This window comes from Phyllostomus hastatus, unplaced genomic scaffold, assembly GCF_019186645.2.
Source record: "Phyllostomus hastatus isolate PE091 unplaced genomic scaffold, TTU_PhHast_1.1 phas_scaffold_11, whole genome shotgun sequence".
NCBI classification, from domain to species: domain Eukaryota; kingdom Metazoa; phylum Chordata; class Mammalia; order Chiroptera; family Phyllostomidae; genus Phyllostomus; species Phyllostomus hastatus.
This window is the reverse complement of record NW_025334005.1, coordinates 972,807-1,040,920: the sequence shown is the minus strand read 5'-3', so window position 1 is coordinate 1,040,920 and position 68,114 is coordinate 972,807. Positions and strand designations below refer to the sequence as shown.

General features: G+C 61.9%; 3 protein-coding genes across 3 annotated transcripts; 1 reads left to right on the top strand and 2 right to left on the bottom strand.

Annotated features, from left to right (window-relative positions):
• Positions 1 to 18,560: 18,560 nt before the first annotated feature.
• Positions 18,561 to 26,159, top strand: CCND1 (cyclin D1). Its single transcript, XM_045855402.1, has 5 exons — positions 18,561 to 18,970; positions 20,452 to 20,667; positions 21,137 to 21,296; positions 23,836 to 23,984; positions 25,585 to 26,159. The coding sequence occupies exons 1-5, from the start codon at positions 18,773 to 18,775 to the stop codon at positions 25,750 to 25,752; spliced, it is 891 nt and encodes a 296-aa protein (XP_045711358.1). The 5' UTR covers positions 18,561 to 18,772; the 3' UTR covers positions 25,753 to 26,159.
• A 9,830-nt stretch (positions 26,160 to 35,989) lies between these two features.
• LTO1 (LTO1 maturation factor of ABCE1) lies at positions 35,990 to 42,499 on the bottom strand. Its single transcript, XM_045855134.1, has 5 exons — positions 42,351 to 42,499; positions 40,753 to 40,858; positions 39,621 to 39,694; positions 36,364 to 36,481; positions 35,990 to 36,144 (listed from the first exon to the last, which is right to left on the bottom strand). Exons 1-5 carry the CDS (start codon positions 42,398 to 42,400, stop codon positions 36,076 to 36,078), a joined length of 417 nt encoding a protein of 138 aa, XP_045711090.1. The 5' UTR covers positions 42,401 to 42,499; the 3' UTR covers positions 35,990 to 36,075.
• A 16,254-nt stretch (positions 42,500 to 58,753) lies between these two features.
• Positions 58,754 to 61,820, bottom strand: FGF19 (fibroblast growth factor 19). The gene is made up of 3 exons (XM_045854736.1): positions 61,580 to 61,820; positions 61,056 to 61,159; positions 58,754 to 59,089 (listed from the first exon to the last, which is right to left on the bottom strand). The coding sequence occupies exons 1-3, from the start codon at positions 61,818 to 61,820 to the stop codon at positions 58,769 to 58,771; spliced, it is 666 nt and encodes a 221-aa protein (XP_045710692.1). The 3' UTR covers positions 58,754 to 58,768.
• Between the last annotated feature and the right edge of the window lie 6,294 nt (positions 61,821 to 68,114).

Below are 68,114 nucleotides of genomic sequence, written 5' to 3'. Positions count from 1 at the left end.
AGGGCAGGTGGAGTTTGCCCCGTGGGGGTAAAGGACTCGACTGGGGAGTTTGAAAAGGTTGTCTAGATGTTTTTATTGAGTGCAAAAACAAGAGGGAGGGGGGGCATCATTAAGTTAATAAAAGTTTTACTGAATTAAGTCAGAAACAATGGTAGGGTTTGAAAGTAACCACTTCCGAGGAGGTTTTTATAACAAACTTTTACAAGCCCTGTTTTCTTTTTTCCCCCCATTGGATGCCCGGCTCAGCGAGGAGCCTTCTGAACTGCTGTGCACCACGTCACGGTGTTCGGGCCCTGCCCCGTGACCCTCCCCGCGCGGGGGCCTGCGTGTCCCCGCTCACAGACGGCGGGCCAGCCTCCCGCAGGGCGGCTTCTGCGGGGCACTGCCGAGACCCAGCGGGGGTCTGCGGACGCGGCTCAGTGGCAGCCGAGCGGCCCGGAGGGGCAGAGGGCCCCGCGTGGAGCCCTCTCCTGACGCTGCCCGCCCTTCTGGTCACTCGGGGGCCCAGCTCCTGTCTCTCTGCTGCCTGGAACCCCAAAACGTGGAGGTGGAGGGAGCGAAGTCCCATCGGTGACCACTGCCGTTGAGACTAAGGTGGAATCCACGGACTGAACGTTTGTGTCCTCTGGATTCGTGGGTTGGAACCTGACCCACAGTCCTGGCTGGGGTGGCTCAGTGGATGAAGCACCGGCCTGCGAACCAAAGGGTCGCCAGTTCAATTCCCAGTCAGGGTACATGTGCCTGGGTTGTGGGCCAGGTCCCCAGTGGGGGGTATGCGAGAGGCAACTGATCGATGTAGCCTTCACATTAATGTTTCTCTCCCTCTCTTTCCGCCTCCCTCCCCTCTCTCTAAAAATAAATAAATAAAAAATATATTTTTTTTAAAGAAAGAAAGGAGCCCTGGCTGGTGTAGCTCAGTGGATTGAGCGCAGGCTGCAAACCAAAGCGTCACAGGTTCGATTCCCAGTCAGGGCACGTGCCTGGGTTGCAGGCCACGGCCCCCAGCAACCGCACATTGATGTTTCTCTCTCTCTTTCTCCCTCCCTTCCCTCTCTAAAAATAAATAAATAAAATCTTTAAAAAGGGGGTGATGGACCCTCACCCCTTAGCTTTTCAAGGTCCTGAGTCCTCATTAAAAAAAAAGTTAGAATCATTGAGTGTCCCCGCACTCGGGGGCACGGGACACCCCAAGGCCCTGATAAGACCGCAGGAGGAGGAGGAAAAAAGGAAGGAGAAAGATAACAGAGACGACCGGCTGGTTCCAGCCGGTGGACAAGAACCAACAGTTCAACCCCGGAGACACCCCGACATCGGCCGCGGCGGGAGCGTTGGCGCCGCAGAAACCAGCGGCGAATCAGGGCTTTTCGGTCCGAGAGCCGGGCTCCCCGGCACCGTCACACTTTGTGAACACGGGCGTGTCTTATTGCTACTTGCAGGGATTCGATCAGTTGTGCGATTCCAGCGCGTCCACTGAAAAACACATGTGGGCGTGTGCACCCGTGTGTGCCTATGTACACGCGTGCTTTCACATCCATGAGTACATGTGTGTGCACACATTAAACATTAAAGTGAGTCCTGGCTGGCGTTGCTCAGTGCATTGAGCGCGGCCTGCGAACCAAAGGGTCGCCGGTTCGATCCCCAGTCAGGGCACATGCCTGGGCTGCGGGCCAGGTCCCTGGTTGGGGGGGACGCACGAGAGGCAACCAGTTGAAGTTTCTCTCTGACATCCATGTTTCCCTCTCTTTCTTTCTCTCTCCTTTTTCCTCTCTTTAAAAACAAAGAAATAAAATCTTTAAAAAAAATTTTTTAATACGAGATTGGTGTCCAGTGTCAATGTCATGACTGATCAGAGAAGAAGAAGAAGACACCGTTTCGCCACCAGAAAAGTCAGATGACAAACAGCCCCGTGGAAAACTGGGAAGCTCCTTCGTCAGCCATTACGGGAGTAAACTCCGAACAGCTCGAAAGCACCGTTACCCCCGGCCCCCCACCCCTGAATCCAGCGGGAAGAAGCAAAAGGAGACCCTGGTGGGGTGGGTTGGGGGGGTGTGGAACCAGAGAAGCCGCCCCTTGCCCCACGGCCGGAGGAGCCTGCCGGAAGCTGGCTTGGTCTGGCGAGGATTCCTTCCGACAGCCTTTTGCGTCTCACTGAGGGGAAAGAGACGAGCTATTTATAGTCTTTAACATCTCACGAGGAAAATGTGCTCTGAGGCCGTGTTTCCCGAGGGGCGGTGGTTCCGGAGCCCTGACGAAAGATGTCACAGCCACGACACACCAGGCGTGCTGTTCGCCACGGAGCGTGTTCCTGCACGCGGGCCCGGCGCACCGCCCAGGCCTGCGGCACTTACCCAGCTCCCCTGACCCGGGGTCTTTTCCTGTGACAACAGTGTCACCTCCCCCAGAGCTCTGGGCCCCCGGGAAGTCGGAGTGAGAGCAGGAGAAGCCTTTTGTGTGAGGCTGTTCCCCAGGGAAGGGAAAGCCACGCTACCGAGTGTCCCCAGCCTTGGAACCCTCACCCCATCATCCGCTGTATCTAGCGCGAATCCCCAGGAGGGAGGACCCCCCCCCCGCCGCCGCCTGCAGGCAGACACGCGGGCAGGCTACCGGGGCTCCTTCCCGAAGTTGCTGTGCAGGGAGAGGGACAGGAAGAGCCCCGAGACGCCTGCCTCGAGTCCCACCGCGCCCCTGGCCGCGGCTCGGGGGTCCCTGTATGACCGAGAAAACCAACCGGCCTGCTTTATCATCCCGCCCAGAGATGCTATCCAGAGCCGCACGTCCGGCTGAAGTCGAACCGGAAAGCGTGCCCAGCGCTCGAAGTCAGTGTCTTCTGCACCTCCAGACAGGGAGGGCGTGGGGGAGGCTGGGCCCCGGCTGAGGGCGGGGCTCTGCTGCCTGCCCCCCCCCAATCCCATCTGCACTCCAGGCAGGACCAGACCCGTGTGCTGTTTCAGCTCACTCCTGTCCTTCCCACTCTCGCCTTCTGCTGGTCTGCGGACCTTCAGCTTCCCGGGAAGCATCGCTGTATGAGAACTGGCAGCCGTCCCCCAGCCGAGTGCAGAGGGAAGAGATTCACCCGCCCCCACTCTGGGCACGGGGAGGGGAGAGGGTCGCGCCAAAGAAAGACAAGTAAACCAGAGCCTTGAAGACGGTACGTGGGCGCCCAAGGGTGTCCCACGTTCACAAGGACAGCGGTGGTGTGCGCAGGCCCCAGGGGGGACCCTGGCGAGGACCCGCGGCTGCAGGCACCCACGCTCCTCCCCGCCCCCACCCGCCCCTCACTCCACTCCTCCCTCGCCCCCTCCAGCCACTCCTCTCCCACCCTCCCCGTTCTCCCACGACACGTACACACACCTGCACACGCGCCCTGAGAGTGTCCTCCCAGTGGCCTGAGCCAGGCGATTTAGGAAGCCAGAGGCATACACCGAAGTGGCCCCTAACTGTAAAGAACCCGTGTGTTCCTGGTGACACTCACAGGACCCCGGCCACCAGGAAGAGCTCTGGGGACACCCCCTCGTCCTGGATGGCCTGTAGGGGGTCCTCAAGTCAACGGCAGGTCGTTTAACCCTTCGTGCCATGCGTGCCTTCCTTCTGGGTGCAGCGTGTCCGTGCAGAGCCGCTGCTGCGTGCCAGGACCCAGGGCGGCGTGAGGCCGGCCCCCCGCCCGCCCGCCCCCCAGACCTCACCGGGCAGCACACGGACAGCCACCAACACTGACGTGGGACAGCCCTGACCGGAGCCGCGTGCACTGAGACCCAGGTGGCGGACACGGCCAACCGGCTGCATTTCCAAATGCCCAGAGGCAGCCGCGGGAGGGCTCGGGAGACCCGGCTCAGGGGTCGGGCATTTGCACGGCCAGCTCCGGTGGCCGCCGCCGGTGGGGGCCGCCCTCCACATCTGGTCACAGGCGGAGGTTTGTAGGTTTATCACATTCACTGTGTCTGATCCCTGAATCCAAATTACAGGCCAAAGCCACAGAATTGTCTCCCAATCAGAGGCCTCTTACGGAACGCCCCCGCAAACCCAGGGCCCCTTAATCAGGGCCGGGGGCGGGCGGGACGCACGCACGCCGCCACGGCGAGCACGCTCATTTTCCCAATCCCACTGAGCCGCCCGGCCGCCTCCCTCTAATTTTGCTGTCCGTGTCCTTTTGAGGAGGTTTCGTGCATTGCAAATCAGAGCTCCAGGGCACACAGAACAACCGCAGCGGCAAGTGCCCAAGCCACCGTCTCCCAAGGTCCCCTCGCGTCCGAGGCACCTTCCTGGGAGGAGCTGGGAAGCCAGCCTCGCCGCGGTTCCATGGTTTCCAAAGAGCTGCCTCTGCAGACAGACCCCCCTCCACCCCGCCCCCCAATTCCACATCAGGCCAAGGGTTGGGGTGAGGGTTCCTACCTGCAGAGACTTCCCGAGAGAAGTCTCCCTTGGGAGACGGCATGTCCCCCCTCCCACCACCGACCTCCTTCTGTGAGCTCCAAGGAGGAGGGCCAGGCTGGTGGCGGGAGGGGGCGAAGCGGTCGGTCGCTCTGTGTGAAACAACCCTCCCAGTAAGGCAACGTGTGTGGCACCGCCGGGGAAGGAGGCTGCGGCTCACAGCAGAGCAGAGGGGGCTTGGGAAGCGCTGAGGCTGCAATCGGGTCTTGCGCTGAAGGCCAAGTGTGAGGTATTTGGGGGCAGGGGACATTACTGCCAAGGGTGGCTGAAGGCCCAGGGCAGGCAAAGCGGGTGTGAAGGTGTAAGAGGGAGTTTTACGGGGAGGAGTGGAGATAAGGGGAAGGAAGTTCGCCTGGGCACAGAGGGTCTTGGAAGGCCGGGCGGGTGAATTCGGGGTGCCTGCAGGGAGTCTGGGTCTGGGTGAGGGGCTGGGGCAGGGCACTGGGCGAGGACCGAGGCGGAGTCAGGAGGCAGGTCCTCGGTGCGGCAGGCAAGGCGAGCGGGGGAAGGAGAGCAGTTCCGTGCAGAGCGGCGCAGTGGTCCTGCCGTAACCGTCCAGGGGCGATTGTAAGTCACAGCTACGGGCTCACTCCCAGCGGGGGCCCTGCCCTGCGATGCGGCTTCTCGGTGGTGAGCCCTTAAGTCGGGAGATGCCCCTCCTCCACCCATGTTCTTCCCCTTCGCTACCCGGGCGGCTGTTCTGGGTCTCGTGCCTCCTCCCATAGCTTCAGGGTCGGTTCATCCGGGCAATACTGAGTCTTCCGGTCCACGCACGCGGGCTCTCTCTCCGTCCGTTTAGGTCTTTGATTTCGTTCTTCAGAGTTTTGCAGGTTTTGTCAGAGAGGTCTTGCACTTGTTGTGTAAGATTTATGCCTGAGTGTTCTGTGTTTGAGGGCGCTAATGTAAATGGTATTGTGTTTAACTTCAAACCCCGTGGGTTCCTTGCTGGGGGAAGGAAAGGGGCTGACTTTTGTGTATCCGCTCTGTATCCTGTGACTCTGCTCTGGGCCCCGGCCTTTGAATGCCTCAACCCAGAAGTTTCTCACTCATCACTTCCACTCATAGCCCATTGGCTGGGACCAGTCTCATGGCCACACCCAGCTGCAAGGGAAGCTGGGAAATGTAGTCTTTCGCTGAGTCAGCGGTGCCCAGTTGAAAAATCTATTTCTATGGCAGGAAGGGAATGGATATCAGAGACACTGGGTGGTAGCTGCCACACCATGTTCTCCCCATATGATTCAGTCTATACGGTGCCCCCACCAGGAGTCCAGGAGGGGACCCTTGTAGGTCTAGCCTCCTCCAGGTGACCTCACCTGCCCTGGTAGACAGCACTAACCACTGAATCGAACACACACCGTGTCTCCCAGGGCCCGCACGGATTCTCAGAGACAATATTGTAGAAATCCAGACCGAGGGGAAGGCAGCCGCCCCCAGTGCTTCTCACTGAGCCCCACCAGCCCCACTGGCCACGCAAGAGGGAGCGGCTCCCGCATCAGGCTGCACCCTTGGGCTCCGCTGTGCGTGTCCTGCAGCCCGCCTCCCGCCCACACTCGGCGTCTCGGGGGGCGGAGCCCAGGCTCCCTCTGCCCTACCTGGGTGCCGGGCGGTGATGCGAAGGCCTGGCTTTGCCTTTGTGAGCAGCACCCGCCCTGGGAGGGGTCACTCCTACCTACCACATCAGCCTCCTACTCCTGCACCTGTCGGGAGGGAGAATTTGGGGTCCTCCTGAGCTAGTGGTGACCGGGGTCGGGGCTAGGCAGCTGCTCCGTGATGGAGACCGTCCCACGTGGCTGCTGCCCGAGGAGCTGCACGGGGTCCGGCTGGGGGCCTCGAGGACGGCCAGTGGGCCTGGGTTCTGGGGAATGCCTGGGGAGGTTTGGGGATTTTCTGGTTATAAAATAATATGGAATCACAAGAGAATACACTATGTGGAAAGCATGGAGTAGAGTATAAACTGGCGGGAAAACGACCTCTATCACCCCTTTCCGTTCTGACGCCTGTGCCGTGAACCAGCTGCCCGGCCCGTGCTCGAGCCAACGACGTCCATGCACGTTTGCATCTTGCTTTCTTCACGGATGTTCTTCCATCCCCTGGATGTGCTTCCATCCCCCGGATGTGCCGCGATCCACTGTCACCGGTTGGTTGATGGACACGAGACTGTTTCAAGGACGACCCCTGTGAGTACAGCCTCTGGCGGTGATGTAGTCAGCTCTTGATTCCAGCTGCAAACGTGCTCCGTCCTGGTGCCCCCCTCATTCCAGCCTTGGTGGCAAGAAATAAAACCCAACATTGGTGGATTTCCGCAGGAAGGGAAAACCAGGTGGGAAAGCAGGCCGGATGGGGGAGATTAGGCAGCATAAACCACAGCCGGGTCCCGCCCCAGATCCTGCCCCAGGCTCCCCACCACCAGACCCTGCCGTGGCCCCACCCAGCCCCTCGACCTGTGACCTCTGCTATCGTGGCCCCTAAGCCTGGACACCCCACCAGCTCTACACCAGCAGGAAAATTCCACCTTCTCTGATTCTCTCCAAGACTGGCTCCTGAGTCAAAATCCTGGGTTAAAAAAAGATGAAATGTATAAATGACACTATTCATAATGGCATCAAACAATCAAATATTTAGGAGGAAATCTAACAAAAGATGCACAGGACACACGTGCACACACATGCACACACAATGAAATTACAGAAATGCACACACGTGCTCACACACTGAAATCACAGGAGACCTGAGTGCACAAAGGGGCCCGTCCTGCTCATGGATTGAACTATTCGATCTGTAAAGATGTCAGTTCTGCACATACTGATGTACAGATCCAATGCCATCCCAACCCAGCATCGCGTGTGCGTGTGTGTGTGTGTGTGTGTGTGAATTGACTGTGGCCTGTCCATGGACGTGCAAAGGGCCGGGAATAGCCGACGCCATCATAAAGAAGAAAGAGAGACTTCCGGTCAAGATGGAGGTGTAGGTCCACATGCCTTGCTTCCACGCACAACTACAGCAAAAATGACTAGACTACAAAGCAAATGTCACCCAGAATGGTCAGAAAATCGAGCTGTCCGGAAGTCTGACAACTGAGGGTTTAAAGAAGGCACGTTCATCTGGACAGAGAGGAGGGGCGGAGATGCACAGAGCGGCAGAGAGATGCACAGAGAGTCTCGGAGAGGCGGAGAGGTGCGGAAAGGCGTGCGGACACTGAGTGGTGTAGAGAGACACACGGACACGAAACGGGTGGTCCCACGTCCACGTGTGGTGGGTAAAAATCAGGAGGGACACCCCAGGAGCAGGGGTCCCAGCCCTGGACCAGACCACCCAGCCCAGGGTTCCAGCACCGGGGAGATAAGTCCCCATACCTTCTGGCTAGGAAAGCCAGTGGGGGGCTGGGGTGGTGGAAGGAACTGTGGGGCTCACAGGGGAGTCCTCTTAAAGGGCCAACCATGCACTTAGGACTTACGCAGACCCACGCCCTCTGGGATTCAGCTCCCGGAGCAGCAGCTGGAAGGGCACCAGGGGCATCACAGGGAGAAAGTGAAGTGACTGGCACCCGGCTGAGTGCCAGGGGACAGCTTCCTCCTGGACAAAACTCCAGAGGCCAGGCAGTCGCATTGTCCCCTCTGCGAGCCCTTTCCCACACAGAGCCGTAGAGCGGTGACTCGGGCCCTGCCGATGACCTGAGGCCCCGCCCCAGACAACTCACAGGTGCCTTTGCCACCACAGGCCACACTGCTAAGGTGGGGAGTCACAGCAGCTCCACCGAATAACACACAGAAACAAACACAGGGAGGCTGCCAAAGTGAGGAGACAGAGAAAGAATGAAAGAACAGAACAAACTCCTAAGAAAGAACTAAGCGAAACAGAAATGAGCAGCCTACCCGGTGCGCAGTTCGGCTCACCGGGCACCGGGACACTCCGGGAACTCCCTGGGCACTTCAGCGGCACAGGACAGACCCGGGCGGGAACGACGGTTACGTTAAGTGAAATGAAGAAAAGTCTACAGGGAACCAACAGAGGAAGGGATGAAGCTCAGAATCAAATCAATGATTTGGAACCTAAAAAGGAAGAAAAAGGCATTCAATCAGAACAGCAAGAAGAAAAAGGAATTCGAGAAAATGAGGATAGGCTAAAGAGCTTCTGGGACGTCTTCAAATGTATCAACGTCTGAATCACAGGGGTGCCAGAAGGAGAAGAGGAAGAGCAAGAAATTGAAAACTTATTTGAAAAAATAGTGAAAGAAAATTTTCCTAACCTGGTGAAGGAAATAGACATATAAGCCCAGGAAGCACAGAGAGTCCCATACAAGATGGACCCAAAGAGGACCACATCAAGACACATCATAATTAAAATACTGAAAGTTAAAGATAAAGAGAGAATCTTAAAAGCAGCAAGAGGAAAACAGAGAGTTACCTACAAAGGAGTGCCCATAAGACTGTCCGCTGATTTCTCAAAAGAAACCTTGCTGGAAAGAAGTATTCAAAGTCATGAAAGGCAAGGACCTCCATTCAAGATGACTTTATCCAGAAAAGCTATCATTTAGAATGGAAGGACAGATAAAGTGCCTCCCAGATGAGGTCAAGTTAAAGGAGTTCACCATCACCAAGCCCTTATTTTATGAAATGTTACAAGGACTTATATTAAAAAAAGAAGCCTCGGCTGGTGTGGCTCAGTGGATTGAGCACCAACCTGCGAATCAAAGGGTCGCCAGTTCAATCCCCAGTCAGGGCACATGCCTGGGTTGTGGGCCAGGTCCCCTGTAGGTGGTGCGCAAGAGGCAATCACACACTGATGTTTCTCTCCCTCTCTTTCTCCTTCCCTACCCCCTCTCTAAAAATAAATAAACAAAATCTTTTAAAAAAAGATCAAAACTGTAGATATTAAAATGGCAATAAATTCACAGCTATCAGCAACGGAATCCAAAAAACAAACTAAGCAAACAAGCAGAACAGGAACAGAACCACAGAAACAGAGATCGTTCAAAGGGTTATCAGCTGGGAGGGGGAGGGGGCGAATGGGGGAAAAGGTGCAGGGACTAAGAAGCATAATTGGTGGGTACAGAATAGACGGCGGGGGGGGCGGGAGGTTAAGAACAGTGTAGGAAATGGAGTAGCCAAAGGACTTAGACGCATGACCCACGGACATGAATGAAGGGTTGGGAGGGGTATTGCTGGAGGGAAGGGGTGTACCAGGGGAAGGGGGCAAAGGGGGAAAAATGGAGACAACTATAATAACATAATCAGTAAAAATTTGTGAAAAGAAGAATGGGAACCTAGGTACCCTATGTCAACAGTGAGGGTAGTGCTACGACCTTCAAGGCACTAACAGGGACAGGACTGAAACTTGGCCTTGGGACGGGACAGGAAGCACAGGCACAGGCCCCAGCTGCACGGCCTCCTGCCTGAGCATGGCGCACCACTGCTGCCCCAGGGGCAGGGCAGAAGCCTTCCTGCCCACGGTGCTGGCGAGATCCGCTGTCCACATGGGGAAGACGAGCGTCCGACCAGACACGACTCAAGTTCAGGGAGTGGGGAACCGGGACATGAAAGCCCGCTCCGGGTCCAGGGTGAACCCCGGGGACCTGGCCTGTCCCGGTCACCCTGGTCCTTGCATGCCCCCACTCCCCAGGCTGGGATCGGCCTGTGTGACCAACAGCACGTGGCAGAGTGACAGCACGTCACACGTCTCGTTCACGATGAGGTGACGGAAGACCCCTTTGGAACTCGCCTTCCCCCGGGCTCTAGAGCGAGCCAGGGCCAGAAGGCATCCCAGTCTGGGGTAGCCACGCGCCCCCGTGGGCCTCGACCTCCCCGTCTGTGAAATGGGGATCAGGTGGCGGCCCTGGGGGCAGCAGGGGAGATGGGGTAGATGCAGCCTCTGAAGACGCCATGCAGGTGGGGGGTCTCAGTGAGCCGGGTCACGTGGTCACTCTGGACCAGCCCTGGACCAGCCCTGGGGGACCAGGCGGGGTGGCCATCCAGGCTGGGCTCCTCGCTTCCCTCTCTCCTCCTGCCTCACGCGCCTGCCCACCCTCCGGGCCGTGTGACCCCCCCACCCCCCGCCCACACCGCCTTCACCTCCGGTGGGGTCTGAGCGTGGCCTCACCAGCGGGAACCGGGGGGTGTCGGGAGGGGGCCTCCCTCCGGGAAAATCCAGATTCTTCTCCCGAGTGCCGCTCGGGGCCCCTCCCCACGGCCCCCCACCCTGCTCCCTGCACACCGTGACCCTCCACCCGCCCCGGGAGGCAAGGAAAGGGGTCCTGAGACTTCGCATTGTTCGGGGAGCACAGAGGGGACGGTCCCCTCGCCCGGGACAAGGTCCGAAAGGAAAGCTTCAGAGATTTTCCCCTCGGGCTGCCCGTGAGGAGCTCCGCACCGCGGCACTGCCGGGCCACGCCGACCTCGTGGGCAGTTGTAGAGGCCCTTGGTTTTTTTCTTTAAAGAGAGGGATGCCTTGGTGGAAGCCACGGTGGCAGGGTGTGGGGCCGATGGTGGGTCTCCGCTGACCAGGGCAGAACAGCCTCTGTGTCCGGACCTCCCCCCCCGCCAACCCGGCTGACCTCCCGAAGATCGGTGCTGTCCACGCCACGCCATCCTTGCCCCCTCTGCCGGGCGAGGGGGCCGAGGCTCTGAGGGGGGACGCCAGGCTGGCAGGAGGTGGATGGGCTGGGGGTCTAGGCTGCTGGTTCCAGAGTCCACAGTCTCCACCGGCGCTGGAGAGAAACCTGGAGAGGGCCCAGCGTGGCCGCTGCCTGGCCGCCTCCCTCGTGGCCTGTCCAGTTTCTACCGGGGCTCATCCTGGGGCGACACCTTTCTCTTCCTGCCTCCCTGGAACTCTGCTGCGCCTGGGCCACTCAGCCCTCTGCCCTGCAGAGGGGTGGGCCACGCAGGGGGACCTGGCCCCCCTGCAGGAAGCACCTGCCCGTTGGGCCAGGGACTGTCATTTAGAAACATCTGTTTTTGCCATGCACGGTCCCTCAGGTCTCCAGTGGAAACCCACCCATAGAAGGCGGAGGACAGAGCCCACACACCCCTCAGCCAAGGCGGGACCCTGTCCCTCGGTCCCCGAGCACCTCACAAACTCGGGCTGGCTCACACCAAGTCCCGGCGGACCTAAGGGTCTGACTGCCCATCGGCTGCCAAGAGGCTCGGCGGCCTTCCTCCCGCTCCCGGCCTCCAGGGTGGCGACTTCAACCCGCGAGAGTTTCTCAAACATCCGGTACCCGACTGTTCAGTCGGGGGCATGGACCCCTTCTCCCCTAGACTGTCAGCTAGGACAGGGACAACAGCCAACACTACGAGAGCCATCCGGTGGAAAGCATCGAAATCGTACCTATTTTTTTTAAAGATTTCATTTATTTTTAGAGAGAGAGGAAAGGAGGGAGAAAGAGAAGGAGAGAAACATCAGTGTGTGGTTGTCTCTCACGTGGGCCCCACTGGGGCCCAGGCAGGTGCCCTGACTGGGAATCGAACCGGCGACCCTTCAGTTCGCAGCCCGTGCTCAATCCACTGACCTACACCAGCCAGGACCCTATTTTTTTTTTTTCCTTTTTTGGTCAGGTTGACAAAAAATATGTTTTGGGTGTGCTGCAGAATTTTAGTAACTGGCTTATGTGTGCCCGGCAATAACGAAGGTTGGAAATCGCTGCTCTAGCGGGTTGAATGGACTCCCCTAAAAATACATGCCCCCCCCCAAGCACTGGAGCCTGTGATACGACCTCGTCCGGATGTGGCGAAGTTAAGGACCCCGGGACCTTCTGGGCCTGTCCAGGCGGGCTCTCAGTCCCCGGCCAGTGTCGTTCGAAGGGACCGACGAGGAGCAGACCCCCACCGAGGAGGGTTCTGAGGGAGGGCGGAGGAGGCAGCGGCGGGGCCATGCAGCCCCAGGCCAGGGCTGCCTGGGGCCCCAGAAGCTGGAGGCGGTGAGGAAGGACCCTGTCCCGGAGCCTTACGGGGGGAGTCAGCCCTGCCAGCACCCTGGTTCGGGGCCCCGGCCTCCAGATGCTGGGGGAGTCAGTGTCTGTCCTTTTAAGCTCCCGGATTGGTGTGGCCCTTTGTCACGGCGGACTTGGGACCCACCGGGGCCAACAGGGGCCCAGGCCCCTGCAGGCAGGACCACCACTGAGCCCGGCCGTCCACCCTCCTGAGCTCACACACTGTTCCCGGGGGGTGGGGGGGCCTCGGGTCTGCTGCTGCTTCCTGCTTTGTCTTTGGGTCAGAAGGTGACCAGAGGACTCAGTCCAAAGGGGCCCAGGACGACGCGGGTGCAGAGGACGTCCTCTGGGCTGGCGGGCCCAGAAGCCCTCTCTCCACCAAAGGCTCCGGCGGTACCTAACGTTGAAGCCAGCGTCTGTTCCCTCTCCACCCCTCGCTGTCACGGGACCCCACGGGCAGGCTGTGTGTCCCAGCCACGGGCTCACGGCGGCTCCTCTCGGCCGCCGGCCTGCCCCTTCGGCCGACTCCACCTGCGGTGACATCACCTCCCTGAGCGGAGGGGTGCTTCCACACGCCGGGGTGGCTGGCGCTGGGTGCCGTCCACCCGGAGACCTGGGCGGGGCCTTGGGCTTCCGGCTCTCTTCGACCCGCAGAGCCCGTCCCTTTGACCACCTGTCTGTCCCTCGTGCCCGTGTGGACACAGGCCCTTAATCAACACGCCTCCTCTTTAAACCACATCTTTTACTCCTTGTGCGAGGCGAGAAGGAAGGAGAGAAGATCAGGCAGTCACACTTATAAAAAGACTGAAATCTCCCATCCAGGCAGCTCAGGAGAAGCCAGCCAGGAAGGCGGGCTTACAGACTATGAACCCGTGTTTAAGATTCTGTCTCTGAACACAGACCGAGATGTCTCACGAATTCGCCTCCAGCACCCATTTCCACGGCCCCTCCTGCCCGAGCCCAAACATGGGAGTGGGCACCACCGATGGCCCCCGGCCGGGCCAGGCCTGGCACGAAGCGCGTGCTGAATCTCACCGCGACCGCTCTTCTCCTCGGTCTTGGGAGGGCACAGGCGTGCCCCGAGTCGCAGAGAGGGACAGTCCACTCTGCAGGCCAGACTTGCGTGGCCACTGACAGTTCTCGGTCTGTGGGGGACGTTTGTGCAGCCTCACACAGACGGTTGCAAACTTCCTGCATCTTGAAGAAGCAGCAGCTTGTGCCCTGGCTGGTGTGGCTCCGTGGACTGAGCGCCGGCTTACAAACCGAAGGGTTGCCGGTTCGATTCCCAGTCAGCGTACATGCCTGGGTTGCAGGCCATGACCCCCAGCAACCACACATGGATGTTTCTCTCTCTCTCTCTCTCCCTCCCTTCCCTCTCTAAAAATAAAATAAATAAAATCTTTAAAAAAGAGAGAGAGAGAGAGAGAGAACACCGAGCCACGGCAGCAGCCTCTCTTCTGCGCTATCCCTGTTGGGAAGTCACAACGGTCACTGGTCCCGTTCCATCGCGCTCCTCAGATGGTCAGTCACCCTGTCACAGAGAGCAGTGGGGGCTGAGCGGGCCTCCAGTCTTTTACAAAGAAATACGTCATCGCATCATCAGTGCTACTCTCCTTAGTACATTAAAAAAAAAAAAAAGAGCCACCCCTATCTATACTCTGGGAGAGGGCCCGCGGGCCACCGAGGCTGGACCCTGCGTGGGAGTTCCGCATCCTGGGAGGTCCCTGCCCGCTTCGCAGCCGCCGTGCGCGCCTTTTCTGAGCCTTACGGTAAGCACCGCGCGCAGAGCAACCACGTGGCGGCAGAGCCGAGGCCGGGCGGGAATGCGCGGAATGCGCGGCGGCCCGCTCTGCTCCTGAGCCAAGGCCTGGGTTCCCGCAGCGCGCCTCCGGCCGAGCCTGTCTTCCCAGACCGGCTGCTCCCCAGCCCCAGGCCCCGTGGCCCAGAACCGCAGGGGCGGGTGGAGCCCCTGTACGAGCACCTCCGCGAGGCTTGGGGACTGACAGGGGCCCATTGGACCCCTCCCACCCCCGCGCCAGGAACTCCCCAAGGGGTCCAAACCCGTGTTCTGCCACCAGGCCCAACTGCGTGAGGCTGAGAGGCCCATGGGAAGGGGTGCAGGGCGTTAGGCGTGGGACCCCTCTCCACTCACCTGAAAAAAATGTTCCTCCCCCACCCCTCCTGGCAAGTGTCCAGAGCCCCAGAACTCGGAGGGTCCCCATGATCGAGACATCACCACCCAGCCCTGGCTGTCCCTCCACCCACCCACCTCCAGGGCCGCAGCGAAGGAGGGAAACTTGCGCGTTTTGAGGGCAGAACAAAGCTGCCTAGAAGGCAGGAGGCTGCCGCCCCCCCCCCCCCCCGCAGTCTCCGAGAAAGGGAGGGGATGGGGGTCTGGTGACAGGTCCTAGAGGGGAGTGGAGGGACCTCAAGTCCCCGGCCGGGGCAGGGGTGCCACAGGAACAAGGAGGGTCTCCAACGGCCCCCCTGCAGCAGGTCCAGTTCCTGCGAGCCCCTGCCCGCGGCCGGTTTCCGAGGCGCCGCGAGTCTCCGCAGCAGCAACCTGCGCCCTAGTCCGGGGCGGGGGTCTGCTTCTCTGGGGGGCGGGTCGCGGCCCTGGTCGCCGTGTTGGCCACGGGAGACTCGAAGACATGGCCTCCTAGGTCGTCCCCTCACCTCCCGTGGTTTGCCTTAGTTGCAGTTGATGATCATCTCAATCTGGGCGCCCACTGCGCGCCCCTTGGTCAGCGCCGGGTCTGGGGCCCGCCACGCGGCCAGGGAGTTGCTAAGAGACTTGGGGTTTCCTGCTGCTCAGAGCACCAGGCGATACATGTGCAGGGGTGACGTTCAGGGAAGTACAGTGTTCTCCCATGCCCGAAGGGCACCCTCTCCCTCGGGATCCTAGAGGCCGGGGGAGCCAGCCCCCTCCCACACCTGTTGGGGTTTGCTTTTCGCTTCCCACGCACACCACGCCCGAGACTTTCAAAGGCGGGAAGGGGTGAACCGACCCCGCATTCCAACGTGTTGACCACTGGGGTTCAGAGGGGGGCGGTCTGTGTGTGGCTGAAATGAACAGAAGAGAGGTAGGAACGCACGCCGCCGGCTTGGCAACGTGGGAGGTGCGGCTGCCCCGGTGTCCAGCTTGTGACTGTCCCGGGTTCCTGGGCCAGAGGCCGCAGCTTTGCGACAGCGGAGAGCCGCACTGGCGTAGCCCGGGCGGAGCTACCGCCACGCGTGGGCCGCCACGCGCACCCCCAAAGCGAGCGGTCTGGGGGAAGGGGAGCCCGAGCGCCCCCGGAACCCTGCGGCCCTCATTCGGAAGCGTTTTTCTAGGGCGATGTAAGGGCTTAACAAAGGAAAACTCGCGGAGCCGCAGCCAAGTCCTTTCAAGTCGCCGCCAGGTATGCGGCGGCAGGTGACCCCACCTGGGTGCCCTCCCCCCGCCCCTGCCCTCTCGGGAGAAGGCGGGTGCCCAGAGATCGACACCCGTGTACGATCTCCATTGGGCCCTGCACCCCCTCCCCAGAGCGTCCGGCTGGGCGGCGCGCAGCCGCGTTGCATCCCAGGGTCGACGCCGCGGCGCGCCGGTTCCTGAATGAACGCGCTCCCTTCCCCCGCCTTGAATGAAGGTTCCCACAGCCAGGGACGGTGGCAAACGCGCCTGCCGCGGAATTCGCCCTCTCCGGGCCGACAATCCGCCGGAGCCACGGTCACCGCGGTGGGGGGCCAGGGACCGAGGAAAGCGGGAAGGTGTTTTAAGTTACTTTTGGATTTCCTTTCGAACCAACCTGGTTTCCCTACCGATTGGGCCGCCAGCCTTTTGTCTCCAAATGGTCACCAAGAAATTAGCGCAGAGCACTTTAAATGAGCCCAGAATTCGCAGTTCCTGCTTCGTGGTGGATTTTTTTTTTAAGGAGTGCAAAATTAAAACTGCAACAGAAAAGTTTTTTAAAGTTGCTTTTCTCTTAGAAAAAAAAATTAAAATCAAAACGTATTGTCTGTCTCCCAGAAGAAGCAGCTTTCAAGGGCTAGGGGCTGTTGGCCCCCTTGGGGGCTCCGGGGAATGCAGATCTGTGCTCCCTGGTGGGGGCTGGGCGGCCGGCGCTCCCCGCCGGGCCCCAAATTCCAGCGCCTCCCCCGCGGGTTCCTGGACGGCTCTTCACGCTCACTGGCCGGGCTTGCACTTTTGCGCCCGTCCCTGAGCGGTGCAATCAACGAAGTTCCTCGTAGAGATCTGCCCGGTCCGCCTAGTAACAGCGCCGCGCCCCCATTGGCTCATGCTAATTCCAGTTTCCTCTGCCTTTCTCCCGGGTTGGGGGGGGGGGGCGGGGAGGTCCCTCTTGGACCCGGAGCCCGTTTTGCCGGAGTGGGCGAGCCTCTTTCTGCCCCGCTGCCCCTACCTATCGCTGGCCTGCCTCGGGCCGGGCAGGGGCGCGCGCGGGGCTCGGGCCCCTTAGACCCCCGGGACAGGAGCCGCCGGGTGATAGCACACAGCCCCATAAATCATCCGGGCGGCCGCCGGGTCGGGATTTTATGAATGAAAAAGCAGTCCGGCCGCCCTCGTGCGCGGGCTGAGGCTGCAAGGCTTCAGCCAGCCCCGGGCCAACCCGAGCATGGGTGCCGGGGGAGGGGGACACGCAGTGGGTGCTCCCTGTTTGGGCCACCCACGGCTTCTGAAGCGTGAGCCGGGGGTAATTACCCTCCTGGACCCGGAATGTCTGTAACCCTAACACCCGCAGGGGAGGGGGCGCGGGAAGAATCGGCCGTGAAAGTGGGGGGGTGCCTTGCCGTGGTGCGTGCGACCTTGCGAAGAGGGTGGGCTTTTTTGTCCGCGTCCTTTCAGCCGTCACTGTTAGGGGGTACGGTGGTTGGATAACACTAACATGTATTCAGGGGGAAGTAAATGAACAGTTTTCTTAATTTGGGGCAGGTATTGTAAAACTTATCAAAGTGTTAAGATTGGGTAAAATACCTTTATTTTTTAAAAGCACGGAGAAGACAATCTAATGGCTAAACATTTTATGTATCCTTTAATATGTCTCTTAAACTTGCTACAATATTGGGGACCCTCAGAGAGTCACGAACATATATAGATTTTTGTTTAAAAACCATCCGATCAGTACACCCATTTCTTTAATTTAAAATTGCTCTCATTTTTGCCAGCCCCTGCCATCCCCATCAAGCTCACGAGTGCAGCCCACGGCAGATTAATAGGATGAAAAGGTGTCCACACCCCCAACAGAACCAATTAAGAAGCTTCCGGTGGTCTTGTCCCAGGCAGAAAGGCGACAAATATTGCCAGAGATTTATTTTACTTTTTAATTTAAAAATGAGCCAGGACAGAGACCACTGTTTGGCTGCCTTCTAAACAGGGTGTTTTTCTAGCAGTTAAGTTGCCGGGAGGGGTGGGTTGGGATTTGGGGACCCCCGCAAGGATGGGTCCGGCCAAGGTAGGAAGACAGCCCGCAGACCCCCTAAGCGGAGAGGACAGATCTCAGGAAATGCTGGCCACCATCTTGGGCTGCTGCTGGATTTTTCGGGCATTTATTTTGTTTTATTTTATTTTTCTGAGCGAGCGCATGCATGCTAGGCTGCAGTCTATTAAATGTTTAGGGTCACCCCCCAGGGCATTTGCAACGACCCCCCCTGTGCACAGGAACAAAGCCTCCAGCAGGGCTGTGGGCTCCCTGGGTGTCCCTGAACGCTAAATGGTTCCTGAAATCTACACGTGTTAATGAAAATGAAAGAAGATGTAGACGTTGAGATTCCTTGGCCGCCTCACCGCCCCTGGGTGCCCTCGTGGCGTTCTCGGAAATGCGCCCATTCTCCCGGCTCGGATATAGGGTGACGCCAAGCCCCGGAGTCCCCCCTCCATGCGGTCTCCCACCCCCCCCAACCCCCGATTGCGTGTGGCCTGCCCGCCCTCCTAGTTGTCCCCCTCTGCAAAGCCACCTCTACCCCACCCCCAAATCCCAAGGGACCCGCTCCGGGAGAACAGCCCCCCTGCACCCCTGTTCCCCGGCGGGGAGAAAGGCTGCCTCGGGGTGATTTGCATTTCTATGAAAACCGGGCTTGGGGGCAACTCCGCGGCGGGACTCTGCCCCTCGACGCTCCCCGGCGCTGCGCGCCCGCGCCCCCTCCCCCTGAGCCCGCCCCCGCCCCCCTCCCATTCTCTGCCTGGCTTTGATCTCCGCTGAACAACAGTAACGTCACAGGGACTACAGGGAAGTTTTGTTGGAAGTTGCAAAGTCCTGGAGCCTCCAGAGGGCTGTCGGCGCAGTAGCAGCGAGCAGCAGCGTCCACGCGCTCCGGCTAGGGGCAGAAGAGCTCGGGGGAGCGCGGGGCGCAGAAGCTAGAGACGAGCGCGGACCGAACCCCCGAGCCACCGCCCGCCCCAGGCAGACCAGCAGAGCCCCAGTCATGGCGCACCAGCTCCTGTGCTGCGAAGTGGAGACCATCCGCCGGGCGTACCCGGATGCCAACCTTCTCAACGACCGGGTGCTGCGGGCCATGCTCCAGGCGGAGGAGACCTGCGCGCCCTCCGTGTCCTACTTCAAGTGTGTGCAAAAGGAAATCGTGCCGTCCATGCGCAAGATCGTGGCCACCTGGATGCTGGAGGTGCGGGGCTTCTCGCGGCTCTCTTAACACTTCCTGCAGCTTGTTACCCAAACTCACGTTCCTTTGCCACTCACCTTCCCTTTTCCCACCCTAACTTTGAAGTTTTCTGGGGTGGTTGTTAGGAATCGTATTTTTAAAAAATACAGATGTTGTGGGTATTTTTTGAACGAGGAGGGGGGTGGGAGCATTAGAAATTCCCTTTTCTGGGGGGAGGGGAGAGGCCGGGGAGGGGGTCCCTTTGGGAAAAGCCAGTGCCAGACGCACCCCAACTGGCTCGAGGGTGCGAGCAGGAAATTTGGGTGCCCTTTGTGGCCCCCGCCTGTGCCCCAGCCCCGCTGCGCCGCCTCCGCCGGCCGCCAAGCCACCAGCTCCAGGGGGAGGGGGCATATATTTGATTTTAAAATTAATATCCATGGACACGTATGCAAGGGCCGCTCGTGCCAGTATTATGCGCCATCTTTGTTCTTTTATTGCAAAGCAAAAGTGTTTATTAATAATTGGGGGCAGGGTGGGGGCGGGGAGCGGCTGGCGAGGCGTTGGGGCCGCGGCGAGGGGCCGCGCGGATGCCAGGAACCGGCGGGAGGGGCGCACGGACCGAGAGCGGGCATTTTGGGGGGGCACCCCTCTCAGGAAGGGGGGCCCTTTGTTCAAGCAGCGAGTCCCGGGGCGCCCTGCATGGCCAGCCAGGGCCGGAGAGCACGCCGGGCTGCAAGGTCGCGTGGCCCCCAAGACACAGGGGGTTGACCCTCATCGGCAGGGGTCTCAGTTCGGGGTCCTGTTTGGAGCGAGCTGGAGGCTCAGATCACATTTAAGGTTTTCAGTGGGCGCCTGGGGTACCCGCAAATATTTTAAAATAATTTCTGAAAGTGCGGCGTGGTGCCCTTGCCAGAGGGAAACGGCGCCCGCGCCCAGAGGGCGGGGGGGCCCCGAGTTTCAATTCCTGGGGATCTCCCCAGAGCCCGAAACGAGCTCTCGACCCCCGGGTCGGGTAAAGGGCCGCCCGACGGTCATTTTCAGGGGTTTTTTATGTACCTAATTATTTTTTAAATATTTTTAAATATTTTTTGAAAAGATGACGTCTGGGGAAATGCGGCGCGGCGGCCTGGGACGCCACCTTTGTGTCTCGCAGGCGCTGCGAGCGCGGCGCCCAGCCCGGTGGCCCCACACCCCTTTTTTTGCGACCCTGATCCAGGCGGGTCCCCGGCACCCACCCGGGCCGGGGTCCCCAGGGCCGGCAGCGCGCGCACAGCGCGCACCGCCCAATCGTGCCCGCTCTCGCCGGGCCAGCCTCCCGGGGACTTTCCCTTTCAGTTTCGGGGTGGGTGGGTATTGGGGACACTCGGGGGAGGGGGACCATCACTGAAAGCGTCTGCCGCTCCCTGCCCGACCCTCTGCGCGCTCGGAGGCTCGCGGCCCGGACGCGAGCAGGGGCCCGGGGCGGGGTCCTGGCAACGGCGGTCACGGCCCCGGTGCCCCGGCAGGTCTGCGAGGAGCAGAAGTGCGAGGAGGAGGTCTTCCCGCTGGCCATGAACTACCTGGACCGCATCCTGTCGCTGGAGCCCATGAAGAAGAGCCGCCTGCAGCTGTTGGGGGCCACCTGCATGTTCGTGGCCTCCAAGATGAAGGAGACCATCCCCCTGACCGCGGAGAAGTTGTGCATCTACACTGACAACTCCATCCGGCCCGATGAGCTGCTGGTAACACCTCTGCCCATCGACATCCCGCTAGCCAGAGGCCCCCGGGGTGCGGGGAGGGGGAGGCGGGAAGCCCCACGGCCCGGGCCCCTCCCGGGAGCCGGCGGGCCCCGGGTTGCCCCGAATCGCGGCCGCCCCACCTCGCTTTTAGCTGCGACTCCCAACGCGTCTGCTGCATCCGTAGCATGGCCGAAAAGTGGACGGCGCGCGCCCTCTAGCGGCGTCGGCGCGCGTCGCGGCCCCGGCCTCGCGTGCGTTCCAGGCACTGGAGGGCTTTCTTCTCCGCTTGGAAAGATCCGGTCTGCCGTCGGAACGCGGGGCACGCACGCTCTTTTGGTGTGGAATTGCACGTTGTCCCCCACCTCCTGGATCTCCACCGTCGCCATCCCCTCTCTCCAGGCCCGGGTCCCACTCGGCCCCCAGGAGCTCCCTGCCCCGCTCCTCATGCTTCTTCGCCCGCTCGTTTCCACAGCAAATGGAGCTGCTGCTGGTGAACAAGCTCAAGTGGAACCTGGCCGCCACCACCCCGCACGACTTCATCGAGCACTTCCTCTCCAAGATGCCGGTGACCGAGGAGAACAGACAGATCATCCGCAAGCACGCGCAGACCTTCGTGGCCCTCTGCGCCACAGGTAGGGCCGCTCTGCTGGGCGCCCCTGGAGGAGCTCCCTGCACCCTGCCTCAGTTTCCCCATCTGAACAGATGGTCCCGCAGCCCTTCCTGTTCTCAGAAGCGCTCCTCCGCCCCTGTTCTGTTGGGGATGGTGGAGGGGGGTTGTCCTCCTGGAGCCGCCTGGCCTGTGTCCAGCGACCGTGGCTTCTGCTCCCCACTCCAGGCAGGGGCGGCTCCACCCTAGAAGGGGTTTAGTTTAGGCCCGCCTCTCCCCACCCCTCCCTCTCTAGCCCTTCCCTGTGTCCTCCAGGAGCCTGAGCTTTGGGGCCCCCTCCTGGCCTCTCCCTGCTGGGCCACCTGCCAGGGGCGCCTCCAGGGGTGGGGAGCCCTGGCCTACAGTGCCTGCACCACGTGCTCTGGGCGGCCAGCTCGGCCCTCCTGCGGGGGCGGCGGCCACCAGAGGAGCCTGGCTGCCTGAGGCCCTGCTTGGGGCGCCTCAGCTGAGCCTTGGGAGGGGCTCCGGAGCAGCCTGCTGCTGCGGTTGGGGGCGGGGCGGGGGCAGGGGCGGGGGCAGGGGCGGGGCGCGGGAGAGGCCTCTCCCTGGCGCCTCCCCTACTCCAGCCCAGCCCCTGGCAGCAGCCAGCCTTTCAAAGCCCAGGGCAGAACCCCACCCCCAACACACACACACACACACACACACACACACACACACACACACACACCCCACCCCCGTGGCCTCCAGCTTCCCCCGGCCCTGCTCCTGACCTCCGTGACCCCTTTCTTGCCTCCCCAGAGGCCCATGCCCCCATCCCGCCCAACTCTGTGTGGCCCGCCTCTGTCCCTGGTCAAGCCTCGGTTGTCCCATCTGTCTGGGGCTTACCCCCGGCAACCTAAGGAGCACACTTCATCAGATGGGAAGATGGCCTCTGGTGTCCGTCACCTCCTGGGGGGGGTGGGGCAGAGCCCCCGAGTGGTGTCCCAGCGCGCCCCCCTGATGCCTGCACTCTAGGGGCTGGTGTTTCCGGGGTAGGCAAGAGCTGGGACGGTTCTTACTGGCCTCTCCAGCCTCCTCCAAGTCCTTCCAAGTGAGGCGTGGGGGGGACAGATGCAGAAGCCAAGGACATTGTTGGCCTGGATGGATCCGAGGGGTGGGGGCGTTCCAGCGCCGGCCCTCGGGTGGGGGCGGGGAGCCTGGCGCGGGCCATCCCCTCTGGCTGGGGCGCCTCTGAGGGGAGAGGCCACCAGAGACTTCCAGACAGCCTTTTATGGGGTTGAAAGTGGTTCGAAGAAACAGCGGTTTCCTGGAGATCAGACAGCGACTGGTTCTTGCACGCCTTCCCCGCTGGATGGCTGGGGCAGCCTGGAGCCGCCCGTTGCCCGAGACCCCAGGGAAGCGGGCTGTGAGGGAGGCAGGCCCCGCGCATGCGCTGCGTCCTGGCTCTGGTCCAGCTCCCAAGCTGCTGCGGTCACTGCGTGAGCACGGGGCCCAGCAGGCGCCCTGACTGCGTGCTCAGATACCTCAGCCCACCCGGGGAGACCCAGCTTTTTGCTCACATTAACTCCTAGAGCTCCCCCCACCCCATGACGGGACCTTCGGCCACAGAGGGGAGCAGCTGCCCTTACCGAACCCCTCAGGCGATGCTCAGGGTCCTGGTCCTGATCCTGCCCGCGCAGTTTGGAGATAAGGGGTTGCAACCGTGCCCTCGGCACCAACGGACCTCTCTCGAGTTGAGAGAGACGTAACTGAAGCACAGACACACGGTCATGTGACGTGGGGGCGTGAGCATGCATCCCATTGAATGGCTCACCCAGCGCCTGGAGCTCAGAATTCCTGCGCCTGCGCATGCGTCACCCGCGCGGCGCTGGGTGTAGCTATTAAAGAGTTGTGTCCACCGGCACCTTTCCTTGTGCTGTGGTGGCCTTCGAAGGTGCCACACTCAGCGCTGGCCCCAGGCTGCAGGCCCCCAACTCCCCCGTGAATGTGCTGGAATCAGGGGCCCCTCCGGAATAATTCCTCATCGGGTGCCACAAAAAGGCTGGCTCCGCTTAAGCGTCCTTACTGTCTTTCCATAGTAGGCCCTTCATGAGCTGGGGAGGGGCGTGCTGCCCGCCCTCACCAGATGGAGGGTCTCCCTGCAGTTCCAGGAGGGAGCGTGCTGGCCCAAATGACAATGTGCCTGCCGCACCTGACGTAGGGTTCTGGCTGCCTGGGGCTGGTCCCCTGCTGGGAAGCCTGTAAGCTGTGGGGGGGACATGCGTGCCCCTCAAGGGCTTGTGGGGGGTCTGTAGAGGACTACTTACAGCCTCCAGCCCTTGTGCCAGTGCAGGGACCTAGAGACAACTCCTCCTGGTCCCCTCAGGGTTTGCCAGCGCTCACTCAGGTGCATAAACTCCAACACACCCAGCCGGCTCCTGCGTGGGGGCTGAGGGTGGGGCGTCCCTTCCTGCGCTGGGCGCATCTGGAGCCCAGACCCGCCCTTGCACACCCGGGTGGGAACCAGAGGTGGGCCCCACAGGGTTCCCCCACTCACAGGCCCCTTGCCTCTCCCTCTGCCACAGACGTGAAGTTCATTTCCAACCCACCCTCCATGGTGGCTGCTGGGAGCGTGGTGTCCGCGGTGCAAGGCCTGCACCTGGGAAGCTGCGGCAGCTTCCTGTCCTATCACCGCCTCACTCGATTCCTCTCCAAAATGATCAGGTGTGACCCGGTAAGTGGCCCTGCCCCACTCCCATGCAGGCTTCGGGGGGCTGCCTGGTCCCCGGCACCGGACACCCCAGTGCCTGGGGTGCTGACGGGGGGGGGGGTGCTTTGGCTTGTGCCGGGGCCCTTGAAGACGACAGGATTGGGGTCACAGGGGGATGGGCAGGTGCCTGCGTTTAGGGGCACCGGACCCATCACAGGCCAGCAGTGTGCCAGTGTCACCCACCCCTCCTGGGGGCTTCTGGGAGGAGGGGGCACCTCCGGGAAGAGGCCCCGAGGCAGGTCCTGCTGGTGACCCATGTCCCGGTGGTGGCCAGCAAGAGATGCTTCAAGGGGCTCCTGCAAGGTCTGGGGCAGTGACCACAGGCGCTGTGTGAGGCACCCTTGTTTCCGACAGCCCTCTGCTCGAGGCTGCTGCCGCCAGAGCCCGAGTCGCCCGTGCCTTCCTAAAGCCGTTGCTTTGCCCCCACATCCGTGCTTTCCTCAGAGAATTACCATCACTCCCAGGGCTCCTGGCATTGCCCAAGTGACACCAGTGTCAGCCGCCTACCCCTGGGGACGCACGACCGCCTTGCCTCCGGCCCAGGTCGGGCTTGGGGCGCCTTCTGGGGCCCCCCTGGAGCACTCGGGAGAGCCGCCAGGCCTGGAGTGGAATTGAGGCAGTGTCGGGTGCCTGGTGCCTGGGCCTCAGTTTCCTCATCTGTCGGATGGGGCCCCCCGCCCCTCCCCTGCCTGCCTGTCTGCAGTAGTTAATGTTCAAGGCGGTGGGGAAGCCCACCTGCTTTAACATTCTGGCAGAGGGGAGACCCGTGGCCGGGCCGTGGCTGGGGGCTGGATCCTAGAGTAGAAGCACGAGTGTGGCAGTGTCCTGGGAGCCGGGGCAGGTGGCCCTGACCCCAGAGCCAGCCTCTGCTTGGACCCTGGGGGCCGTGAGGTCACCTGGCTGTGAGCGGCACCTCCGAGCTGCTGGGACACTTGTCACTGTGAGACCAGGAGCAGCCCGAGAACCCCCACCCCCCTCGAAAACGCGAATGGCGGCCGCCAGTGGCAGCCCGCTGTGGGCGGGCACCGCCAAGGCCCGAGCACCGTCCAGGCTGCGGGCTGCTGAGCGGGATAAAGGGTCCCAGTCCCTTGGGGCCACCCGGCATTCATCATCAGTCATGCACGGCCTAACGCTCCGGGCGGCCATCCATCACAGAGGCCGGGTTCACCGCGGGGCTGACATGGCAGAGGTTAGATCCAAAAAAGCAGGGTGTGGAGGGCCTCCCAGCCCTGGATCAGATGGCTGGGTTCCCCGAGGACAACGGTGGGGCCGGAGATCAGGCCCCGCAGAGGAATTCCGGCGGGGGGGGGGGCGGCACGGGGACAGGCGGGGGGAGGGGGAGGAGGCGCAGGGTGACAGACTCATCTGTGCTCCCAGAAGGCGGCCAGCAGCCCCGTGGTCTCCGGTCCTGAGTGGGGCCACCGCTGCGTGCTTGGTGTGTGGGACAGCTGGTGGCCAGCCCGGGCCTGGGCCTGGGCCTGGGCCTGGGCCTAGTCCGTCCTGGGGGTGGGGCCCTGGGGTGGGGGCCTCCTTCTGAGCGCCGCGCCCCCCCCCACCCCCCCAGGACTGCCTCCGGGCCTGCCAGGAGCAGATCGAAGCACTGCTGGAGGCCAGCCTGCGCCAGGCCCAGCAGCAGAGCCTGGACCCCAAGGCTGCCGAGGAGGAGGAGGAGGAGGAAGAGGAGGTGGACCTGGCCTGCACGCCCACCGACGTGCGCGACGTGGACATTTGAGGGTGCTCGCGGCGAGGGGAGGGGCAGCCCCAGGTGCCGCCCTGACGGGCCTCGGCCGGAAGGGGAGGCCTCCTTCTCCTCCTGTTGGTTTTTTTTTTTTTCTTTGCTCTTTCTCCCTTCCGTCTCTGACTTAAGTGAAAGGCAAAAAAAAAAAAAAGTACCCCCAAAACTGCCTTTAAAAAAAAACACAAAAAAATAGTCTTTGCATAACCCTGCGCGGGGGGAGGGGGGCGGGGGGAGGGGGTGCTACCCAAGCAGAGGACCACGCACCCACAGTTGGCCGGCTTTCCTGTTGCGAGTGCGTGCGTCTGCTGCGTGCAGGTGGGCGTTGACACCAGGAGGGTCCGCAGGGGGGCTTAGATCTCATTCTCTGTGTGTTTAAAGCATAAAAACGTTCTTAAAGGATAGAAGAATTCAACAAAGCATTTTTAAAGTAGAAGAGCGTGTTTAGCTAGAAAAGCGTACTCTTGTGCTTTTCCTGAGGAGCACAGCTTTAAGGCGGCTGTAGGCATCTTGTATCTCGCTTGCTCATGCATGTAGTCACTTTATAAGTCACTTGTGTGTTTATTTTATTCGTAGGTAGGCGTGTACCCTTCCCCGCGTCCACGCGGATGGACCCCGTCGGGGAGCCTTAGTGTAGCTGAGCGGCCGGGGCGCTAGCCCTCCCCCTGCCCGTGGACCGACCGCCAGCGTGGGCGGTGGGCGCCGGCCGGCGGGGCACGCCTCGCGCGCGCTTTTAGAGAGAAGCCTGCGGTAGTGACGTCATAGCGTCTTAGGTTTGTAATCCTCCTGGTTTTGTAGCTGTCGGTCTAGGAGACGCTGGGTTTCCCGCCACCACGCCTGCAAGCCCGCCCACGCCCGGGCGAGCCACGGCTTTTCCGTTTCCGCTCCACGCTGTAGAAACGTTCCACGGACAGCACTTTCGGGCCGGTAGTTCGAGGGAGGGTCTCTTGTTCACGTCGTGTGTGGAGGGGGGGGCAGTTTCTTCACGGGATGGTTCGGGGGGCGCATGCGCAGGAAGGCGGGCGGGCGGGAGCGCGCGCAGGGGGCGCGCGGAAGGCGAGGGTCCCGTCCGGGAGGAAGTGTGCGTTCCCATGTTGCCAGGGTGACGGCGGTCTGTTTCTCGGTCGAGAAGTTGAAGGTTTAGGAATCCTTTGGTGCCAACCGGTGTTTGAAAGTTAGGGGCCTTAAAGGTTCACCTAGAGAACGCGTAGCTTAAGGAAGGGTTAGGGACGTTGTTAAACACTAAAATAGATAATTTATAGTGAAGGCTAAAAAGACTATTTATTGCAGAGGATGTTCGTAAGGCCAGTATGATGTCTAAGGTAATGCAATCTCCCCTTGATTTAAACTCACGCCGGCTGCCTTTCCCGGGGCGGGGTTAATAGTGCTTAGAACAGGTAGGTCCTTCCGTGGGAGGGGGTGCGCCCCAGGGGGGGAAAAAACACACACACACAAACGCGGTGATTCGGCCTGTTTGGTGTTGCCCAAAGTGCTCCAAATCTGAGGCGTCGAGAGTTCCCGGAAACTCGGGGCGCTCGAACCAACCTCTGTTCCGGTGCATTCTTTCCCCTGCTCCCTCCTTTTAAAAAAAAACACATTAGCGACCAGTAGGCAGTTGGCACATCTTGGCTGTGTCCCTTGGACCATCACTGAGTAGGGCGTGTTGGCGGGAGGAGGCGCGGAGGCGGGCGCTGGGAGAGGTTGTGAGGGAGGGGGAGGGGAGGGGAGGGAGGCGGGCGGGGGGGCCCCATTTCCCATTTTTCTCGTGCATTCGCTGCTACCGATGACTTCCCCGCGCGGATCGGGAACAGACTCACCAGGCTTCTCTGTCTCGCACGTTGTTTTGCTGCTATTGGAGGATCAGTTTTTTTGGTTTTTTCTTCTTTCTTGTTTTACAATGTCATGTACGGCCATGTAGTTCTAATTTTCTCATAGAAAAAAAACTGTATTACGGATGCCTGTTTTTTTTTTTGTTAGATTTTTTTTTTTATGTGATCAATTTTGACTTAATGTGATTACTGCTCTATTCCAAAAAGGTTGCCATCCAGGATACCTCATGCTTCTTCACGCAGCCGTGGCTGGGCCGGTGGCCAGGTTTGGTCCGGCCCACGGCCGCCTGCTTCGGCAAACAGACACGCGGACGACCCCCCCCCCCCCCGTGGTCCTGGTGGGGGCGGGCGTGGCCGTGGGGGGGCGTCTCCGAGGGCCAGCCCGTGTCCGCGCCCTCTCCCTGCGCCTGTTAGGCTGGACTCTCCCTCCGACCTGGCATTGACCATCCCGGTAGTTTTTACAGCCGTATTGTTCTTTGCGTATAGCTATGAAAGTTGCATTATTATTATTATTATTGTTGTTGTTATTATTATTATTGTAACAAGTATGTCTTAACGTGCCGCTGTGGTGCTGTGCCCTAGGACTTGGTCACCAGCTTCCAGAGTTGTGGGGTTTCAGGGGTGTGGGGTGGGGTGTGCTGTGTACCCCTGTCCTGTCTGTCCTGCCCACGGTGCTGTGTGCCCCATCACCTGGCACGCTGCCAAACCCAAAGGATGTGCACCCGCGGTGGCCCTGCCCGGCGGGGCGTCGGCGTGCTCGGGGCCCGCCCCGCCCGCGGGGTCCCCGCTTCCGCTTTACCTCAACCAGTCTGGCTGCAGCCTCTGGCTCCAAACCGAACCGGGTCCTGCAGGGCCGGTCTGTCCCGGCACAGGGCGAACACCCCGTGCTCAGAGGCCAGCGCGTCTGGGAGGGGCTCTGGTGGGCGGGCACTCGGGCCTGTGTGTGTTCTGGGTCGCACGCCACGGCGTTTCCCAGCACGGACATGTAACCAGCACGTTTCCAGCGGAAAACAAGACAAACGTGAAAAGTCTAGAAATAAAATTGGTAAAACCCCGGTGTGGTCGCTGCCTGTCTCCGGGGGTGGGCAGGGCGCCAGGGGCACGGGGCCTGGGCTGGGGGTGTGGCAGGCGGGCAGGCAGGGTGTCCGGGTCCTCTGTCGTCGGGGTGGTGCTGTCCTTTGCACTGTGGGGTGTCCAGCTGCATCCTTCGCCTCTACCCACCAGAGGACGGGGTGTCCCCGGTGGTCCAGCAGCAGCATATTCCCAGTACAGGGCAGGTGCACTCAGGCCCCCAGAAGAGTCCGGGGGAACGAATGTGGCTGTAGCCGCCCAAGAGCAGCTCCTGGCCCTGCCACTGGTGGTCAGAACCATCTTCCAGCCCATGTCTCACCAGTTCGCCCTCCCAGCCTGTTTGCAGAGGAATGTCAGCCCCCAGTAGCCACCTACTGGTAGCTCTCGGTGAACCAGTCCCTGGCCCCCGAGCACACAGGGAACACAGTGCCTGTCCAGGCTGCACTCAGGTGGGCCTTCACTCATGACCCAGGAGGCCTGGTGGACACCTGTGAACCCACCTGTGGGTTCCAACCAGGTGGGGAGTGCACCGGGCAGGTGCCACCAGGCCTGGGCCCAGCATCCCAGGGCCGGGCAGGCCCTTCGTCCCTGCTCCCGGGGCTGTCAGAGTCTAGCGAGTGCTCAGGAGCCGCTCCAGCCCAGGTTCCCTGCCATGTCACGGATATAACTAACTACTCGACTCCCTGCAACCCCTGTGAAGCACCGACTGTGAGCTCACCTGCCCCCGGGGGGCACTCCTCCCCTGGGGGCTTCCGTGGGGACCCCACGAGGCTGCCACGGGCACCAGAGCTTCGGGGGAAGGTGCGGTGTGGAGGGGCTGGAGCTGCCGCCCAGTTCATGCTGGGGGGGCGGGGGGGCGCTGCCTGGGAGCCTGCACGCGCTCCCAGAGGGTCCCCTGTGGCAGGAGGCCGAGCCCAGGCCCCCGCCATCGCGGTGGCTCGGCCCCGGGAAGAGGGAGGCGTGCTGGCGTGGAGGACCCAGGAACGTCTGTGGTCTCTGCACACCACTCCGAGACCACCGGGAGCCGTCCTGAGGGGGGGGGGGGGCGGGCAGCGAGCTGTGCTCCGGGCACAGGGCGGCCTCGCGGCGGTCCAGGTTGCCAGCGCTTGGTGGCGCTTAATGCTTTCCAGATGCGAGCTGTGCGCAGGCTGCCGGCGTCGGTGGAGGGGAGAGGCCAGCGCAGGGCACGCCCTTGTGCCGGGAGGGAGCGAGGCCGGGCTGGGGCTGGGGCAGGGGCCAGACCCAAGGAGCCACAGGCCCCATCACACACACACACACAGGTCTGGGCCCAGTGAGGAGGGTCCCGAGTCCCCCAGCGCCCATCTCCTGGGCTGCCCCCCAGCAGCAGCGGGGCGGGGAGAGGCAGCTGGAAGGCCCTTCTCCGTGACGCCTCTGGCCCTGGGCCCTCAAGCCTCCCCCAGCCCCTCTGGCCCCAGCACCGAGGACCCACACACAGGGGGTGCAGGCCTCACGCCCACGGCAGGGGCAGAAACTGGCCTGCTGGGGCGTCCGAGGCAAAGCCGAATCGCCCTCACCTGCGCCCTTGGGCCCCCCAGCCCGGCTCCCGGCCTCAGCGGCCCCGCTACCCTCTGCTGAACCCCCCCTGGGGCTTCAGGCTCCATCCAAGGTCCTGGGACCTGGCCCGTGTTACCCCCTCACCCTCCACCTCCGCCCCCCTCTCTCCCACCCCCCACCTCCCCATGGCCCCTAAGCCGGAAGTGCCCGTCCCCAGGACCGCGGGACACAGGAGATAGCCTCATGCCCCTGCTGCTCCCCCTCCGGGCCCCTGCAGGCCTCCCCCACCCCCAGTGCCCAGGCCCGTCACCCCGGCTGTGCACCCTTGGCACGGGCATCTCGCTGGTGCTCGCCGCCCCACCTCCAGCCGGCAAAGGCGTGGGCCCTGGGGAGTGGGAGCTGCTTTGTGCGTTACCGAGATAGGGGCGGCCCTGCCTGACCCAGCGGGTGGGGGGCAGACTCGGTCTGGCGAGGGGGGTGGGGGCAGAAGACTCCTCAGGGGCCCAGGCAGACCCAGAGAGGCCCCAGGACCCAGCTGAGGCGCGATAAGAACAGACAGTTCCATGCCTGGGCCTCGGAGGGGAGAGGCGGGGGCCCCAGGCCTCTGAGGGCCCCGGCTGCAGTGTCAGCCCCCCCCCCACAACCCCAGACCCCTCGGAGCCGGCCCCCCACCACCACCAGAGCCTGCTGGAAGCCTGGGAGCCTGTTGCCGGGCTCTGCATTCGGCGGGGGCAGCGGTCACAGCACGAGGCCAGGCCGACCCCAGCAGCACCCCGCGCGCTGGGCGGCCCCCGGCGCTCAGGGCTCTGTCATCCCAGGAATGCCTTTGATCAGGGTTTATGGAGGGAAGGCGAGCGGGGCCTCTAATCCGTTCCCACAGCCCCAGCGCGGCGGCGCCCCCCGCCTGGAGCCGCACCGGGGCCCTGCAGACAATAGCCGGCCACATCCGGGGGCGCAGCCCCCCGCCCTCCCAAGGAGGAAGGGGAAGAGAACCCCTCGCCCTCCGCCGGCCGGCGGCCTCGGCGGGCCTCGAGCCCCTCATGGACGGCAGGGGCCGCGCGCCCCGACCCTGGGCTCGGGCAGCCGGGACGGGCCTCCCCACTGCAGGCTCCGAGAGCAGAGTGGTCTCGGCCCCACGTGCCCCCTACCCTGGACCCCAGGCCAGCCCTCCACATCCGGGCCATGCCCCTGCCCCTGCCCCTGCCCCTGGCCCCATTGCCGGAGGGAGGAGAACTGCTGAGGTTCCCCCGAGCACCGACTGGGTGTACCCGCGTCCGAGGCTCCGAGTCAGCGGCCTCGGTGCAGAGCCAGCAGAGACCCCAGAAGGCAGGCCCCCCTGCCCCCGGGGCTGCTGGGCCTGGAGGTGACGGCATCTTCCTGGGGCCTGCCCACCGCCCAGAGGGGCCGGGGCGGGCACGGAGGCAGACCCCCGGAGGAAGCCCCAGCCTCACGGGTGCACGTGGCCGTCTGTCTCTCCCGTGCGTCTGTCCTCACCGGGCACTCTCTCTCTCCATGCACCTCCCTCTCTCGGGCAGCCTCCCCGGGTGCAGCGCCCGCCTCGCCCCCGCACGGCCCGTCTGCCGCCCGGACTCCTCCAGCCAAGGCCCCGTCTCCAAATCAGGGCCCTGTGGGCGGGTCCCCCGTGGGGCCAGGGCTTCAGCATTTTCAGCCCACAGCGGGCGGGTCTGGGTGCCCGCCCCAGGGGGCAGGTTTAAGGGGGCACCTGCTGTTTCCAGGGGTGCCCACCCCCTGGAAACAGCAGGTGTTTCAAACCCCGTGATGAAAGGGTGCCTGCCATTCGCACGGGGTCTGCAGCCCAGTGAATGCGGACGGGGGGCTCAGGATCCCCAGAAAGTGCGTCGCGCCCCCGAGTGGACTTCTCGCGTGGATGGAAGGAGGACCCCCTTCAGAAGGCCCCTCCCCAGAGGGAGCCGCAGCCCTGGCGCCCAGGGCCCGGCCGGCCTTGTACGGGCCCCAGGGAGACGTGGGCACCTCGCAGGGGCCTCCCTGTCTGCAGAGGAGCTTAATCCGCTGCAAAGGAAGAGCTGCACAAACAAGGGGCCGCTCCCCTCCTCCAGGAAATCGGCTGCAAAGCCCCAGCTGAGTGAGTCCCCTGGGCCCGGACACGCCCCAGTGTCTCTAGGGCCTGGACCCTCGGCTGTAGGACTCTTGTGCCCGGTGGCCGCTGAACAGGGTCCCCCCACCCTTTCCTCTGGCCCATCACTCCGGCAGAGCTGCACGCCCCCACACTGGCTCTGGACTCCCCGGGGGCCCCGTGCACCCCTCGGTGAGCGGTTCACGGTTGTGTCGCGGCCTCTCCTGCACGGACGGCCAGCCCTGTCCTCTTCCGTAAGCCCACTCACTGTCTTGGCCTCAGGCCACCTGGACGGGACCCTGGTCACAGGGCCGGCCACACACGACCGGAGGAGAAGCAGGGCTCCCTTCCAGCAGCAGTGGTTTCGGGAGACTGCGAGCGCCTCGTGGCACTCAGGCAGGCCCGAGGGCAGTCACTCGCTGCCACCACCGTGTGTCCCTCAACTGGGCGCCGTGCCACCATCTGGGAAACCGGGGCACAGCCGCCTCCCAGGGGTGCTGGACAACTCAGGGGCCGGGGACGATCAGGTGGCCACCTGGGGAGACTCTGACCCCTTCCTCAAACCTCTTCGTTCTTTCTCAGCACCGGGTGGAGGGACACGGAGGGAGGGAGGGGCAGGGGTCGAGGAGCGGGGGTCAGGGACAGGGAAACACGAAGGAAGGACCTGGAGCTGCTCCCTGGGGGCAGGCGCTTCCCTCCACCGCCAGGGCGCCCCAGCGAGCAGCTCCACCGGCCACTGGCTCGCCCCCCCCGCCCCCCCCGCATGCCCGCCGCCGCTGCGGAAGAACAACATGGAGTGGCTTCAGCTTCCGAGGGAAACAGCCTTCTCCTCGCCCCGTCCCAAGTGCAGGCGGCAAGAGGGGCGGGGGGTGGGGGCCTGCGCCAGGAGGGACCGTCCCCGGGCTGCCTGGCCCCCAGCCCGCCTGACCCCCAGCCCTTCGGAACGTGGCTGCATGGGGAGACGGGGTCTTTAGAGAGTCGAGGCAAAGGCAGGCCCACCTGTGGGAGTGGGCTCTGACCCCACAGGGCTGGTCCTTAAGAAGCGATCAGACCCCGCGCACGCCCACGGGCGACCATGTAGGAACAGGGACGGGACAGCCGTCCACATACCCACGGGAGAGGCCTTGGGGGGGAACTGGCCCTGCGGACCCCTGGGCCTCGCCCCCCCCCCGACGGGGCTGGTGTGGTGTTTGTGACGGCTGCCCGCCCCAGCGGACTAATAAAACAGCAGGAAGGATGCTGGGAGCTCACAGCAGGAAGGAACAGGCATGCCAGAGCCCGGGACAGCTCCGGCCCCCCCTCCCCTGGGAAGGGACGACACCCACCCCAGGGGGCTCCTGAACTCTGGCCACTCTGGACAGCGTGCGAGCAAGCGGGGGGCGGGGGGAGCAGGATGGGACCGGGCGGGGTGGGGGGGGCACGCAGGACGCCACGCCTGCCGACGACAGAAGCCCGCCTGGGCGGCCTCGGAGCCCTAGCCCGCCATCGCCCGCCAGGCCCGGCCTGCACACCGGGGATCCTGGCTCTGGGGCACCCTGGGGTGGCTACATCTGGAGCCGGGTTGCAAGTTGCCTCAGTCACTCCAGGTGTCACATCCCCAAGGGACGACTTCCCCAAGAGACACCATCTCTCAGAAGCCCCCGGAAGACTTCCTTGTCACCTCACTGGCCAGAGGGGCGGGCGGGCAGGCGTACCCCTGGCCTGGGCTGGAGTGCACAGGGCAGGAAGATGGCTCTGCCCGTGCGGAAATCAGGGTGCATCTGGGGCGGCCAAGGGCTCCTGGAAACTGGGTCCAGCCCCCCAAGAGGGAGCTGGGCAGGCAGAGGTCAAGTCCAGTGTCCGGAGACCCTGAAGAACAACGGGGCAGCCCAGCGCCCAGCAGCGGGGAACGGGAGAGGGCGTGGCTGCCCACACCCCCCCCAACTCCTGCTCCGGGAAAGGCCGAGGTTGGGGGTGGGCCGCAGGGAGCGGCGGGTGGGCGGGAGGGGTCAGCAGCCACCGCAGACAGCGGCTGCACCGGGCCAGGCCGGGCCGGGTCGGCGGGAACCGGCCCCTGCCTGGACGCAGCGGGCCATCCTCCCCCAGCAGTGGCTCCTGCGTGTGCCGGCGACTCTCGTGGACAGGAAGCCGCCTGCCGTCCCGTCCTCAGACCCCGCGGCCAGGGAAGAAGGCGGTGGCTGGGCGTCACGTTATGAACGGCCCCAGGCTGAGTTTTGCTTTAAAATAGGCTCTTTATAGCCCTGGCTGGCGTAGCTCAGTGGATTGAGCGCGGGCTGGGAACCAAAGTGTCGCAGGTTCGATTCCCAGCCAGGGTACATTCCTGGGTTGCAGGCCAGAACCCCCAGCAACCACACATTGATGTCTCTCTCTCTCTCTCTTTCTCTATTCCTCTCTTTCCCCCCTCCCTTCCCTCTCTAAAAATAAATAAATAAAATCTTTTAAAAAAAAATTATAAAAAAAAATAAAAAATAAAAAAAAATAAAATAGGCTCTTTATTGTTCCTCCGGTTACAAAACGCATTACAAAACCAGGTAACAGGAGACACACGTCCACACACGTCCACCGGGGAAAGCGCAGACCCCCACCTCCCGCCCCCGGGCAGCCCTGGGGTCTGCGTCCCAGGACCAGCGGGGCGGGCGGTGCCCGGCCAGGCGTCCGGGCCTGCGGGCTGCGGGTGAGGACGCACCCCGAACCCCGAGTGCCGCGGGACAGGGACCGGGCCTTGTCCGCTGTCTCGGCACCCGGCAGGGACGACGATGCCCTGCAGCCCCGCAGGGACTCCCCGCCGGGGTCTCCGTGACCGCGGAGCCGTGGCCTGCGTCCCGGAGCCCGGCTCACCGAGACGGTCCACCGGGGGTGACAGTGGACAGGAGCCAACTCACAGTCCCCCCCCATTCCCCTCACTCCCTGCCACGGGCACTGGCGCCCCCTCACCATGGGACAAGAGGCTGGGGCGTGGGGGGGGGCCCCGGGAAGGGCGGGGCCGTGGGCGTGTGTGGAGCCCAGAGAAACTCCTCGGGCCACTCCGCTCAGGGAGGACAGGAGGCCTGGCAACCAGCTGCGCATGCCCGGGGCCTCGCCCTGCACGCGGACACCTGCCAGTGTCCAGACGACACGGGGACCCACGGGGGAGAGGGTGGCAGCCACATGCCCGGTCTTCAGCTGTGCACCCCTTGGCCACCATCAATGTGGCACAGCCGCACCCCCCGCACGGGGGCCAAGACCACAGCTGGGCTCTCGGGGCTGCCGGCCGCTCCTCCCGGCCAGTGCCCACAGGCCTCAGCCCCCTCGCCAGAGAAATGGGGGCACCCCACCTCGGGGGCCATGGGGGCAGTGTATAGAGCAGGGGAGACGCGGCCGGCAGCACCACCGCCCTCTCCACTCACGACTCCCCGTCCCCTCACCTTGCAGCCCCCGGCTCCAGTTTTCACATAGCGTCCGTCCCTCTGAGCGTGGGGTCCGGCTCCGGGGGTCCAACCCAGGCCGGCCCCAGGCCAGAGGCAGCTGGGTCTGCCCGGCTGGACAGGCCCAGCGAGGCCAGCGGACTCCGGGCCAGATGCGTGTGCTGGCCGGCGCCCTGCCAGGGCCGCATCCAGACCCCGGAGCCGAGGGTGCCACAGAGCCCAGGCCCCTCGTGCGGCACGCAGGTGAGGCCGCCAGCGTGGGAGGGAGCCCCGGCCCTGGCAGGCCGCCGGGACCCTCCCCCAGAACAAGGGACACCCCGTCACGGTTTTCCTTTAATCGCGGTTTTAGACGCCCCCCACACGGACATCCGCTCCTGCGCGTTTCCTCTCTGTCCACTGGTCACCCTCAGAAGGAAAGGCCGGAGCGCTCTGCACTGACCCTGAAGTCTGGCTGGACATTCAGCAGCGAGCACAGCTGGGAACACGAAAGACAAAAGACGGTCTTTGTAGAACCCTGTGGGTTTGGGCCGACACACGAGCGCGCTAGCATCTCCGGCCGCAGGTTCCTCTGCGCCGCCGCCCCTCGCGGCAGCCCCGGCCCCCCCTCTGCAGCAGCCCGCACAGGTGCCACAGGAGCCGCGGGACCCGCGCCGCCCCCGCTGCCCCCACCAAAGGCAACACGCAGCGGACAAACCTGCTTAAACTTCCCTCTGATCCTGTCCAAGTCTTCGTGAAGTCTGGCGTAAGTGGGGTCATCATAAGGGAACTTCTCGATCATCCCTATCAGTGACTCCAAGACCTTCATCTTCCTGCTGCGAGGCGCAGAGACACTCGGCGTCACTCCTTGGTACTCCGCAGCGACCACGGCGCTCACTCACTTGCTCGCTCACTCGCTCACTCACTCGCAGGCAAGGGGCGCGCTCCGGGCGGAGCTCAGCAGCCGAGGGATTCGTTTTCTCAGTGTGCCACATGTCTATCTCCCCAGCGACACTCTCACCCACAGCCGCGCCTCGGGTGTGAGCCCAGAGCACAGGCGTGCCCCCGCCCTGGCCAGGAGCCAGGAGACAGGCCCCCCACCAAGCGCACTGGCCGCTGCCCTCCGGGTCACTGACTCGGGCACGGACAGAACAGGACGGGACAGTGTGCGGGGCACGGTCCAGCCTGCTCCAGGCCCGGGGGCTTCCCAGGCCCTGGACCACATCTCCCAGAGCTCAGCGGCAGGAGAGCGGGCAGGCGCCTCCCTGCGCCGCAGGGCGGCACTGGCGTCTGCAGCGGCCCGGCCCACCTCCCCAGGAAGACGGGGTTCTGCTGGGCGGCTCTGCAGGAGCAGCGGCCCTGGGGGTGACCGCCACCCGGCGCCCTCAGGGGAAGAGTGGGGCCGACAGGGACCTCCGCAGGTGTCGAGACCACAGGAGACCCACGGCAAGCGCAGAGCCCGGACCGAGTGGGCGCAGGGGCAGTGCAGGCCCCCGCTCCCACTGCGCCCCGCAGGCCAAGCGTCTGGGTGGCGGGGGCGGGGGGGGGGATGCAAAAACAGCCATGTGTGTGCACATCTGGGTGATGTGCCACCAGGGGTCCTCACGGGCCCCGCCGGGTCACCTGAGCGCAGGGCTGCGCTAGCATCTGGTGGACGGGAATTTCAAAGAACGCGTCCCTGACACGAGTCTACCGCCACGCGGAGCGGCCAGGACTCCCCGCGCACCAGCTCCGTCTGCGGGCGTGAGATACGCGAGTCGGGGGGTCTGCGGGGCGAACCGCTCGGGTGGACAGCACGGCCACCCCTCTGAGCAAGTGCAGGATGCTGACAGGTCAGAGCAAGCTGAACCGAGGCAACCAGGCCCTCGGTTCCCGGGGAGGCGGCAGGCAGGGGCCAACCCGTGGGCAATGGCCGTGTTCTGACTCGACACGCAGACCACCACCCACTTCCCACTGTGCACATGGCAGTGTCTCTCCCCCCCCGCCCCCCCACCCCGGTCAGCGCAGCTCCCCAAACACACCCAGCAGGTGCAGCGCACGCGGGCAGGGCGTGAACCGCTCTCGGCTGGAGGGACAAAACTGGGGCTGCCCCAGCCCCAGCGCTCCTCCTGGGCCGCTCACAGGCTGAGAGGCGTCCCCAAGTCCACCTCGAGGCCACGGCCGCAGGTGCGGGGCGCCAGCCTTCGGTCTGAGATGCCGCTGCCCGTGAGTGGCGCCGCTGGTGTGCCAGCCCGGTTTTCCCGAGTGACGGCATGACGGCAGGAGGTTCTCGGTGCCCAACTCGGGCGCAGAGCAGCGGCAGGCCCTCCGCCTCCCGCCCCTTTTCCAACGCCGCACTGGCCCACCACTGCCACCGCCGCCACCGCCAGCTCTCACTCCAAGACAAGGCCCCCGGGGGCACTGCCGGTGGGCGGGGGCAGCGCCTACCCACACTCCGACACACGGGCCAGGCGCGGGAGCCCTGCTCCGGGCTGGGGTTGGAGCCGCTGGGTGTGGGGCCCAGGGCTGCACACCTCCGCGGACAGCAGGCCTGGCGCCGGGGAGACACGCAGAGGACTCGTCCCCGCACGGAGCGGAGTGGGGGGCCACGCTCAGCTCGGACTGCCACGCAGTGGCACCACAGGCTGCCAGTCATGGGTCCAACCGGACCACCAGCCATCCTGCACACCCGCGGAGTCCACAGACGGAAACGCCCCCAAGGACACAGGAGCCAGGTCAGTTTCCAGCTACTCAGGCGGACGGAGGGCCAGTGACCCGGACAGGCCTGAGGGCGAAACTCAGGCCACCTCAAACAAGACGACGAGTCACACGGACGGGACTGCCACCCTTCTGCCCTCCACCTGGAACCCACGGTCCTCGCACCCTTCCCAGGCCAGGCAAGGCCGCCACGCAGCAGGAGGACGCAGAGCGTCCTGGGCCTCAGTTCCCCGGGCGGCCGGGCAGGACGGCCAGAGCCCGGGCCTTTTACTGCCGGGCTCCCTTCCCGCCTCGGAACGCAGACAGACACGCAGGGTCACGGGGCCTCCGTGGGCACGCCCAGCTGGGAGCAGCCTAAGACAGCCCACGGGCACTCGGAGCTCCCGCGCACCAGGCACGTGTTAACTCTGTGGATCTCACGATCAGACCGAGGCGGCCGTGTCCAAGGGCTGGTGAGGCGAGGTCCGCGCCCCCCAGCCCCCGTCATGCCGAGGCCCCGCCCTGCTTCTCCGACACTGCAGGCGCAGACGCCGCCCACCTCGACATTCCCGTGTTGAAAGGGGCCCCAAAGGCCGCCCCCCGCTCTGGCGCCGCGGGAGAGGCTGGGCACGCGGGATCCCCGAGGAAACACCAGCGCTCGCCAGCCACCACGCCAGCAGCCCAGTTTACAGTGGTCCCCCTTCCGCCACGGGGGTGCGTTCAGAGACCCCCAGCGGGTGCCCGAAACCACGGCTGGTACTGAACCCCTCACGCGCTGTTTTCTGCTGTCGACACGCACACGCCTTCCCACTCAGAGGGGGCGCTTTGCGGCTTCTCTTCGGCGGGTCCAAACTGCCAGCATGGCTGGTCTCCCGCCGGGAGGCCGTGACTAAGCAGAAGGTGGTGAGCGAACACAGGCCCTGGGCCGGACGCCAGGGCGGTCGCTCAGTGGTGAGGGGCAGGGAGCGTCCACAGCGTGCATCCGCTGGACACGGGCACGGCCCACGGCCCAGGCAGGACGGTGCAGGATGGCGTGAGATTCCATCACGTTGCACCGCCCCCGGCATGCACAACTTAAAACGCGCGAACTGTTCATTTCTGGAATTCTACCATTTAACACTCTCAGACTACAACTGCCTGACACTGCAGCTAAGGGGGAACTACCTTGCTCTTTCCTGTTGATCTCACAAACCGTGCAAGCGCGGCCCGCGAGTGTTCCCCAGGTCACACACACGAGGGGACCGGGATGGTGACTGCTCGAGGCCACGCATGGAGGAAGGAGGAAGGCTCCAGTGTTACCTGTCTTTCTCCGCCGCCGCACAGCTGTGCAGGAGGCATCTCCAGGCGAGAGCGAAGCCCTGGTAGCACCCGACCTGCGAAGCCACAAGACATGCGAGAGCGAAATTAGGAAGCAACCGCCTGCACTTGACGGCTCACCACGTTCTCCACATGGTGGGGGGGGGGCGGGGGGGTGGGGGCGGGTGGTGCAGGGCAGCGGGGCTTCCCGCGCTGCTGCTCCACGAGCTCATGCTGAGCGTTGGGTGGTGGGACAGGAGGCCCGGGCACCAGCGGGCAGCCAGCCTCCTGGCCGGTCTGCCCACAGCCCTGAGGCGACCGGCGTGCCCGGGGACGGGGCACGGAGGGAGGGGCAGTCCACTGCGTCTGCGGCTAGATGTGACAGTCAGCGTCACCTCTGCCTTGTGGTCTCGGACCACTCCCTCCCTCCAGGGTCATGGGGACACTGCAGCAGCCCCACGGGTGGCTCCGCCAGCGAGAACGCCGGCTGGGTGGTTCGCCTCACAAGCGGCTCCTCTTGCCCCAGTGGGGCCCGGCTGACCCGACGCCGTCCGAGCCATGACCACCCAGCTCAGCGGCTGTGGACCCTGCTCCCTGGCCCTCAGAACCGGGTGAGAGCCCGCGTCTGCTGACTCCAGCCCACACGTGGTGCGGTGGGGACTCGCTCTGCAGCGACAGACACCGGACAGTCGCGGCTGCCTGGTCGGTGCACGTGGGGCCAGCTGTCCGGGAGTGGCGGCCAGTGCGGGACGAAGGGCGGGAGAGAGGGGAAGTCACAGACCTTCGCCCTCCGTGAGAACGGAGTGTCTTCACGTGACACGGAGCACCGTCCTCTGGGTGAGGACCCACCTGGCCAGAGACAGAGGCAGCACCACGGCGCGCGGATGGACGGCAGTGCCTGAGGACTGACCGCTCTTCTCGGCCCCCAGCCGCACGCCCAGCGCACGACCTCTGCCAGCAACACGCGCCGGCAGCCCTGCGCTGAGACTCCTCCTCCATCAGGGCCCCGCCTGGCCTGCCGCCGCCGCCACACGGGGCTGGAGGGCTGGCTCAACCCCAGTCTTCCTCCAACCGTCGGAGGGAGTTACACTCTGCGCCTGGAGAGGACTCCCTGCGGAACGGGGCTCCCACTCACCTCAGACCCGACTTTCGCTCCATACAGCGTGCCGTGCCGCCTTCCTTCGATGATGCCCAAACTGCTGCCCTCTTCGTAGCCTTCCTGGTACCCTTCCCCGCGAAACCTGCGCCGGAGGAGAAGCGAGCTTGATCAAGAAGCAGGACAAAGAGTATTCTCCCTGGAAAAACTTTCCTCTCCCCTGTCCCCCAGACCCAGCAAAACAAGGCCCAGAATAGTAGAAAAATTACAGAATTTAAAAATTTTTTTTGTTTTATGTTATTGTTATCGGTTGATTTTAGAAAGAGAGAAAGATGGGGGAGGGAGGGACATTGACTTGTTCCACTCATCCATGCATTCAGTGGTCGCCTCCTATACTTACCCTGACCAGGGATCGAACCCACAACCACAGAGTAGTAGGACAACGCTCTAACCCATGGAGCTCCCCAGCCAGGGCAAAAAGGACAGAATTTAAGTCAGAAAATGTAGCTCCCGACCCCTGCTGCAGCCCCAAGTCTGCCCTCGGGCCAGTCTCTCTGCCTCTGGACGCCCAACACGCCTCTGGCGCAGAGGAGCATGGGCTCACTGGCAAGTCCCCAACCTCGTGGGACACCGGAAACGTGCAGGGAAGTGTCAAAGATACACATCCAAGAGCCTCACCCTGGCACTCGGTAGGTCTGGAGTACCACCCAGGGATCTACTTTCTGAAACCTCCCAGGTGACTGCACCCTGCAGCCCAGGCCCTGTGAGTCCGTAAGAGACGCTACTCAGCCCATTGCTCCGGAGAACTCTGCCACAGACACACAGAGCTTTCCGTCACGTCCAAATAGACTGGCAGAGAAAAATGCCATCGGATCACCGCGAAGGGTACAGTGACTGTGGTGCGTACAGCGCAGTAAAGGCTCTGACTTGGAGGGCTCCAGAGTAGAAACGGCACCATCTTAACGTGCAGTCAACAAAGGGGAAAGGAGTTGGCTGGAGTCCCTAGCACGGCAGGTTCCGCAGGTCCTGCCTGTGGGTTGTGTGACCCTGGACAGGGGCCCTGCCTCATCTGCAAGGTGGGGTGAATAATAGGAGCTACTAGAATAGATAAAGGGGACGCAACCCTCCAGCCCGTGTCGCATTCACAATAAGCTCTAAATAAATGTCAGCCACTGGCTGACATCTCTTGCTGTCTTACAGAGGCACAAAGCAATTCACCACCACCCCTGGGGGCTCAGGAGGCTCAGGAGGGAAAGGGGTGACGTCTGACACATTTATCAGCACGCCCATGAATGCTGCCGTATGTCCCACCACGGAGAAACAAGGAAAAGGGGCAGTGCCCAGATGGCAAAGGTCTGTCCCGGCCAGCGTCCCTAGAGGAAGGCAGTCATCAGCCGGAGCAGATGCCGGGGACAGCCGAGGACGGGGGAGGCGGGTCTGCAGGAGCAGGTGGGCACGTGGCGCCCCCCCAGCGGCCGAGGGGTGAAAAAGAATCAATAACGTCTCGGCCCCACCCGTGTCCGCCGCCCTCAGAGCCACAGAGCGCTCCTCCAAGGCCCACGCCCACGAGACGCCTGGCCCCAGCGGCCACCGCAGCCCCAACAGCTAAGAGCGGACCTGACAGGGGGAGGACCCACCTGTCATCCGCCATCACGATGGCATCAAACGGGTCCTCACTCCCGGCCATGGCGGCAGCCCGGCCCGACTCTGCTCGCGAGCTGTGCCAGCGGGCGCTGCGGCCACCACCGCGCGAGACCCAGGCACAGATTCACCACTTCCGAGGAAGTGAAGCCCGCTTCCGGGGACGGCTGCGCGGAGCAGGCTGGGTAAGGACGGCACGCGGCAGGGTCCATTAAACACCGGCGCGGAGCCAGACCCTGTGCGCTGGGACGGCGCTGGGCGGGGTTGGGAAGGCACGAAGCCCCGCCCACGGGCCCTGTAGCCCCTCCCTTCGCCCCCGCAGCCTTCCCGCTTCGCCCCTGCAGTAGGCCTGCGGGTCCCAGCTGAGAGCATCCACGTGGCCTCAAAAGTGGGCGCGTGGCCCGTGTTTTCGGGTTACAAAGCCCAGCGGGTGGAACTCAAGTGCCTTAAGTGGCTCGGGAAGAAAGTGGGATAGCAAGGGTCGGGACCAGCAGGCTCGGCCCCGGGGATTTTGAGATGAAAACTTCCAGCAAGGGCAATTCCCAGGCGGCGACAGGACCCTGTCCCACGTGCTCTCAGTCCCCGACCCACAGCCGGGGGACGCTTTCCAGCGCGACATTGGACTTCAAACCCCAGACTAAAATGCCACCAAGTCCACGTTGCCAGTAACCCAGGGTCCGCGGGCCCTGGTTCAGGAGGCGCAAGGCCGCCGAGGTGTCAGGGTAGCAGCCCAGCCGTCCGTCCTAACACTGGCTGGGAGCGGCTCTAACAAATGTTGCGATTGCCCTTGAAACGTTAAGTTATTTGAAAACTGGAAATAGAAGTTGTTGTGTTCTTTTTCGGCCCCTGGCTGTTGTTTTTTGTGTTTTTTTTTTCTCAAACAAAAGCAGAGTAATTCATAATTCATGCAGAGTCCAGAATCCAACCGCCCTGGGGGGTTTGGGAGGAAGAGCAGCCTGCGCCCCCACTCCCGCTGGAGGTATCTCCCGTCCCCACTTTCTAAAACATCATTTACGAGTTTCACTTCAACCAATCGTCCTTTTCCGTGAGAAACACTTTCCAGACACGATTTTTGAAACGGCGCTTCCAACTGTCAGCGGCCGTGGAACGCGGGCCTGAGTACTGGAGTCGTTCTCTTTCTCCACAAAGTAAGACAGACAGACACTGGTATTGCTTCACCACGCGCCCACGGAACATTCCCTACACAGCCTGGCGCGTGCAATAAAACGGGAACAGGAGCGGGAAGTCCGAGAGTCAGAAAGAAGACACCAAATCCCAAATCCCATCCAGAAATCCCAAAGTAAGCCTTTAAGACATTCTCAGAATTGGTTGTGGAGTTCAGAAAAAAGCACTGGCCTTCTGTTGTTGTTCCAACACTAATTCGTGGCGGCCGGGCGGGAAGGGCGGGGAATCCGCTTTACGAGGGTCACAATCAATTGCTCAGAAATAAGATGTGAGCCGGATCCGCGTGAAGAAAACTACCGACGTTCCCTGACCCCTGGGTAGGAGCGAATGCAACCGGAATTCCACATGCTCTGGGGGCAGTGTGTCATAATTTTAAATTTCGTCTGGGTGAATAAACTGATCAGAGTAACTCAGGTGTTTCTGAAAAAGCATGACGCGGAAAACTTGTCACACCGGGTACGAACGTGTCAAGTTTCGATTGGGATATTGTAGCGTGTTCACTCCAGGAGAGGCAGATCAGTGAGACGGAGTCGGGGGGCCCCAAAGGAGATGCTGGAAGGCGTAACACCTGGTCGCGTGATGGAACGAAGTAGCACGCGTGATAGGGCACGGAACACACATCGGCGTCCAGAATGAGGAGGTTCGCCGGGAAACGTCAAGTTCGCTTCTATCTCACGGCATTCGTTCAAGTAGTTCCAGGCAATTCAAGACAGCTTTTTAGCGGGCGTTGAATGATCTAGGTGGGACACCCAGGTGAGGACGGAGATGCACGTTTCGTACCGGAAAAGCCGGGGAGAAAACCACGAAGGGGAAACCGTTACTTTCTTGCATGAAGATGCAAACCTCCGCGCTCCAAACGTGCCGATAAAATTAGAAACCAAAGAACAATCTGGAGACGTGGTTTTCGTGACGACTGTAACTGAAGAAATCATATATTTTTATAAAGAACTTGCTCAAATGGATATGAAACAAATGCTCCCCGACAGGAAGGCGAATGAGAAAGACCAGCAAGGCAAGCCCGCAACGAGGCAAGCCCGCCTTCCGGAGAATCTAAAGGAACATACGACGTGGGGTTTACCTCTGAATACAGTTGAAAAGAAATTCTTTTTTGGTTAGAATGGAAAGATACCACTATCATTGCTTGCAGATGCATAAGTTAAAGCCATCTTCCCATTGGGCAGCATGGAAATACAGGAAGGACGTTTTAAATGTTTGGGTTTTTTTCTTACGTTTGACCTAGCGATTTCCCTTCTAGGATCTCATCTCTAGGATATAATCAGGAAAAAAAAGTGACGATTTTTTTTTTGCAGAGGGATGTTCCGTGCAGCGTAATCCGTAACAGCCAGGGGAAGAAAGCTACAGTAAAATGACAGATCCTCCGAGGTCGGAGGACAGACACACGGAAGATTCGTAGGCAGCAGCCAGAAAGCAATGTTTGAAACAAAAGTAACGTCATGGAAAATGAAAACGCTCCCGACGTTTAAGGGGAAACAAACGAACTACACCTGCTCTGGTTCTCATGTCAGACAATTACGTGGCTAAAAATAATGAAAGTACACCAACTTGTTAACATGGACAATTCTAGATTTTAGAATTGCAGTACTAAGCTTTCATCTTCCTTTAAAAATATTTTATTTATTTATTTATTTTATTTTTAGAAAGGGGAGGGAGGGAGAAAAAGAGAGAGAAAGAGAGAGAGAGAGAAACATCAGTGTGCGGTTGCTGGGGGCCATGGCCTGCAACCCAGGCATGTGCCCTGACTGGGAATCGAACCCGCGACACTTTGGTTCGCAGCCCGCGCTCAATCCACTGAGCTACGCCAGCCAGGGCCAGCTTTCATCTTTTATATTTCCTCTGTGTTTATACAGTGAACATGAGTTTCTCTTTTCAGCATAAAGAAGCTCAGTAAAATATATTTTGGGGGAGATAAAATTGAACAGGCTGCATTAGTTTGTTCTTACGGTGTCTTTTCATTTGTAGTAGATTTTTTTCATAATTGAACAAAATCACAAAACATTTGGAGTGCTGAAAAAAGGACAAAACGAGCAAGCAAATAAATCTGCTCTCCCCAAACCGTAGCTGCCAATACATTTTTACTGTTTTTTTTAATGCTCACTGCAGGATATGTTTTTACTGGGTTTAGAGAGAGAGGAAGGGGGGGAGAGAGAGAGAGAAACATTGATGTGAGAGAGAAACATGGATCGGTTGCCTCCCGTACCAGCCCCTACCGGGGTACACTCCTGGACGGGGGTACCTGTCCACGCTGGGGTATAATCCCAGACTGGGGGTACACACCTGACCCGGGATAAGCTCCTGGACCGGGGTACACGCCCTAACTCCGGTACGCACCCAATCTGAGTACAATCCTGGACCGGGTATGCACCCACCTGGGGTACAATCCCCGACCGGGGCACCCAGCTGAGCCGGGGTACGCCCCAACCAGATACACGCCTGGACCGGGTTATGCCTCAGTTCGGGATACACTCCCGAGTCAGGATACTGCGCTCCCAGACCAGGGTACGTGCCGCAAACAGGGTACGCTCCCGGACCAGGGTACTCACGACACGCTCCCGAGACGGGGTACGCTCCCGAGTCGGGATACGGCACTCCCAGACCAGGGTATGCACCCCAAACAGGGTATGCCCCGGAGTTGGGAGACAGGGCTCCCGAGTCAGGATACCATGCTCCCAGACAAGGATATGCTCTGGAGTCGGGAGATGGCGCTCCCGGACCAGGACACACTCCCGAGATGGGATACCCTCCCGAGACAGGATACGCTCCTGAGTTGGGATACGGCGCTCCCGGACCAGGACATGGTCCTGGACCAGGACACGCTCCCGAGTCAAGATACGGCACTCCCGAGTCAGGATACCGCGCTTTCGGACCAGGACACGCTCCCGAGACGGGCTACGGCACTCCGAGACCAGGGTACACACCCCAAACAGGGTACGCTCCCGAGATGGGATACCGCACTCCCGGACAGGGATATGCTCCCGAGTCGGGAGATGGCGCTCCTGGACCAGGACACACTCCCGAGACGGGATACACTCCCGAGTCCGGATGCGGCACTCCCGGATTAGGACACACTCCCGAGACGGGATAAGCTCCCAAAACGGGATACCGCGCTCCTGGACAAGGATACGCTCCCGAGACGGGATACACTCCCGAGTCGGGATACCGCGCTCCCGAACCAGGACCTGCTTCCGAGACGGGATACGCCCCCGAGACGGGATACGCTCCCGAGACGGGACACGGGGCTCCCAAGTCAGGGTACGCCGCTCCCGAGTCAGGATACAGGGCTCCCAGATAAGGATACGCTCCCGAGTCGGGATACACTCCCGAGACGGGATACGCCCCCGAGTCGGGAAATACTCCCGAGTCGGAATACCGCGCTCCCGAACCAGGACACACTCCTGGGTCGGGATACGCCCGGTCTACCTACGATCCCGAACCGGGTGCGCACTGAGCCAGGGTGCAATTCCGGACTGGTGCACACGCCCAAGCCGGGGTACGCCCTGACCGGATGCGCACCCTGACCAGGTTATGCACCCAGTTTAGGATACGCTCCCAGGCCCGGATACAGCGCTCCCGGACCAGGGCGCGCTCCAGGAAGGGATACATCCCGGGTCGGGAGATGGCGCTCCTGGACCAGGACACACTCCCAAGTCGGGAGACGGGGCTCCCGAGTCGGGATACCGCACTCCCGGACAGGGTTATGCTCCCAAGTCGGGAGATGGCGCTCCCGGACCAGGACATGCTCCCAGGACGGGATACACTCCCGAGTCCGATGCGGCACTCCCGGATTAGGACACACTCCCGAGACGGGATACGCTCCCAAGTCAGGAGACGGCGCTCGCGGACCACACACTCCCGAGTCGGGATACCGCGCTCCTGGACAAGGACACACTCCCGAGTCGGGATACCGCGCTTTCGGACCAGGACACGCTCCAGAGATGAGGATACGCTCCCGAGTTCGGAGACGGCGCTCGCGGACCAGGGTACGCACCCCAAACAGGGTACGCTCCCGAGTCAGGATATGGCGCTCCCGAGTCGGGATACCACACTCCAGGACAAGGATACATACACTCCTGAGTCGGGAGACGGCACTCCCGGACAGGGATACACTCCGGAGACGGGATACAGCGCTCCTGGACCAGGACACGTTCCCGAGACGGGATACGGCACTCCCGGACCAGGGTACACGCCCCAAACAGGGTACGCTCCCAAGTCGGGATACACTCCCGAGTCCGGATGCAGCACTCCCGGATTAGGTCGCGCTCCCAAGACGGGATACGCTCCTGAGCTGGGATACCGCGCTCGAGGACCAGGACGCGCTCCCGAGACGGGATACCACGCTCCCGGACAAGGATACGCTCCCGAGTTGGGATATGGCGCTCCCGAGTCCGGATACCGTGCTTTCGGACCAGGACACGCTTCAGAGACGGGCACACTCCCGAGTCGAGAGACCGGGCTCCCGAGTCGGGATACTGCGCTCCCGGACCAGGGTACGCGCCCCAAACAGGGTACGCTCCCGAGTCAGGATACAGTGCTTTCAGACCTGGACACGCTCCCGAGACCGGATACAGCACTCCCGAGTCGGGATACCGCACTTCCGAGTCTGGATAAGGCGTCACCAGACAAGGATACGCCCCGGAGTTGGGATACGGTGCTCCCGGACCAGGACGGGCTCCCGGACCAATCATGCTCCCGAGTTGGGGTACGCTCCCGAGACAGGACACGGGGCTCCAGAGTCGGGGTACGGCGCTCCCAGACCAGGACACGCTCCCGAGACGGGATACACTCCCAACTTGTGGTACGGCGCTCCCGGACCAGGACACGCTCCGGAGACGGGATATGCCCCGGAGTCGGGATACGGCGCTCCCGAGACGGGATACGGGGCTCCCAGACCAGGATGCGCTCCCGAGATGGGATACAGTCCGGAGACGGGATACAGCACTCCTGGACCAGGACACGCTCCCGAGACGGGATACGCCCCCAAGACGGGATACACTCCCGAGACGGGATACACTCCCGGGTCGGGATACCGCGCTCCCGAACCAGGACACACTCCTGGGTCGGGATACGCCCGGTCTACCTACGATCCCGGACCGGGTGCGCACTGAGCCAGGGTGCAATTCCGGACTGGTGCACACGCCCAAGCCGGGGTACACCCCGACCGGGAACGCACCCTGACCAGGTTATGCTCCCGGTTTAGGACACGCTCCCAGGCCCGGATACAGCGCTCCCGGACCAGGGCGCGCTCCGGGAAGGGATACATCCCGGGTTGGGATACATTCCCAGGTCGGGATACGCCCGATCTGCGTACGATCCGGGACCAGGTCCGCACCGAGCCAGGGTACGCCCAGACCGGGTACACGCCCAGATCGGGTCACACTCCAGGTTCGGGATACACCCGCGGGTGGGAATACAGGGTTCCAGGACCAGGGTAAGTGCCCTGACTGGGTATGATCCCGGACCGGCTACGCACCCGATCCAGGGTTCAACCCCAGACCAGCGCATGTGCCGCAGCCCGGTTACACCCCGACCAAGGGCGCTCTGGGACTGAGGTTTGCGCCACGGCCAGGCTACCCGTCCCCGCGCACCAGGGTGCATATCCAACCAGGGACCCATCTGCCACCGAGGTGTGGCCCTGACAGGGGATTCACCCCACAGCAGTTTGGTGTACAGAACGACCCTCCAACCAGCTGCGACACCCAGAAACGAGGTCCCAACCAGACGTCCCAAACGAGCCACCCAACCAGGGAAATTTTTACGAATTCTGTTACATTGTTTCCTTCATATTTTCCCATAAAAACAATCTCAGAGCCCTGCCCGTGTGGCACGGCTGACGGAGCATCGGCTGGTAATCGAAGTCTGTGGGTTCGTTTCCCCGTGGAGGCACATACCTACCTTGCAGTTCAATCCCAGTCTTGGCGTGGTCAGGCAGGGCACGTACAGGAGCGTACAGCCCTGTACGTACAGCCAATCAATGCTTCTCTATTCCATCGATGTTTCTCTTGCTTCCTCTCTCTCTAAAAGCAATGAAAAAATATCCTCTTGTGAGGATAAAAAATAATTTCAAAATAATGATATTAACAATGATAATTGACGAAAGTTCTGTTACAAGAGTCAGGGTGGGACAAAAGTAGGTTTACAGTTTATATGGAAAACGATCCAATAATTAATAAACAATAGTACATGGTGTGGCCATGCGGCTCATTTGATTGGAGCGTCGTCCCAGACACCACAAGTTTGCAGGTTGGTCCCGGGTCCGGGCACATGCCGAGGCTGTGCGTTTGACCCCCGATCGGGGCGAGTACAGGGGCAACGAGATCCGACGTTTCTCTCTGGCATCGGTGTTCTCTCTCTCTCTGCCTCTCTAAAAAAATCCGATGAGCACGTCCGCAGGTGAAGATAAAAATGATAATAATCAATAATACAAGAATAAACTGTTTCGCATTCTCACAATTGAAAACGCGCTTTTGCTTCGCCCTGCATATAATTTCGTGCCCTTCCCCTGCCCACTTAGCATATTGCAAACATATTTCAAATGAGGGGACTCTTCTCTTATTATTACATATATAAGATATGTTCTTCGACCGTGATCTTTGTTAGCAGAAAGAAAAGAAAATAAGTTATTTTTCTGAGCATCGGGTAGCGGATACATGGTGGGGTGTGGGGTAAGAACAATTACGGGATAAAACCCATGGACATAAAAACTTGTCTGGAAATGCACAAGTCTTTGATTTCAATTTTTTTTTAAAGGTTGTGGGTCTGATTCCGGGTCAGGGGACATCCCTAGGTTGTGGGCTACACTGGAGGGCGGGCCACATATAGGAGGAAACTGATCAGCATTTCTCTCGCACACCAGTGTCTCTCTCTCGGTCCTCTCTCTCTCGTTCTCTCTCTCTCAAAGATCAGTAAACAGCCCTGGCTGGTGTGGCTCGGTGGGAACTGAAGGGTCTCCAGGCACGGCACATGCCTGGGTTCGGACCATGTCCTGGTTGGGGGCCTGTGAGAGGCAGCGGGTCTCGCACCCATGTTTCTCTGCCTCTCTTTCTCCCTTCCCTCCCCTCTCTCTAAAAAATAAAAATCTTTTAAACTTAAAAAAAAATCAACAGACAGCTCCTTGGGTGAGGATTAAAAAAATTGTGCAAAGCCTTGAAAGATTGTGCGTGCTACATAAATCAACACACTGATTCAAACGGTAAGTTTGGAAATACGGCTTCGGAGAGATCGCTCCCCAGCCGCGCTGGTTCCTTAGTTCGGTTCCTTAAATAGTATTTTGAGTCACTTTGTCTCAACGTTAAGGGGGGGAAAGTCTAATTGTGTTCTCTTGGGTCTTTCAGTATTGCATTCACAAACTGCTTTATTTTCAAATAAGGACCGTTCTTTAAAAATAGGGCCTCGAAGGTAGAAAACATGGAGTTTTGAAGTGCAAATATTATTTCAAACTCCTTTTATGTTTCAAATGTGGTGCCTGTTTCAGCAACTCCTTTTTACTGTGAAAAGAAGGTGGGGAAAATCTGAAGTAATTCTCCTTGTGTCAGTTTTTGAAAAAACAAAAAAACAAAAAACAAAAACAGTTGTGACATTTGCTTGCGTAGATCCTGAAATTTCTCCACCGAACAGAACGGAATAAGAAACGAGACATTGGTCTGGGTGCAATAAAAACGATCCAAAAAGATTTTCCAGGGTGCTCCAGAGCTTTCTGAGCTTCGGTCTCTGGCTTCTGGAAAAGCTGCCTTGATCATATTTACTCCAGTGCTTTCGAAACACTACTATTAAATGTTTAATTGGTAACAAAAGTTATAAAGGGGGTGATAGAATCACCTTCCAAGGATTCGTTATGTTAAGAAATAAAGCATTTTTAAAAAAACAGGCGTGTCACATATTTTTGTTCAGGTTCAAAGAAAACCAGATGGCTATCACCACGGTGAAACCCAAAACTCATCCAAGTTTATTGAAAAGTGTTCACTTACTGGAACTGATTGAAAACTTTTCCCGAAAACGTACCTGCAGACCTACCCAGACAGCCCAGCCGGCTGGAGCATCCTCCCGATGCGCCGATACGCAAGGTTGCAGGTTCCGCGCCCGGTCGGCACGCACGCGAGGACCCACCACCAATGGATGGATGCGTGAACGGGTGCCACGGCAAATCCACGTGACTCCTCTCTCTCTCTGTCAAATCAATGGGTAACAATATTGTTTCGATGAATACAATTTTTAAAAAGAAATGTATCTGCAGCCAAGTTCCAGGCAACCTCCCGACGTAACCAGATCAAACCTGACGTGGAAATCTATTGCTGTTAACCCGGAAACATGTCCATGCTACTAGAAGAAACAAACAAAAAAAGCAGTTTAAAGACAAAGGGTGGTATTTGTTTCCCTGGCGGTTAGAGGAGAAACCTGCTACGAATCCAGAGGTTTTAGCCAATTTCTTTTTTTTTTTTAAAGATTTTTTATTTATTCACTTTTAGAGAGGGAAGGGAGGGAGACAGATTGAGAGAGAGAGAGAGAGAGAGAGAGAGAGAGAGAGAGGAATCTATGTGCGGTTGCTGGGGGTTATGGGCTGCAACCCAAGCATGTGCCCTGGCTGGGAATCGAACCTGCGACACTTTGGTTCGCGGCCCGTGCTCAATCCACTGAGCTACGCCAGCCAGGGCCAAATCCAGAGGTTTTGATTACGTTTCAAAATAGCCACCAAGGACCGGGTGCCCCGTCCCGTCCCAGCCCAGGACTCCTGTCCTCTTGGGTGCCGGGTGGGTGAGATCATGAGCCATCTTTATTCTGTCTTCGGTTTGTTTGTTTGGATCATGAAGCCAAAATGCCTTCCAGAATGGGGGCGTGCGGAGCGATGTCAACCGTCTAAAGTCACCACAGGGCAACTCACTTCCAGGTCACACACCTCCCTCTCCTTCTGTATTTTTCATCAGTAAATGAGGACACGATTGGGAAAAGAAGCATTTTTTTTTTTAAGGCTTTAAATCCCAGTCTGACCCCCTGGAGCAGAGGCCAGAGACTCCCGTGGAGCCAGTCCCTGGCAGATTTTCCAGCGGCTTCTCCTCGCCTCCTTCCCCAAAGGAGGTGCTCTGGGAGCCGCCGGAGGGGGATCGGCCTCTACCGGCCTCCTCAGGCCGTGGTGCAGCGTACAGGAGTGTGGGGGGGTTCTCTTGAGATTGGGGGGTGGAGGGTTCTGCGACACTGTGACCCCAGCACCCCAGCCCCCCAGCCGCTAATCACTCGTCTTCCTCACTCTCCTTCGGGATCCACGGGGACAGGGCCCTGCTTGCGGCGCAGGAGAAAGGAGAGCTGGCCACGTGGAGTGCCCTAGGCTGCAGAGAAGTTTCTCCCTGAGGTTTTCAAATGAAACAAAGGCTGGAAAGAAAAGGGGGCTGTGCGAGTATCGGCAGACACCAAAGGTGAAGCGTCCGGCACGGAGGGGACGCCCAACGAGCGGTTGTTAAATGAAGAGTGAAGGCACCCAGGTGGCAGGAGGCTGCGTGGACACCCCCACCTTGGGGGGAGCGCAGGGGCCCCAGGGCGGCTCTGCTGTTTGCTGAGTGTGTGCCCACAGCCTGCCGTCGCCCCCATAAAGAAGGGGACTGGTAAACGCTTTTCTTGCCAGAGCTCCCAGTCCTTGCACGAAACTGGGACCGGAGCTGGGGGCCCGTGGACGAGATGGGACCACGGAGCAGGCAGGGACGGCGCGGGGCCTGGCTGGCGGTCCTGCCTGGAGACCCCGGCTCGGCTCCTTCCCCAGCGCGGGACTCGTGCGAAAGGCTCCAAAGGGTCCCCACGTGGGGGACACCCCCTTCCTTTCTTTCGAGCCCTCAGCTGGGGCCTCCAGTGTCTGCCTTCCCAGGGCGGTGGCCTCCTCTGGCCTGAGCCCCTCGCTGGGCCTCCCCTCCGCGTTAGTGCACCCCCACTCCGCCCCAGCCCCGGGAGCTCCGCCCCCTGCTCTGCTGGGCTCCTTCCCGGGGCCTGGAGACCCGTGCAGCCGGCTCTGCCATTTCCCCCTCCCCCTCCCCCCGGAATAGCCCCTCCCCAGCCGGGGGGCCCGCATCCGGGGCCGGGGTGGGGGGCGGGCTGCGGCCCGGCTCTGCACCACCGAACCCCACGTGCAGCAGTGTGCGGCCGCGGAGGCCCGGGGGCGCGCGCCGCCGCCGCCATGCCCTTCCTCCCAGCCCCGCTCGGGGGACGGTGCTGGCGCAGCGGACGGCGCTGGGACTCGGGAGATGCGGCTCCTCGCGCCACGTGGGCCCAAGTGGGGGGGGGTCCCCTCGTGGCTCGCTTTGCCCGTCTGTAAAATGGGAGGGCGAGTATCCCGGCCCGCGGGGAACAAAAATAAGAACCAATACTGTAAATATAGTAAATCTCTGTTACACTTTCACGTTCGGGCTGCAGACAGATGGGGGGAGCCTTGGTCTCTTCCTTGGCATTCCCCCCCTTTCCCTGGCACTCCCCCCTCCAGGATCCCAGGTTCTTTCTCCTCCCGGCGGGAGGGGGGCGTCTACCAAAGTGAGCGGGCAGCGGGCGGGGGGCGGGGGGGGGTTGGGGGGGCAGCTGATCAACCATCTGAGGAGCACCCGAACCAGAGCCAGGTGGGCACCGACCTGCCGCCCCGTTGCGGCTGGGCCTGCGCCCGCAGTCGCTTTCGTTCCGCGGGGACGACACGTGCTCGCGCTGTGGCGAGCGCCGGCGAGCCCGGGCGGGCCCTGCTCCGCCGCGCTGCGGGCCACGTTCCGGAACCTTCCTTCCCTCGCTGGGGCCACAACAATGATAACAACTCACTGTGCCTCAGACCTTTTCTTAGGTTATTATCACTTGTGTTCCTTGTTTTTAAAAAAAAATCACTGATTTGAGAAGGAAACATCGATTTGTCGTTCCACTCGTGGTTGGGTTCGTTGGTTGGCTCTTGTACTGTCCTCGCGTCAGGGCACCAGCCGCGGCCTATCGGGCGGCCGCTCCAGCCAGCCGGCCGGGCCTGCCGGGGCCAGACTATCCTAATTTTTTTTTAAATCCTCACTCAAAGACATTTTCATTTGTTTTGTTTGTTGGTTTCATTTCGTTTCACTTTGTTTTAGAGAGAGAGAGAGATAAGTGAGAATCGATTGGTTGCCTTTGTAGCACCCAGGCCGGGTATCCATGCAGGGACCCGGGGCACAGGCACAGGGACCAGGGTCACGGGCGTCGGGACCCAGAGTCACATACGCTGGCGCCTGGACCAGGGATGAACCCCAAACCCTTTGGTTACAGGCTCCAACCACTAAGCACGCCGGCCAGGGCCACTTGTGATTCTTAAAAACACGCCTCGCACCGTCCACGGAGGCCCTGGGCGGCTCCACTCTGAAGGGGCAGCTGCCGAAGGCGGTTCTGGGGCTGACCACCCCCGGCCGCTCCGCCGGCCACCGCCCGCCTGCCCAGCCCTCACCAGAGGTGGAGCAGGAGGCCCCGGGCCACCGCCTGGTCTGTTCGGAGCCCTCAGGGACCACAGGCGGGGAGAAGGAAACGTGGGCCGCGACAGGTCACCCAGCTCTGATGGGAGGAGCAAGACCACGGGGCCTGCCCGCTGGTCCCCAGGGAGGGAGCGCGGGCATCGGAGCTCTGCCCGTCAGGCTGGTCCGGTCTGGGCCCCGCTGCCCGCCCCCCCGCCCCCCCCCCCGCTCCTCTCAGACTCCATCTGGGGCTGGTGTTGGGGTCCAGGCTTCGGCCAAGCCTGGGGTGCCCCATGCCACTCGGGGCTCGGGACCCCCGAGCCCCAGGCTGCCTCAGGTCTCAGCCGTGGCCCGTGAGGAGCCCACCAGCCTGCATGAGGGAGGAAGGCAAAACTCCAGGGTCGGGGCTCCCAGCCTGAGCCGGTGGCCCAGCGTCCGTCCGTCCCTCTGTGGACAGCCTGCGGATGGGGACACTCCTGGCCTGTCACCAGCACCCTCCCTTTGCCCCCCCACCCCCCCTCCCCCCCACAAGCAAGCGGAGCTGCCGCGGTCACTGAGTCCGACTCTGTGCCCAAGCGCGAGGTCCCCTGGCGCTTCCTGGGCCGGTGGAGGGTGCGGTCGGCAGCCTCTGGGGAGGTTTTCAACATTCACACGCTTGCACCCAGCAACTCTGGGCCCTCCGTAGTGGGTCCAGCACTGGCCTCCGAAAGATCTGCCCACGCCCTGACGCCTGAGCCTGCGACTGTGGCCTCGGAAAAAGCGTCCTTGCAGATGTTACCCACATGGGCCCTAAATCCAGCGACAAGCGTCACAGCAGGGGAGAGGAGAGACACAGCAGGGGAGAGGGCGGGGGTGGGGAGGGGACACCCTGTGACCACAGAGGCAGAGACTGGAGGGACACGGCCGCCCAGCCCAGGGTCCAGTCGAGCCCCCCCCAGGAAGCGGGAGGAGGCAGGCAGGACCCTCCCCCAGAGCCTCCAGAGGGAGGGCGGCCCTGCGAGACCTTGACCTCGGACCGCTGGCCTCCACACCCTAGAGAGAATCATCTTCCTTGTTCTGAGCCCTCGGCTTCTGGGATCTCTCGGGGGCAGCTCTAGGGTACCAGGGCGGCACCCCAGACCAGTGCCCCCAGCTGGCGTGTGCCGAGCTGTGTGCAAGGATGGCTCTGTGGTGTTGCCGGGGGCGCACCCCCGGCCCCTGCACGCCTCCGACGGGCCGGGGTGCGGAGAGCTGGTCCATCTGGGAGCTGGAGCCCGGCGCAGGAGGAGGTCACCAAGGACCGGGGACTGGCCGGGCAAGAGGGACTGGGGAGGCCGGAGGGGCTGGGATGGGAGGGGGAAGGCGGGTGGACAGGGAGGGAGGTGAGGGCAGGCAGGGCATCACGTGCACTTGGCGGGGGGGGGGGGGCCCGGGGCCACCGGAGCCTCCTGGGCTGACTCTCCCTGGGGCTGGAGGAGAAGGCCCGAGGGTGGCGTGGGCGGCGCTTGTGGTTTTTACGCCAGTTGGGTTTCTCCCCCTACTTTTTAGTTGGAAGTAGTGACAGAACCGTAGGAAATCGCAGACCGTGGCCCCGTGGCCCCTCCACCCAGCTTCCCCAGGGGGTACGTCTTCAGTAACTGCAGAACCACATCCGAACCAGAGACCTGGTGGCCCCCCCCCTCCGCCGCCGTGTACGTATAGTGGTCGTTTTGTTACGGGTGGATCCGGTGCGGACACCGCAGCTCCTATTCCGGACTGAGCGGGCCCCACAGGACCTGCCGCCAGCCACCCTTCCGTGGCCACACGTGACTTGTACTTGCATTTAGGAGGTAGGTCCCCGCTGTCTGTGGCCCCCACACCACCCCCTGCCCTTTTCTTCCTTGCTAACAGATCCCCCCTGTGAGCGTGGCATGGGCCCCACCTAACACGGCTTTCCCAGCCTGTCCTGAGCTGGCTGGTCCCGCGCTGACCTTGGCTGATACAATGTAACCGGAAAGGGCCCGCAGGTTCCAAGGAAGCCTGGGCTTTGCAGACAGGTCGGTGCGGCAGTGTGAGCCCTTCTCCTGCCCTGGAGCCCAGGTCCCCGCAGGCTCAGCAGCCGTGCTGAGCCCACGAGGCCCCACGAGCGGAGACACCACGAGAACCAGAGAACGCAGCCCAGGCATCGCTGGGCAGCGACCACGCACACCGGGTCTGGGTTTGCCGCCGGGCTTGTTGAGGACAGTGGTTCCCGATCGGGGAGGGGGGGACTTCGCCCCCCAAGGACGGGCAGCGACTGCTGGAGACAGTTTCAGGTGTCACGGTGGCATCCAGGGGGAGAGGCTGGGGACACTGCTCATCCTGGGAGTGCCCGCCCCCCAACGAAGATGTCAGTCCACCGAGCCAGACACCCCAGTCAGGCCGCTGTCAGTCGGGGTTTGTTACCTGCAGCTGACGACACCCCTGACCCGGACGGGGCCTCGGCTGCTCCGCCCCGGGCAGAGGGGGTGAGGGGAGCCCGCCACCGGCCTCTCCGGGAGCGACCCAAGGCGCTTTACCTGGTCGGTGGGCGAGTGGATAAAGAAGAGGTGGTCCTACCGACAACGGAACCCCCCCCCGCCATAAGAAAGAACACAACCTCGCCACCTGCAGCGCGCCCCCCCCCCCAGAGGTTCGGTGCCGAGTGAAGTCAAGTCAAGTACCGTCTGGTTTCACTTACAGCCGCTGAAGGACAAACTGAACGGACAGAGCAGAAACAGACACAAAGAAGGAACTGCTGGCCGCCAGATGGGAGGAGGGCTGGGGGCTGGGCGCGAGGGGGGATGGGGCTCAGAGCTACAAACTGCCAGCTTCGCGACCGAGACCGCTCCCAGGCGGGAGGCACAGCAGAGGGAGCAGTGTCCTTGTTTCCACTGCGTGTGGCGTCAGGCAGGTTCTAGAACTGTCGGGGGGCAGGGCACCTCATGCTCGGGACATCCAACCACAGCGTTGCACCCCTGAAACCCGCATGAAACGCTGAACACCGCGTAGTCCGTGCCTCCCTCCACCGCCCCCGTGTTCTGGCGGGACGACAAAACACACGGCTTGATACAAACACCACTTTAATGTAAAAAAAAAAAAGGAACAGAAGAACCAGACTCGTGTGCACGCGCAAATACAACTTGGGGGTAGAAATACAGCCAGAAAACCGGAGAGCTGTGCCTACCAAACAAAGTAAGTTTGTCCTAAGTATCACGTTGGCAACTAAAGATCGGGCAAGCTCCCTGTCCCGTCCCTCGTGGGGGCCCCTCAAGATTCATCCAGGCTGGAGGGGAGCTCTGGGCTCCCCCGGACCCAGCCAATTCCATCCCGGAGGGGCGCACGTATATCTGAGACCTGGACCAACCATCACACGTGGTGGGGTTAAACTCGCCTGCCACTCTGAACTGATCGCCCACCACGGGTGGAAACTGAGTGTTCCTGCTGCCCCTGCTGGAAGTGGCGGCAGGAATCTGCAGAGAATTTCAGCCTGGCTTAAGATCTCCTCCAGAGACAATGAGCTCCCGCCCGTGGAGGTATTCACGCAGGACTGGGGCGGCACACGGACAGACGGCGCTTATCCAGCAGTGACCAAATTCAGGGAAGGGAGCTGGGGTAGCACCTGGTGGGTGGGAGGGGGTAAGGGGCTTACAAGTTTATGAAACGGGCACAGTCAAGGTCAGGGAGTCTATGTACGGGTGCTAAATGTGTCTTCCTAGAGCTAAATAGATGTGTGGTGTGAGCACTGGGGGTGGGGGGGGCAGGGGTAGGGGACCCCAGATTAAGGGGGGCAAGGGCAGGGCAAGGCCAGAGCCTCACTTCTGAAAGCTGGGACTTTCCACCAGCCGGAGCTTGCTGGCGATGCCGAAAGGATCCATGCTGTCGGTCTCCAGGGGAGCGGACTGCGCGTCGGCCTCCGGGCGGTCCTCCGCGGGCTCGGGCTGCGGCTGCGGCGGGCTCCTGGGCAGCATGGGCAGGAAGTGGGACAGCGGCAGAAAGCCTCTGTCCTTGTACAGCTGCCGCTGCCTGGCGCTGCTCAGGGACACGGGCAGCCGGTGCTTCTGGGACCAGTAAACGTTGTAGCCGTCGGGGCGGATCTCCTCCTCGAAGGCACAGTCCTCGGGCGAGAAGTGAAGCTGTGGAGAGAACACAGCCGTGAGCACCCTCGGGGGGATGGGGGCGCCCTATCGCACCCCTACCGCTCAGCCTGAGCTAGCCCTGCGTGTGGGGTTAACAAAGTACGACGCGAAATACAAAAGTACTTCAAGTGCACGAGTTCCCACTTAGAGCCGCCTATCAGACTCGCAGGCCTTTCTGTCTGGTGCCCCAGCGCGAGCCAGCAGCCCCTCCGCTCCGGCCAGGCAGCCCGTCAGGGCCCTGCAGATGAAAGGCGCCCCCTCCCCCCAGCCCCAGGCCCCAGGCCCCAGGCAGCGCCTGCGCCCAGCGAGGGGTGGCCGGAAATGCTGGGGGGGGGGAGGGGGAGAGCCAGGCCCTAGTTGCAGACCCCTCTTAAGTTGATTCGGAGGTGGCGGTGGGGAAGTTCTGCCTTCCACCAGTGTCATTACCCCTTGGCGACACGGAGGACGGCCCACGGCAGGGAGCCAGCAGGGCCGGGCAGTAAATAACCCCAGGAGGCGCCCAGTCTCATTTCTGCCTGAGCCTCCAAAGGTCGTTGAACTGCAGGTGGGTGAGCGCGCATTGATAAGGCCCTGATAAGGCCGGCGGCCCTGGCCCTGGCCCTGACGGCCCTGACGGCCCAGGCGGCCCAGGCGGCCCAGGCGCGGGGATAAAGGCACCAGACCTCGGAGAGAGTTCACTGCAAATCCACAAAGAGACGGGAGAAGTAAAACCAAATGGTGGACTATTTCCCCACGGCTGGCTATTTGGCAGGAATGAGCATCTCTTTTCCATACAGAAATGAACCGATTCCAAGTTTCTAGGAGAATGCGGAATATCTTTTTTCTTTTTGGGAGGCCTCAATGTTTGCTAACCCACGCCCATGGGGCCAAGAGGTAGACCTGGAGGTGAGGTGGGCACCCCCCACCCCGCCCCACGAGCGGAGGGCACCGCCACTGAAGTCGCGGCTAAGGGTCGTCTGAGTGGCTTTGGGTGTCGGCTTTCAGCGAGCGCACCACCGCCTTCCTGGTCCTCCTCTCGGGCGGGACCCCGCCACAAAGCCTGGAACAGGGGCTCTGGATACACGGAACAGCTGTGGGAGCTAGCTACAGCACAGTTTTAAGAAACTGAACCGGTTAGTGCTATGGGGAGGGGGCGGGGTATTTGCATCTTTTCTGGAGAGGGGGGGCACTCCCCACCCCCACCCCGCCTCGGGCGCAGTCTCCGCCTTCCTCCTCCCCCCGCCCCCCCCCTCCAGCGGAGCCCTGGCCCAGCGCCGCTGCATCGAGGCCCTGCCCACCCCCACCCCCACCCCAGTCTTCTCAGTGTGGGGGCTCCCTTTGAAATCTTATCCTTTGTTCCTGGCCAGAGACCCAGCATCCCGGCATCCCGCCCCAAGAGTCCCGAGGGTACCTGGGCCGGGCCAGCCCAGCCCAGCCCAGCCCAGCCCCCCTCCCAAAGGTATTCCCAGTACAGGTGAGCAGCACGGGAGGGCGGGAATGCATGGAAGTAATTCGGACGGGTCTGAAAAGTTACCTAGCACATTAAAAATGACATAAAAAACCCTCCAACCCTAAAGGTCATTTTTTTTCCGGGCTCGTTTGAAGGTTTACCTTTTGAAAAAGACCCAACTTCTGGATACACCCTTTCTCTTTTTTAAAAGCACTGCAGGGAGGGGAACACACGCGAGGACCACCCACAACCAGGCCCGGGCCGAAGAGGCCCGAGGTGGGGTTCCCAGTTTTGTACCCAAGAGAGCCCAGCAGTGGGTTTCCTCGGTCCCACCGGGCCACCCTTCGGCCCCGGACCCTAAACTTCCAGAGAAAAAAAGTCGGACTTTAACTTAATCCGGCCCTGGCAGTCTTCGCCTCGGAACTCCAGCGGGGCCAGGGGGAGGAAGCCGGGAAGGTCTGGACTGGATCCAGCGCGCCCCCCTCCCCCGAAGCCCCCCCCCCCGCGCGCCTCCCAGCGCGTGGCGACACCTACCAGCCCCAGCATCCTGCCGTCTTCCCCCATGCAAAGGTACCGCAGGCTCTGCACGCCCTTGATGGCCACGTTCCGCAGGGCCACTGCCCTGATTTCCACCAGACCTGGCGCGAGAGAAGCGACAACTGCAGCCGAGACCCACAGGCCCCCACGACACGTGGACGCGGTCGGATGGAGGACCTGCCCCGCGCCCCCGCCGCGCGCCGCTCCCCCCCCCCGTCTCTTCACGCTGCCCAGAGGCTCGGAGGAGGAGTGGGATGCCGAGGTGCGTGAACCCCAGACCTGGGGTTCCCGCAAGCGAGGGGTCCCCGAGAGCAGAAGGGGGGTCGGGGGAGGGGAACACATGGGTGTGGTGGGTTCATGCGCTCGCGCCCCCTCCCCCAGGTTCTGGCGCTATCCCGGGCTCCAGGGAGGGAACAGGACTCGAAACCTGGCGCATCTCGGGAGTGGGGTGCCCGCGGGGGTCGAAGGAGGTGAAGGGAAGAAGGGCCGCTGAGCGGGAGGGGGACCCGGTAGGCACTCACTGAGCGCGCTTTGGCCTCGCGCGCAGTCCACCGCGCCATCGGCACGGACGCGCAGGAAGCAGCTGGAGGGCCCGTGGGGGCCGGAGGTGTACAGGTGGCGCAGGCGGATGGACTCCCCCCAGCCGTAGTGCACGTGCGGCCCAGCGTCCGAGAGAGCTAGGGGGCCCCCGGCCGAGGCCAGCCAGAGGCCCGCCAGGACCAGGGTGCGGGCCACGACGCTTCGACTCTGTGAGCTCCACATGGCACCTCCTTTGGGCTCCGGGCGCGGTTCCTCCGTAGGGGGATGCGGAAGGCGAGGCGGCAACTGGGATGCTCTGCGGGGCTGTGCGTGCGGAGGTAGGGGTGGCCGCAGCGGTCTCCAGCTAGCAGTGCGCTCTGGGTCCGACGGCGGCTGCGGGCTGGCGGCCTTATATAGGGCGTCTTACCCTCCCAGCCGGTGGGTGCCCAAGACACCCGAGCATTCCTTATCAGGATTGCATCAGGCCCCCGCCCCCCGCACACACCCACTCACACCCTGCCTCCGGCCCCAGCCCCCTCCCCGAGCCCGGGGTGACCCCGCCCAGGTCGTCGGGATCTGGGGGAGGAGGCCCCGCTTTGCAGGAGGGTTCTGAGGAGCTCCTCCCCGCGCCTCGGTGGCGGGGCTGGCGGCCAGGTCGCTCTTGACTGGATGAATTTGATTTTATAAAGCAATAAAGGAGAGACGGAGCCCCGCCTCCAGGCCGCGTCTCCCCGGGGAATGCGCTCGTCGCAGGGGCGCTAGCAGGGGTGGGGGCAGGAACTCCAGGACCCAAGATTGGGGGGCACTGAACTTTGCAACCCTCATCCCCTGTCCGGAAAAACGTTGCCTCGGCTTTAGGACCCTCCCCCCTTGAAAGTCCCCCTTCGCTCCCTCCCGCGACGGCGCCGGCCCTCCTACCCACGGACGTATAGCCTTGCGTTACAATCCCCCCTGCAGCTCAGACCCTCTCTCGTTCTCTCAGCTCATGTTCTCGCGATCCTTGCCCCTCCTCCACGCCCAGCCCCCTTTATCCCGGAAAATTGTACCCCGACGGGGGGCCGGGCGCGATCTCCTCCCTCGGAGAAACAATGGGGGCGTCGCGCGGATGCCGCTAGATGGCGCTTCAACCCGGGTTTCGGCTTCCGCTCTGCCCCGCCCGCAGTCGCGGTGAGGGGGGCTTGGGGCAAGGGGGGTCGCCAGCCCGTAGCGAAAACTGCCTATCAGCTCAGGCCCTGGCGCTTGGAGCGAGTGGGCCCCTCTGTTTTGTGTTGCTGGTCCGGTCCTTGGGTCCCCGCGCGCAGCGGGTGGGTTGCAGAGGTCCCGGAGCTCCTTAAGTGGTGGGGAGGGGCGCAGGAGCCGCCATGCCCGCGGCTAAGGTGGGGGCCGGGCCGGGGTGGGGAAACTGAGGCCAGGCGGTGAAGTGGCCCCCGCAAACCAGACACCTTCTCTAACGACGCTCGGAACATGGAAACCGCCTCCAGAGAGTGTGCCCCCCGCGGGAAAGAGAGGGGTCCTCCCCGGGGGGGGGGGTTTGCCTCAGTATTGATTCTTTCTCATTATTCCTCAGCCCTTCCCCCACCCCACCCCCTGGGTGTGGGGCCCCAGGAGGCCGGTTTTGGGGAGAAGCCACACGGGCTCCGCGCAGAGGCGAGCGGAGGGCGAACGGCGGAGCCGGAGCCGCAGGACAGGAGCGCAGTGCCACGCCTAATGAATCTCGATGAGCGAAGGCCGTGTTCATACCCCCATCAACGCCTGGCGTTAATGACGGAGCACGCAGCAAATGTCACCAGGGAAGTCTTTACAAAAAGACATCCTCTCAAAGGCTTTATGAGCCAGGGACCCCCACACTGTGTGTCTTGGTTCAGAAAAGCCGTGGCTTCTGTTAAATCTAATTACTTCCCCCCTGTGGCTTTAAATCGACGGCGGTTCCTATTAAAGTTAATTACCCTCCCCTGCAGCTTTCGTTTTTAAAGATCTTGGATAAATGCGGGGGCCTGAGGAGGATGTCTGGGACTTCGAGGGGACATGCGTGCCCCAAATCCGGTTGGGAGAGGAAGGGGGATGCCAGCCTCCGGCCGCATCCCCCAACCCGTCCGCTGCCCCTCCTAGGGCCCTGGTGGGGAGAGTGGCCGCTGGGGTCTGGGAGCTGAGGAGGGTGGCGGAGGCGGCAGCTTCCTATTCTCTGACAAGCACGTTGTGGGTGTTTTCGGCTTCCCACAAGTAGCACGTGACAGCCTGTCCCTCCGCTGAGCCATGGGGGGCTCCTGGAAATGGGGCAGAGCGACCCCAGGCTACACCACCCGCCAACGGTGCACCTGGTGGCGGGACCCGGGCCGACAGGCTTGTGAACGCAGGCCGTGCTGCGTCTGCGGGACCTGCTGTGGTCCCCCAGCGGGGCTCAGCTCTGGAGTCAGACCCTGTGCGGCACCGACGCACGCCTGGCCCCTCCCCGGTTGTGAACCTTCCGGGGCCTGCTGCCGTCTGGTGCCTTGTGCCGGGACCACTTGGGACAGCGGACATACCGTCCCAGGTGTCGTTCATGAACCGTGAGGGCCAGGCATTTTGTGGGCACAGCAGAGCTCTCAGTTTAGGGGGTTCCTCCATGTGAGGAAACTGGGGCATTACAGAGTTAGCTTAGGAGCCAGCGAGGGTCTGCACCCAGGGGGACAGGGAGGGGGAGCCCGCGCAGGTTGGGGGGTGCCCCTGGCCTGTGTGGCGAGAAGAAGTGAAGAGGGGGAGAGGAAAGGCAGCGCTGGCCAGAAGGGGGCGCTGAGGCTAAGACCGTCCAGGTAAGAGCTACCAAGGTAAAGGTGAGGTCCTCTTCCCAAGCCTCTCAGAGCTCTCCAACCCCTGCGGCCCCCGCCCCCGTGTGCTGGTGTGGACCGGTTTTTATTTTTCAGGCTTCCTGTGGTTTGGCCCAGGTGGCTACACCAGCTGACTCGCCCTGGTGGGACTCCGCTCACCCAGCGGAGCGGCCCCAGTAGCCGGGTCCCCGCTATCCCAAGCGGCCCTGCTCAGCCCCGATGGCCAGGAGGCCATGGCTTGGCGGCGTGGTTGCGGACGTGAGGCCAGCTGGGATGTCTTTTAACCACCCTGAACCCTCTTCTGGACTCGCAGCCCTCCTTTGACCCAAGCTCGTCAGGGCTGCTCCCGATGGTGGCAAATGAGAGATTGTCATTGTTCCCAACCCACGTCCCAGAAGGGCAGAAAATCTTGTTCAGCTGCACTTCCAGCCTTGGCATGATGAATGTCATCGTTTTGGGGTTTTTTTAATTTTTTCATTTTACGGTTAGACATGCACATTACAGTGTCAAAGGGGCCTTCTCAGGCACACTGCCCTGCACCCCTCCCCACCCCCCCGCCCCGCCCCCCTGGTTGAGACTGCCCTGTTGAGATTGCGGAGGCTTCCGCGTGTTGGTGAAGATCATTGTCAGAAAAACAGGAACTGCAGTTTGGAGCTGGGGAGCAACAGGACTTGAAGTCTTGGAGGAGGGGACAAGCCACACGGCTGGCTGGTGGCTGCGCTGAGAGGGGGACGCAGTGTCCCTGAGCCTTAAGCCCTCTAGTTTTGTTAGGATTTGTAGGGCCACCCCCAAAGCCTTCTGTGTCACCAACAAGACAGCTTTTCCCCATCAGGGTCGCTATTCCAAAGAGAGGCTGCCCGCCCCCGCCTCCGCCCAGCACAGACACTGACACTGACACTGACACGGTGGGAAGGGGACGATTCCTCTGACCTCCATTCCCTTGTTTGTAAAAGAGCGAAAAGACGCCCAGGTCTCAGGGTCCACGTGAAAACCGGAAGAGCCGTCGGTGACGAGAGCAGGACTCTCAGAGGTGGCCTGGCCTGCGGAGGGGGGCCTGCGGAGGTGGGGCGTGCGGCAGAGGGGTCGCCGCTGCTGTTCGTTTCCGGGGCACACGCCCCGACCCCCTTCGCCACACTTGTGATGTGTCTTTAAGGAGCGACGGCAACTCTGGAGGAAAGACGAGTGTGATATGTGGTGGCAGCGCTGATGGGTGGCTGCCTGGGGCTGGAGGCGGGGTGGGGGCCGTCCCCGGGCTGAGGGGGCGCCCTCCGGGGACGGGGGGGGGGGGGGATGCGGCGCAGGGTGCCTGGGCGGTGAATAAACAGACTCTGACATCTGTCCAAACCCATCGAGGGGCGGCCCTTACACCCCCGTGGGGCTGATTTCGGACGTGGTCATGGCAAAGTGGCACTTGTTCTCGGCTGAAAATTGGGAAAATCCGGGAAAGTGGAACAAGAACAAGGCTGAAAACCTCGGCTGTCCCGGCTGCGTTATCGGCCGTCTCTATTTGGGGGGATTTCATTCCCGGACTTCTAGAAAGTATTTATATATCTCATTTTAAGTGTTTAAGTCGTGTCACCCCTCCACCACCACCGTGCGTGTGCGCACACGTAGCTATAAAAGTTCCCCCTGCACTAAATGCCTTTCTCAGGCACCTTGGACACCGCCGGCCGACCCGAGTGGGGTTCCTCCCGTGGGCGGCCTGCCCCCTAGTGCCGAGTGCTTACGCTGTTCCCAATGTGCGCTCCCGCGGCACACTGGGAAGACCCCCGGGGGTGGCCTCTCACACCTGTGCACCCCCAGACGCGGAGTCACCAGCCCCATGCTCTCCTCCCCAGGTAGGCCTGCTCGACGCACCGGATCAGGGTGGGAGGCGGCAGCTTCTCCCTGAGTCTGAGAAACGCCCCTGCTTCTGCCCACACTAAGGGCCGCTCGGCCGCCTCTGGACAAGGCGCGGCCACCAGCAGCGCTCCGTGGGGCCCAGGAGCTGGGGCTGGCGGCCTCTGGCGGCCAGGCTGCCCCCCCACCCCCAGGGCCTGAGAGCTGCAGGGTGCCTCTCACGCGTCCTCAACAGGAGACCTGGCCGAGACCCAGGCATGTGCCCTGACTGGGAATCGAACCTGTGACTCTTTGGTTCACAGGCCGGCGCTCAATCCACTGAGCCACACCGGTCAACACAGCGCTGATTTTAACCTCTGCGCCTGTGCGAGCGGGAGAACACAACGGTGGAACGTCAGTCGGCGATCCAGGTGGAGGGCCAGAGGTGTTCCTCATACTATTCCAGAAACGTCTCTGGAGGTTCGGAATTCTTCAAAATAACAAAAGAGAAAGAAAAAGCAAGCCGCCTGGCTGCGACGGGCTTGTGGCTTGCAGCTCGCACGGGCAGCGGTCCGCAGCCCCCCAGCGGGGACCCCAGACGTGCTCCCGTTGGAGGCTGGCAGGGCACCTGGAACGCACGGTGGTCACTGCCAAGACCCCGTTTTCCAGAGCAGAAGACTGAGGCCCAGGGGGCAGCATGGTGGACCCTGGGAGGCACAGCGGGGCACCAAGTCTGGCACAGAGAACTCAGGCTCTTTGAGCTGTTCTTGGGGTATGTATCTCCTCGACACGGGGAGTCACGTTGCATCCCTGATGTCACGGGCAGGGGACATTTCTCTGAGGCCACCATTCCCTGAGGGTTGGCCCCAAGGTCTGGCCATTCCCTCAGGAGCATTCTTTCTCCGCATCCTGCTTCGGGCCGGCCGAGAGCCGCCCGGTCTCTTCTCCCCGGGCAGCCTCCTGTCGGTCCTTAGCTATGCCCCTTTTCCAACGGGAAGTGATTGTACGGGCTCGGTGGTTGGGTCCGGTTTCATGCGGGGCGTCACTGCCCTAATTGTAGCGGTCCCTCTCACCTGTGACCTAAACAGCACGGCTGCACCCAGGCCACAGGGAGCGGCCCTTTGAGGACACAGAGGCCTTGGGAAGTCCTCCTGCCCAGTGTTCCAGAGCATTCTACCTGGGTATTGCTGACCAGAGCCCCCTTTGGCCGAATGCACTCCTGGGGCCAGGCACCGCGTGTGCACACCCATCAATGTGCGCACGCGAGTGTGTGGACATGCACACACGGTATAGGAGTGTGTGTGCGAACACCCATGAAAACACACATGTGTGCAGGTGTGTGCACTCATGAACATGCATGTGGACACACGTGTGTGTTATAGGTATGTGTGGACCCACGCACGCCCATGATTTGTGTACATATATGGATATGTGCATGCACATGCGAGTGCGCACAACCACGGGTGTGTGTGTGTGTGCATGTGAATGTACGTGTGAGCATGTGTGCCCATGAATGTGCGTGTGTGTGTGCATGAGCGTGCTTGTGCAGGTGTGCTCGTGTGCTCACGAGTGCTCTCTCGGGCCACCACAGCAGCTCTGCGTGCGGTCGCCGTGTCCGCAGCGGGTCAGTGGAAGATCAGAGAGGGCGTGGCCCCCTCTGCGGCCCTCACTCTGACCACCGGAAAGTGACGGTCCATGGCGTGTGTGCGTGAACTTCCCCAGCCTGCTGTCTGCAGGGGCGCCCCGTGGCAGGGTGCCGAGGCAGCGGGGGGGTGAATGTGGGGTGGCTGGCAGCGGGGAGAGGGAGGGGGAAAGGAGGGAGCGGGGCCAGAGGAAACCTACATGGTTTCCCCACTTGGGAAATGGGACCAGAGAGCTGCAGCAGAGGGTGGCGTGAGACCCTGGGGGCTCCCGG

Coding starts and splice junctions, on each gene's coding strand:
- CCND1 (XM_045855402.1), top strand. CDS start 18,773: ATGGCGCACCAGCTCCTGTGCTGCGAAGTGGAGACCATCCGCCGGGCG. Junction 20,668..21,136: donor TCCGGCCCGATGAGCTGCTG/GTAACACCTCTG, acceptor TCGTTTCCACAG/CAAATGGAGCTGCTGCTGGT. Junction 23,985..25,584: donor AAATGATCAGGTGTGACCCG/GTAAGTGGCCCT, acceptor CCACCCCCCCAG/GACTGCCTCCGGGCCTGCCA.
- FGF19 (XM_045854736.1), bottom strand. CDS start 61,820: ATGTGGAGCTCACAGAGTCGAAGCGTCGTGGCCCGCACCCTGGTCCTG. Junction 61,160..61,579: donor GCGAGGCCAAAGCGCGCTCA/GTGAGTGCCTAC, acceptor CTCTCGCGCCAG/GTCTGGTGGAAATCAGGGCA. Junction 59,090..61,055: donor ACGGCAGGATGCTGGGGCTG/GTAGGTGTCGCC, acceptor TTCTCTCCACAG/CTTCACTTCTCGCCCGAGGA.
- LTO1 (XM_045855134.1), bottom strand. CDS start 42,400: ATGGCCGGGAGTGAGGACCCGTTTGATGCCATCGTGATGGCGGATGAC. Junction 40,859..42,350: donor ATCGTGATGGCGGATGACAG/GTGGGTCCTCCC, acceptor CCTCCGGCGCAG/GTTTCGCGGGGAAGGGTACC. Junction 36,482..39,620: donor GCGGCGGCGGAGAAAGACAG/GTAACACTGGAG, acceptor TGCGCCTCGCAG/CAGGAAGATGAAGGTCTTGG.